At 35.7% G+C, this 72089-nt stretch overlaps 3 protein-coding genes and 1 pseudogene across 5 annotated transcripts in view; all 4 read right to left on the bottom strand.

Annotated features, from left to right (window-relative positions):
* Window positions 1-24851: 24851 nt before the first annotated feature.
* LOC110006360 (putative disease resistance protein At1g59620) lies at window positions 24852-30574 on the bottom strand (annotated as a pseudogene). Its single transcript, XR_016043447.1, has 3 exons — window positions 27707-30574; window positions 27243-27297; window positions 24852-27013 (listed from the first exon to the last, which is right to left on the bottom strand). The product of XR_016043447.1 is annotated as a putative disease resistance protein At1g59620 (transcript).
* A 5477-nt stretch (window positions 30575-36051) lies between these two features.
* Window positions 36052-37330, bottom strand: LOC18427642 (chlorophyll a-b binding protein 5, chloroplastic). The gene is made up of 2 exons (XM_006836691.4): window positions 37122-37330; window positions 36052-36823 (listed from the first exon to the last, which is right to left on the bottom strand). Exons 1-2 carry the CDS (start codon window positions 37262-37264, stop codon window positions 36172-36174), a joined length of 795 nt encoding a protein of 264 aa, XP_006836754.1. The 5' UTR covers window positions 37265-37330; the 3' UTR covers window positions 36052-36171.
* Window positions 37331-40215: 2885 nt separating this feature from the next.
* On the bottom strand, window positions 40216-56659 carry LOC18427643 (Nucleoporin, Nup133/Nup155-like protein). 2 transcript variants are annotated; one of them, XR_002279865.2, is made up of 9 exons: window positions 56383-56659; window positions 55844-55968; window positions 53737-55587; window positions 52438-53156; window positions 48179-48337; window positions 46471-46804; window positions 43366-43433; window positions 40794-41407; window positions 40216-40618 (listed from the first exon to the last, which is right to left on the bottom strand). XR_002279865.2 is itself a non-coding variant. In XM_020663224.2 (8 exons), the coding sequence occupies exons 1-8, from the start codon at window positions 56505-56507 to the stop codon at window positions 40880-40882; spliced, it is 3909 nt and encodes a 1302-aa protein (XP_020518883.1). In that variant the 5' UTR covers window positions 56508-56659; the 3' UTR covers window positions 40216-40879. The 2 variants fall into 2 exon arrangements, 1 of the variants encoding a protein (XP_020518883.1); XM_020663224.2 differs by having other exon boundaries at window positions 40216-41407.
* A 4568-nt stretch (window positions 56660-61227) lies between these two features.
* The window catches only part of LOC18427644 (Sterile alpha motif (SAM) domain-containing protein), a 13686-nt gene continuing 2824 nt past the window's right edge, over window positions 61228-72089 (bottom strand). The window contains exons 3-4 of the mRNA XM_011622625.3: window positions 62345-62537; window positions 61228-61700 (exon numbers count right to left, since the gene is read on the bottom strand). Coding sequence (XP_011620927.1) covers window positions 61570-61700; window positions 62345-62537 — 324 coding nt within the window. The 3' untranslated portion in view covers window positions 61228-61569. The remainder of the gene's footprint in view (window positions 61701-62344; window positions 62538-72089) is intronic.

Below are 72089 nucleotides of genomic sequence, written 5' to 3'. Positions count from 1 at the left end.
CCATATGCTTAATCTTCTTCTTGTTATTCTTTCATTTACATGGCAGTAGCTATGATCGAGTTGACTTAGTTTTTCATGGGTTGTTAGATTAACCAGCATATTGCCGGATGCTCTGAGCTTGCCTCCTTGAAAAGCATAGATTTATCGTATGCAAGTTGGATGTTAGTTGCTTGGTAATATTTGTTGTGCATGGAAGCTTTAAACCCAATGGGTTGATTTTTTTGGCAAATAAAGTACGAGAAAAAGAATTGACAAAAAACAAGCAACAACAATAAAGTAAGAAATAAATAACAAAAAAAGAACATCAGGATTTATGTGGTTCGTCATAATTGTGACTACATCTACGGGCGAAGAGGATCGATGTTTTTCACTAAATCAAAAAAAAAAAATTACAAGGCAACTTACTTGAGAACTGAGAACTCAATATCCCACAAAGCCTTATTCTTTACAATTTTCTCTCTCTGCAATAAAAAGGAAACCAAAAATTTCCCTCTATACCAATCTCACATTTCATAACTTTATCAACAAGAAAATATATCCTTGTCCATGTGGACCTAAGGCTTTATCCTATTCCAAATAGGACTTATCCATAAAATTAGATCCTAAATAATAGGCTCTACCCAAATAAATAAGAAACTTAAAATTAGGGATTCAAGAATTCAAGATAAATATCAACAAATCTCCACCTTAGATTGAATTCCAAAAGAAATTCTCATCGACCGTCTTCTCTACACGTGCTTCCACATGCGTTTACTTAAGCAACACATTAGTCAAGTCCAAGCATAACATGAACTTCCGTAATGGAACTAGCTTTGTCAACATATTTGTAACATTCTTCTTGGTGTCAATCTTCAGCAACAAGATATCACCTTCAGCTATGATCTCACAAATAAAATGGTATCTGACATCAATATGTTTCGTCCTTGCATGATATACCTGGTTTTTCACTAAATGTATTGCACTCTGACTGTCACAATAAATGACAGTCCCATCCTGTCGTAAGCCTAAATCACTTACAAGCCCTCTAAACCAAATGGTTTCTTTTACTGCCTCAGTAATAGCCATGTATTTTGCTTTAGTCGTAGACAAGGCAACAATGGTTTGTAGCATCGACATCCAACAGATTAAAGTTCTTGCAAGTGTAAACACATAACCTGCAATAGATCTCCTACAGTCTTAATCACTAGCAAAGTCAGCATCAACATAACCAACAACCTTGTCACCAAACTTGCTATCTCTATCAAACATCAGACCCACATCTGATGTACCCTAACGCAAAATCCATTTTACCGTCTACCAGTGCTCATTTCCTGGATTAGTCATATACTTGCTAACAATATGAGAAATATCTGGACGAGTGCAAACCATTGCATATATAAAACTTCCAATTGCACTCGCATAGAGAATACGTGACATGTATTCCTTTTCAGCATCTGAACTTGGAGATATTGCTATCGACAATCTGAAATGTGCAGCAAGAGGAGTACCCACGGGCTTTGAATTTTTCATCCCGAATCTAACGAGGACCTTGTCAATGTACTCCTTCTTAGATAGCCACAATTTACCCAACTTTCAATCTTTACAAATTTCCATACCCAAAATTTTCTTTGCTGAACTAAATCTTTCATTTCAAATTCTCTAACAAGCTGAGTCTTCAATTTACTTATTTTTAAAGAATTATTTGCAGCAATAAGCGTATCATCCACATAAAACAATAAATAGATGAACGAGCCATTAGTAAATTTTTTAAAATAGACACAATTGTTGTACTTACTTCTGACATACCCGTGTCCAATCATGAATGTATCAAAACATTTGTTCTACTGCCTAGGAGACTGCTTTAGGCCGTACATCGACTTCTTCAATTCGCAGACATGGTTCTCCTTTCCTTTAACAACAAACCCTTTTAGCTGAGTCATATAAATCTGCTATTTTAACTCTCAATGAAGGAAGGTAGTTTTGACATCAAGCTGCTCTAACGTCAAATCAAACACTGCAACCATGACTAGTAAAACCCGAATAGAAGTGTGGTTCACAACATGAGAGAAAATCTCATTATAGTCAACACCTTCTTTCTGCACATAGCCTTTTGCATCCAAACATGCCTTAAATTGATCATCACCAGTATTAGATGATCCATCTTTCTTCTTATAAACTCATTTATAACCAACGGCTCTCTTGCCTTTAAGCAACTTCACGAGATCCCAAGTACGATTCTTTTGAAGAGATTCTATTTCTTCATTCATGGCTTCACTCCACTTGCTACTGTCACTATCTTGTGTAGCTTCCTTAAAAGTAGATGACTCTTGGCTTGTGGCAGTCAATGCATAAGCCACAATGTCCTCAAAACCGTACTGCACAACTAGCTTTTTTATTCTATTTTCCTTTCCAAATTGTTGCTCTTCCTCAAGTGGAGTAGATTCAACGACCTCCTCATGGTCAACATCTTCGTCCACTCTCTCATAGGACATTTTTGGCACATAATTTGGAGTATTTTTTGGAGTTGTCAACTCCACCTCAACTGCATCACTACTGCTGCAAATTTCCTTTTGTGCACCATTCTGAATGTGCATTAACATGGCAGATTCGTCAAACTTAGCATCACAACTGACAATAAATTTAGGCGACTTAGGATCTGGGCACCACATTCTATAGCCCTTAATCCCATTCGTATAACCAAGGAAAATATATTTCTTTGACATTGAACTCAACTTATCATCCTTCACATGAACATAAGCAGGACAACAAAAAACTCTTAAATGAGAATAAACGACATGTTTATCAAACCATACATCTTTTGGTGTTTTGTAATCAATTGATATAGATGATGACCTGTTGATGAGGTAACATGCTGTATTGACCGCCTTAACTCAAAAGTCTTTTGACAAACCGGCATTACTCAACATGTTGCGGGCCTTCTCTTAAAGTATCCTGTTCATGCGCTCAACAACTCCATTTTGTTGTGGCGTCATCGGAATGGTGAAGTGACGAATAATTCCTTCGCTTTTACAAAAATTCACAAACTCCGCTAAAGTGTACTATCCACCATTATCAGTCCTGAAGCACTTGACTTTCTTTCCAGTTTGTCTTTTGATCATTGCTTTCCACTGCTTGAATGTGTTAAATACATCTGCATTTTTCTTCAATGTGTAAATCCACACATTCTTAGAAAAATCATCTATGAAGGAAACAAAGTATAAAGATCCACCTTTTGAGACAACCAATGCAGGGCCCTAAACATCTGAATGAACACAGTGCTCACAGAAGTCAAACTTGCATTTCTTCACGCCATTGATCAATTGGCGTTTGCTAAGTTCTGCCAAAGTTCTCTCAGCCATGTGGCCTAATTGCATATGCCACAACTGAGTCAAGTCAGAATCACCACAATCAGATACAAAATTGCTGCTCTATCTGTGATAGTATTCCCAAGCAGCACATATAAATTCGGTATGATCTTATTGCCTTTCATCTCAACTAGAGCACCTTTAATAATCTTTACAACTCCTCCTTCTCCAACAAATATGCAGCCATTAGAGTCTAAGGTACCCAGAGAAATAATATTTTTCTTCAAATCTGGTTCGTGTCTCACATCAATCAAGATTTTGACAACTCCATAATTCATCTTGATAGTAATTGTCCTAACACCAATGGTCTTGCAAGCTGCATCATTCCCCATCAAAACTGATCCACCATTAATGCTCTTATATGTGGTGAACCAATCTTGATGAGGGTACATATGATAGAAACATCTTAAATCAAGAACCCACGAGTATTTAGAGTTGTCACAATTTGTCGAGATCGACAACACATCATATGTTCCACTTACCGAGCTTCCATCAACTATATTGGCTGTTTCAAAAGCTCGTCTTTCTTTCTTTTTGAGTGTCTAACAATTATCCTTAACATGCTCTTTTTTCTTGCAGTAATAGCAATAAATATTACTTTTTCTTTATATGGATTTGGATCTAGACGAGCCTTGTTTTTCATGTCTCATTCCACTTCTCTCAACAGATCTCCCTCTAGCCACTAAACCATCTGCATGTAGCTGACCATTATCCTGTCTCCTTATCAAATCATTAGAGAGAAGTGTCGAAGTCACATCCTCCATATTTATGGTATCTTTTTCATAGAGCAATATTGTGACTAGATGCTTATACGAATGAGGGAGTGAGGATAACAAAATTATAGCCTTATCTTCATCATCCATATTAACACCAATATTCAATAATTCACAAATAATTTTATTAAAATAATTCAGGTGTTCATTGATATCTGTACCTTCATTCATCCGTATGGTGTACAGTTTTTGTTTTAAAAACAGTCGATTTGTGAGAGACTTCGTCATGTACAAACTCTCAAGCTTCGACCTTAGACTTGATGCCGAATCTTCATTGACGATATTAAATATCACTTCATTCAATAAATACAATCGAATAGTGCTCATAGCCCTCAGATATAAGTCTTCAAAGTCCTCGTCAGACATGGATTCTGGTTTCTTCAACTTTTCTTTCGGAGCTTTATGTAAATCTTGTTGCACTAGTAAATCCCGAACATTGATAAGCCAAATTCCAAAAATTATTTTTGCCATCAAATTTCTCTACCTCGAATTTTACTTTCGAAACTTTCACCGCCATATCGACAACCCCAAACCGGGCTCTGATACCACTTGTTGTGTGCGGAAGCTCTAAACTGAATGGGTTGATTTTTTGGCAAATAAAGTACGAGAAAAAGAATTGACAAAAAACAAGCAACAAACAACACACAACAAAAATAAAGTAGGAAATAAATAATAGAAAAAAGAACATCAGGATTTACGTGGTTCGTCACAATTGTGACTACATCCACGGGAGGAGACGATTGATGTTTTACACTAAATAAAAAAAAAAAAAATATTCACTAAATCAAAGAAAGAAAATTACAAGACAAGTTACTTGAGAACTGGAGACGAGCCTTATTCTCTACAATTTTCTCTCTCAGCAAAAAAAAAAAAAAAAACTCAAAAGTTTCCCTCTATTTTTCTCTATGCAACTTTTTCTCTCTACAAGAGAGGACAAACCCAAAAGTGCACCTATGTATGGCCTACTTTTCTACATATGCTTTCTTTCTCTAAAAAAACATCTTTTTATAGAAAGAATAAAGCCTAAAAAACAAACAAGTACAGCTCAAACCAATCTCAACTTCCATAACTTTATCAACAAGAAACTTTATCTCTATCCATGTGGACCTAAGGCTCTATCTTAATTTAAGTAGAACTTATTTATAAACTTAGATCCTAATAATAGACTCTACCCAAATAAATAGAAACCTAAATTAGAGGAAACCAATCCCTTAAAATTAGGGATTCAAGATAAATATCTTTCTATTTACTCGGTGTCATATACTGTGGAAATCATCATAGTTGTGTTATTGGAAAGTTAAATGTATATCTCCATGCATTTTTTTCAGGTACCCAATCTATTACATACCGCCAATCCGAATGGTTTGGGATCTCTCAGCCTGCTTTCTCACATACCACACCCTCTCCTCATCCTCCCAAGGCATGTCTTTGAGTGCTTCTTTTGTGTCTATGTAGTTCTTCTATGGTCCTTTTGTTAAGGTTTTTTATTTTTCTTACTCCTTTTTCCTTCTCTGCCTAGGGATTGATCCTAACTGCCAAAACCGTCATTTCGAGCCAAAGCACCCGATGATGCTATGGAACATTTGACATGGTCTAAATTTTTCTGAACCCCAAGTAATATTTTCTTAAATTCCTTATAGAATCGAGTACAAATGACCGGCATCCAATTTTGCAGAGCACCTTGGCGGAAACTATGGGGCGGTCATTGTCTCCTTAATCTGCTACTATTCAGCTGAAATTCATACCAAAGTTTTTGGAATTTGGAGTTCTCATTTTTGCTTATATATATATATATATATATATATATATATATATATATATATATATATATATATAGGCGAAAATAAAGAGTAATTTCGTCTACCCATATCACCGTCCAAAGTTCATCGAGCGGTCACGATTGTTCGGTAGTATCTCATTTTTTATTTTTTATTTTTTATTTTTTTTCTACAAATCGGAATGACCTAAAATTTGGAACGAATATACATCAAAAATAGGAGAATCTTCGAAAATTATAAAAAAATATTTTACATGAAAAGATTGACCAAAATACCTCCAGAAATTTTGGGGGTATTTTGGTCAATTTATTTTTTACAGATAATTTTTTTTATATTTTTATTAGATGCGTCTTAGTAACATGTACATAGCATTCAAATTTCAATTCATTCCAATTTTTAGAAAAAAAATAAAAAATAAAATACTATTGGATAATTGCGACCGCCCGATAAAATTTGGACATTGATGAAAGTAGGCGAAATCACTATTCATTTTAGTCTATAGGCGTTGGAAAGACTTTATATATATATATATATATATATAGAGAGAGAGAGAGAGAGAGAGAGAGAGAGAGAGAGAGAGAGAGAAAATATCCTATCGGCCCAAGGGCGTACTCCTACAGTAAACACCAAACGGCCCAGATTGAATCTGATCCGATCTGACAATCACGAATGTCCGATAGTGTTTGAATTTTAGTTTTTTTTTTTACAAATCAGAATGATATGAAATTTGAAGTGTGCATAAATAAAAAATAGATGAATCTTTGAAAAATATAAAACAAATATTTTATATGAAACAAATTGACCAAAATACCCCCATAAAGTTTTAGGGGTATGTTGATCAATATATTTTTAAGGATTATTTTATTTTTATTAGGTGCGCCTTGATGAAAAAAACATACACCTAAAATTTCAAGTGATTTGGATGGATAGAAAATATATTAAAATTCAAACACAAAAAGTGGTCGTGACCTTCAGATCGACCCAGATTCAATCTGGGCCATTGGCGTTTACTGTAGCGAGCAGCTAGTGGGCATACTGAATCCACTCCCCTATAATTTTCTTTCTTTGATTTAGTTGTCTTGTAATTTTCTATCCTCCCCGTCATCCAATTATCCATTTTTGAATAGAGGGCTAAGATTGCCCTAATCATAATGCCACGTATCTACACTATTTTATTTTTTATTTTTTTCTATAAACTATTTTGACACCAAATTTTGGACGTCCAATCCTCTATTAAACTTGGACTAATGAAAAATATAAAAAAAATATTTTCAATAAAATAAAATGACCAAAATACTCCTGAAAGATTCAAGGGGTATTTTGGTTATTATTTTTTATTGAAAAATTATTGTTAATATTTTTTATAGGTGCGCCCCAATGAGAAGATGGCACGTACCAAATTTTATATTCAGAAAAAATTATTTAAAAAGCTAAAAATAAACTACTTTGAGACGACGAATCTAATATCAAGCGGTGAGTGACTCTCTTGATAAAAAATGGACGGTTGGATGGTTGGGGGAGGATAGAACTTCTATGTTGTAGGGGGAATATAGAAAGCTTTCCATATATATATATATATATATATATGTAGGCAAAATATCCTGTCAGTCCAATGGCGTACTGCTACAGTAAACGCCAAAGGCCCAGATTGAATCTGGGCCGATTTGACAATCCTGAATATCTGGTAGTGCTTGAATTTTAATATTTTTTCTACAAATATGAATGATCTAAAATATGGATTGTATGTACATAAAAAATAGGTGAATCTTTGAAAAATATAAAAAAATTATTTTATATGAAAAAAATTGATAAAAATACCCCTGTAAAGTTTTGGAGGTATTTTGGTTAATTATTTTTTAGGAATATTTTTTTTTATATTTTTATTAGGTGCATCTTGATGCGAAGAACATACACTTAAAATTTCAAATGATTTAGATTTATAGAAAAAAAAATTAAAATTCAAACACAAAAAAGGTCGTAACCGTCAGATCGGCCCAAATTCAATCTGGACCATTGACGTTTACTGTAGCGATCAGCTAGTGGACATATTGAATCCACTCCAATATATATATATATATATATATATATATATATACAAAATAAGGGAAGGCTAAGGACAAGCGCCACCATTAAAAGAGCACAATCTTGGTCCTTGTGTTTTTTTTTTTTTTAGTCAGCAGGGATGACGAGCCCTACCCCGCCAAATATACAAAATTTCTTGGAGTATATTTCTCATTGGAGTATATTTTTCATGCTTTAGCAGTTTCTTTGAAGTATATGGTGAAATAATATTTAATCAATACTACTTCGAGGTTGGGGCCAGACTGAAGCTAAGCTTTGAAGTTTGAACCATGAATGGAATGGTGAATGATCTGATAGTTTTGATTGGGGCACAGATAGTGATCGCTTGATGAGAGGAGGCGATGTGAGAGGGAATAAAAAGAATGTAAGGCTCGAACCTTTTGGATTGGCAACATACAAGCTTCAAGGTGATGTTTGGCTACCTTTGAAGGGAGGGGGTTCGGAGCAGCGGCGCCTTTATGCGTTGTGGACATCCTCTCTCTCCTGGCTCAACCAGCTCCAGCTCCACCACTCTGACTTCCACTTCTTCCTCCACCATAGAGACTAAACTTTAAGAGCAGGTTAGTGCTTTCTCTTTCTCTCTCTCTCTCTCAACCTTGCTTGTAGAAGTTGGTTGATAAACGTGCTCTCAACCTTACTTGTAGAAATTAGTCCATCCTAAATTTGGCCTAAAAATCCTCGAGCTTTGCAACTCTTTGATTTGTTCTTAAAAGTTCTTTGTTTAAGAGGCTGTTTGGATGCTTTTGTTGAAGATGATACAAAATAATGGGAGATATAGGGTGCATGCGCGTATCTTTCTTATCTCCCTCTCTAAGTAGATGTTGCTGAATAATAGGAGATGCGGAGTCGTATCCTTCTTATCTCTCTCTCTAAGTAAATGTGAAATGTTGGGGTAGTTAAGATCGTGGGTAGTTATCTCTCTTCATATGTTAATGCGTAGTTGTTTTCCAATCATGTAAGTAATAGGTAGTGGTTATCCAATCACGTAGGTAGTTATAAACGCCTATATATAGGCCCCATCTATTGAAATGATGTGCATGTGTGGAAAAAGCTTTAAGTTTTGTGACTACCTCCATGAGTGCGTGCTTTTGAGAATATCCCAAAGTGAGAGCAGCTACGAATATTTTTTTTTAAAAAACTAACAGTGGTATCAGAGCGTAGTTTGCCAAAGCTAGGCATTGGAGAGCCATCAAAGCACAAGTTGCCAAAGCTAGGCATTGGAGAGCCATTAGAGCACAGGAGGCCAAAGATAGACATTAGAGAGCAGGTTGCCTAAGAGATAAGTATTGGTGGAGATTTACTACTTGGAGAGGAGAACAGAGACAAAACTCAAAGGCAAGGTGACACAAATTTAAATTTCTTTATTTTCGTACATTTTTCCATATGGCAAACGATAGCAATTCAAATATTTCTCAATCATCAATTCCGATTTTTAAAGGTGATATTTATGAGCATTAGTATTAAAATGAAAACAATGTTTCAATTTCAAGAGTTATGGGATGTGGTTGAGAATGGTTGTGCACAACACCTAGGTGAAGAGGGTAGACTTACTGCAGCCCAAAAGACAGAAATAAGAGAAAATAAAAGGAGGGATTTGAAGGCATTATCTTTCATACAGCAAGCAGTTCATGAATCAATTTTTTCAAGGATTGCTTCTGCAACTTCGAAGAATGAGGCCTGGAGTATTTTGTAAAGGGAGTATCAAGGAACAAATAAGGTCAAAACATTAAAACTCCAATCACTTCGATGATAATTTGAAACTTTGCTTATAGAAAATAATGAGACAATTCAATATTTTCTTACTAGGGTAACTACAATAGTAAATCAAATGAAATAATTTGGAGAAGATATTTCTAATAAAAAGGTAGTTGAAAAAGTTTCGAGAAGTTTACCTATTAAATTTGATCGTGTGGTCGCTGCAATAGAAGAATATAAGGACTTGGATGTTTGTTTGTTTGATGAACTAATGGGTTCTCTGCAAGCACATGAAAAAAGGATAAACAGGTCATTCAACAAAAATGAGGAGCGGGCATTTGAATCAAAGGTAGAATCATCCTCGAAAAGTTATAACAATTTTGAGAGATGTGCAGGTAGAGGACGTGGGAGGTAGATATAATGGTAGAGGTAGAGGTAGGGGAAGTGAAAGATTTGGTTACACTTATGACCAAAGAAATTCACCAAGTGTGGAAAGAGGAAAAATGCAAATAGATGAGGTAAAAATACCAAAAACACTAAATGTTTTCATTGCAAAAACTTTGGTCATATTAAAAGTGACGGTATTCTAAGCCAAACCAACAAGCTAATTTTATGGAAGAAAAGGAATCAAATGAAACTAGCTTGCTTTTGGCATGTATGTATGCAAAAGAAACCGTGAATAATGTTTGGTTTTTGGATAGTCGGTGCAGTAACCACATGTCTAGCTTGAAGAATATTTTTCAAAATATCTGTATTAAAAACTGCATCTGGTAAGATTAAAGAATTAAATGATGTTCTATTTGATCCAAATCTTGCACATAATCAATTAAGCATTGGGCAATTGATGCAAAAGGGTTATTCCATTTTATTTGATGATGATAAATGCTCTATTAGAGATAAAAATCTGGTTTGACTATTGTAAATGTTCGAATGGCTGAAAATAAGATGTTCCCTTTTGAATGGTCATATTTAGAAAATCATGGTTTGGTTGCTAATGTTAGAAATGAATATCAGTTATGACATATGAGATATGGACATCTTCACTTTAAGGGGTTAAAATTATTGAACCAAAAAGAAATGGTGAATGGCTTACCAAAAATTTGGTATGATGATGAACTTTGTGAAGCCTATCTTTATGGGAAACAACACCAAATGTCATTTTCTGTAGGAATGGCATGGAGAGCAAAATGCCCTCTTGAATTAGTTCATGCCGAAAGTAAATATTTATTGATGATTTTACTAGAATGTGTTGGGTATATTTTCTAAAACAAAAATCTGTGGCACTTCAGATGTTTCAAATATTCAAAGCATTGGTTGAAAAGCAAAGTGGTTTTTCCAAAAAAACTTTGCAAACAGATAGAGGTGGTGAATTTGCTTCAAATGAATATGACTCCTTTTTGTGAAGAAAATGGTATTTATAGACCACTCACCACTCATTATACACTAGAGCAAAATGGTGTTAGTAATATTGTTGAAATGACAAGGAGTTTGTTAAAAGCAAAAATCTTCCAAATGATTTTGGGTAGAAGTTGTAGCTACCTTGGTTTATTTGTTGGATAGATTTCCAACAAATGCATTGCAAAATCAAACACCATATGAAGCATGAAGTGGAAGGGAACCTGATGTAAGTCAATTTAAAGTCTTTAGTTAAAATGCCTATGTATTTGGATAACAAAAGTGAGAAATATATATTCATTGGATATAGTTCAAAATCTAAAAGGTATCGGTTGTATACCCAAAAACTAAAAAAATATCACAAGTCGTCATGTTGAGTTTGATGAAAATGGTTGTTTGGACTGGAGAAAAACCATGGAGGAAGATAATTCTGCACTTCCATTGATAATAATGTCACAGAAGTTTGTAATGATTTACCTATAAACACATCCACAGAAAATCCACCAAGGAGACTTAGATCCTTACAAGAAATTTATAAATCTTGTAGCTTCGCTCTCTTTGTTGTAGATCCAACAAGTTTTGAGGAAGCAATTGAAAAGGATGAATGACGAGAGACAATGAAAGATGAGATGATGACAATTGAAAGAAATCGAACATGAGACTTAGTAGATTTGCCTCAAGGGAAAACTGTAATAGGGCTAAAATGGATAGTCAAAACAAAACACAATGCTGATGGAAGTGTACAAAAACATAAAGCTCGATTAGTAGCTAAAGGATATGCACAACAACATGGTATTGATTTCTTTGAAACATTTTCCCATGTTGCAAGATTAGAAACTGTAAGAATAAAATAATTTTAGCAGCTGCAGCTCAAAAACAATGGCCCGTCTATCAACTGATATCAAATCTGCCATTTTAAATGGAGAGCTTGAAGAGGATGTGTAGGTAACTCAACCTGAAGGGTTTAGAGTTAAAGGAAAAGAAAAAAAGTTCTATAAATTAAAGAAGGAAAAAATTTATATAAGGATGCTGCTACCTTATAATGTAGAAGTATGGATGCCCCTCAAAAATCTATCGAAAAAGGTAGTTTTAATGTTGAAAAACCCTTTGATTGATCATCTCGACATCGAGATGTATGACTATGAAAAATAAAAATATTTTAAGTCTCAGAAATAGTGCATTTTACAACATATTATCTATACCGTCCATTTTCAAGATTTTCATATGTTTATAGATTTACTTGATTTTAACCATTTTTTGAATTTAAAATTTTATAATTAGATATAAAAATAGATTTTGAGATAATCCTAAAAACATTTTACATCAAAATTATATACCATGATAAAATTTGAAGGTCTACCTTAACTCTACACCTACGGATGCATCTGTATGGCAACTACACCTATTAAAGAAAGCTCTCTTTGGCCATAAACAAGCCCCGAGAGCATGGTATAGCATAATTGACCATTATTTTCATGAAAATCATTTTAAAAGAAGTGGAAATGAAACCACATTATATTTGAAGAAGAAAGGTATTGATGAATTTCTTATTGTTTGTGTTTATGTTGATGACATCATTTATACTGGGTCTTCGTTTTCACTTATTGAAACATTAAAAGACAATAGGATGCATGAATTTGAAATGACTGATTTAGAGCTTTTGTATTATTTTTTGGGTCTTGAGGTGACACAAGAAGAGGATGAAATCTTTAATTCTCAAGAAAAATATGCTTTAGACCTTCTAAAGAGATTTTAACATGTGTTGTTGCAATATCATTGATACACTAATGAATGCAAATGAAAAGCTCAAACTTGAAGATAGAAGTGAAAGGGTTGATACAAAATGTTTTAGAAGCCTTGTTGGTGGGCTGATGTATTTTAACTCACAAAAGACCTGACATAATATTTGTCGTAAGTTTTGTGTTAAGGTTTTTGCACAACCGTACTAAGCATCATTTGGGGGTAACAAGAAGGATACTGTGTTACATTTGTGGTACATCAAGCTATGGACTTTGGCATACCATGTTTCTAATTTTGAATTAATTGGCTATACTGACAGTGATTGGGCGGGTTTTTTAGATGATAGGAAAAACACCTTCCACTTTCTTTTCAATCTTGGCTTTGGAGCTATTTCATGGTCATCAAAGAAACAAGCAACTACAACATTGTCATCATCGAAGGCAGAGTATATAGTTGCTGCATCAGCTGCATCTCAAGCTATATGGCTAAGGTGATTGCTAAGAGATTTTTGTGAAGTCCAAGAAAAGGCGACTAAAATTTTCTACGACAACAAAGCAACAAGTGCTATGATAAAGAATCCAATTTTCCATGGGCGAACAAAGCACATCGAGATCAAACACTATTTCATCCGAGATGTGGTGTCGAATGGTCTAATTGAGATGAAGTATTGCCCCACAAAATAACAAGCAGTTGATGGTTTCACAAAATCACTCTTATTTGTAAATTTTGCACATTTCAAAAAATTACTTGGTGTAAAAGATTTTGCATCAAACGGGAGTGTTAAAGATGATGCAAAATAATAAGAGATGTGGGGTGCATGTGCATGTCTTTATTATTTCTTTCTCTCTCCAAGTAGATGTTGTTGAATAATAGGAGATGTGGAGTCGTGTCCTTCTTATCTCTCTCTCTAGGTAAATGTGGAATGTGGGGGTAGTTAAGATCGTGTGTAATTGTCTCTCTTCATGTGTTAATAGGTAGTTGTTATCTAATCATGTAAGTAATGGTTGTTATCCAATCACATAGATAGTAGGTAGTTTTTGTTGTAAACGCCTGTATATAAGTCCCATGTATTAAAATGATGTGCATGTGTGGAAAAAGCTTGAGGTTTGGGACTATCTCCATGAGTGCGTGCTTTTGAGAATATCCTAAAGTAAGAGCAGCTACAAATATTTTTTTAAAAAAAACTAACAGCTTTGACTGGAGCTTCTTTTATCATATTTATCTCTTTTTTGGGGGAATTAGGGGAGGAAAATTCGGTTCAATGAATGTAATTTAACTGTGGTCTCATAGTTTGCAGATTAAATATATGGATTTCCATAAGAGATAAAGGGTGTGTCTCACTTTTTGCATATTAAACTCAATGGTTTTGAGGTCCTCGGTTCTTTGCCCTATTTTGCAGCTTGATTTTCTCAATTTGGCCCTTGGTCTCGAAATAGATGAGGAGAGTTGCAATTGTGGTCTCATGAGCAAGCTGGTGAAGACACTGTAAGAGAACTTGTTTGAGTCGGCCTGTGAATATTATTTGTACAGCCCTTTTTCTTCTGCTTTTTTTTGGGCCAATTCTGGTGTACGTACGATGGTGAAAGCCTAGTATTTAAAAAGGTGAATAGAGGTAACTGCAAGTGTTGTTTTTAACTTTGGGGATATCTTTAGACAATAAAGAAGAAAATATAATCAGAATGGTTAAAGCATGGTCAATATCAACAAATTTATCTAAAAAAACATAGTTTGTATGTTAATTACCCTCAAAGTTAAGCCTTTTGAGTTGAATAACCAACTGCCTTGAAAATTATGGTATTTTTATCATTTTACTCAGCAAAGTTTGCAACAAAATTATGAAGGTAGTTTTATTATTTGGCTCGGACTACTTGAGCTACATTTTTTACATATATTTTATTTTATTTTAAAGCTTGTTTTGGGTTCTAAACCTTGAAAAAGATGTTTAAAATTGTCTTTCTTGAAATTTGAAAAAAAATAGAACTTAGGTCATTTGATTGATACTTGCTTAAATGGGGTTGAATTATGATAATATCCTTGTTTGTTCAAGATTTTTTATCTTTTAATAAAGTAGTAAGGTAATGTGAGAAAATTAATAGAAGGAATTTTTTTAAAGTGATCACTTTGTCGATAAATTTATTGTCTTAAGCACTTCAATGGTTTTTTTTGAGATAGTTTAACTATTTTTAAAAGAATAAAAAAGAGATTGTGGAATGGTCATGCCTAAATGCTAATATCTTTCTCCTTTTAGTAGAGGATGTTTGTCCGCAGAGAAAATTTTAGTGCTTCGGTTCGATTTGGCTGCTTCGGTCAAAGCATAGGCATATTTTTATTTTTATTTTTTGATTTTTTATTATTTTAATATATTTTATATATAAATCATTTATATTGAATTTTTTAAAAACATCCAAATTCTTTACCCCAATCCATCTAAGCATCGAATTGTTTAGTTTTTTTTATCAAATCAAAGAAAGTACCAAATTGAAGAAGGTTTCGAAATGAATCTGACAACACTGGGCATAACTACATTTGCATTTCACATCCATCTTTATATGTGGACTCTCTGGAAAAGACAAAATCAACAATTTAAATTTTCCTTTGGTTATCATTTTTTATTTTTAAAATTTTATATCATTTATACATTCATAATCATCATGTTTGAGAGGCACAAGAAACATTTTGGAAGACATTTTTTTAAAATTTGAATATTAGGACTCTAACTAAAAATAACTAGATGATTATTTTAAAATAAAAAAATAAAATAAATAAAGTTTGAGTTATTCAGCACCTAGATCTTGCCGTTTCAAAATTGGACACCCTTTATTCAATCATGGGATGCTATTTTTTTGAAGCACACAAAACAAGCGATTCAAAAATTTTATTTTTTAATGTTGATAACCATGCTCAAGAGGTTACATCCTAAAATTTTTAGTCCAAAATTTTTTTCGTAGCTTGAGATTCACCCGAGGGAACAAATGGATGGTATTTTCCTGCGGGAGCAACATTCTTTTGACAAATACGAAAGGGTGTGGTTTGTACATAGCCAAGGCTCTAAACAATCAAACTAAGCACACCTTCAATTAGTGTCTAGAAATATGGTTTCAATACTTAGCCTTAAAATATATTTTAATTTTTAATTATAAATTTAAAGCTTAAAAAATAGTGTAGATGGAGTAGATCTATAAAAACTTGAAAATCTTAAAAATTGACGGTCAAAATATGTATTACAAAATGCACTATTTTCAAAACTTGAAATCCATTTTTTTTCTCTTGTCCATACATCTTGATGTCGCGAGGATCAATTGAGGATATAAATTCTTGAGGTGGACTCTAATTTAATTGTTTAGAGCATCGGCTCTATATATATACTTCTTCCAATACGAAATGCTAGGCTTCGTACTCATTGTCGTTTGCCTCAAAATCGACTGCTTGCTACGACCGCATACTGTGGAAATATTTGGATTAATTTGGAGGTTTGAAGCTCTATTTTCTTGTGGCCTAGTGTGGCTTATCAACATTTTAATGTGTATGATCCACCTTAAAATATGCAGTTGGATATGCAGCCCATAGTCAAAAGTATTAAATGTTTATGGCCCACCACAAATAATGCCATGCAGCCTATACATTTAATGGAGGAATGGAGGCCATTCTTTAGCCAATGCAATACTTACTCCCTCTGCTGAGAGAGAGAGTGGGGAAAAGTCTTTCAAACTGTGTATTTGGGATCAACCTAGTAATTACCAAATGATTATTTTAAAAAAAATTGAACTGAAAATTATTAGACAATTAGATATATGAGAAATATGGAAAGAGGTCACAATCATTATTGTCCATCAGATTTCAATTGGGTGACCGTGAGTGTGTCATTGATTTTAAAATTTTATAATTAAATATGAAAATAGATTTTGAGATAATCCTAAGAATATTTTTACCAAAATTACATGTTATGATAAAATTTGGAAGTGTGCCTTAATTAGATTGTTTAAGGTTGCAACCTTAGAGAAACCACACCCATTAAACAATTACATTCTCTTACGGGTTGATTCTTTCTTTGGGCAAAACTTTACGCGCATTTATATGACCACAAGATTTCGGGGATGTAATTTCTTCAATCTTCAAGGGAATACTAATTAGTTTCTTTATAGGGCAAGCTTTCTATGCTTCCCTTACAACATAAAACTTACATACTTCTCCTTATCCAACCGTCCATTCTGAATGGAGGGCTAAGATTGTCCCAATCCCAATGTCACATCTCTACACTACTTTATTTTTAATTTTTTTTATTTATACATACTATTTTGATACCAAATTTTGGATGTCCAATCCTCTATTAATCTCGCACAAGCAAAAAATATAAAAAAAATATTTTCAATAAAATAAAATGATCAAAATACCCCTGAAAGTTTTAAGGGATATTTTGGTCCTTACATTTTATTGAAAAATTATTTTTAATATTTTTATAGGTATGCCCCAATGAGAAGATGGCACATATTAAATTTTATATTCATACAATTTGTAAAATAAAAACTAAAAATAAAATACTTTGAGACGTCGGATCTAAGATCAAACGGTGAGTAGCTCTCTTGATCAAAATTGGACAGCTGGATGGTAAGGGAAGCATAGTTCTTCCATGCAGTAGGGGAAGTATAGAAACCCTTCCCTTCTTTTTATGGTGTAAAATTGTTCATGGTTCTAAGTTCTCCACAAAAAATCCCAAACTGATGTATAGATTTGTTAATGAAAGGCCAAACTCTGTTTCATTATGAATGTGCCCAAATCAAATAACTTTTTTCAAACTTTGTAAGGCATATCAAGCTGCTTTGTTTCACATTTCACAGCTAAGAATAATTGCAACCATTTTGTACTATAGGTAAATGGTCTTGTAATATATAATCTCATTTAAGTAATACAATTTTAGCACTTAAAGACGTTCTCCTTTCAAAAGTCCTTCTGAGAGATTGATTTCCTATATAAACTTTGGCAAATCGATAATCTCAAATTCTCAATCACCACAAGCATGAACATAAAAAGAAAAAAAAATAGATTTTGAGCTAAAAAAATGGTTTATCTCAAACTTTGGTTTTGGACCAGTCATTTTAATTCTTCGCATAAGATCTAATTCGTTCTATTTTATTGAGCTGTAAAATCATGGATCTAAAGAGAAAGTGCATCTAAGTAAATTAGGATTCATTTCAAGTCCTAAATCTATAAAATAAATTTTTTTCAAAGGAACTGCATTTGAATAGGTGCGGACAATAGGCTATTCTTAGTGATCCTTCCTTCTAAGATGCTCATGCCCACCTTCTATAATACAATCTACCCTAAAAGGCCACAATAAAGATGGAGGACTTTCGTTTAAGCTATTATCCGATAAAAGTAATTTTTTGTGAAAGGAATACCTTTCATTTGCTTTACTCCAACTAATGATGAAAGAGACTAGACAATATGGTGTGGAAAATTTTGGATCAACAATACAAAAGTCATGCTTTGCAAAGCTGTAATTCATTGGATTTTGCAAGCCTTAGTCTAACTTCTGAAAAGTTGATGGCCCACTAGAAACGGGCTAGGGCCGTGGTGGTAGCATCCCCACACCGGTCATTGGTTTTCATTTCTACCAATAATGTTGGGATCGATTGGTGAAAAATTAGCAAGGATTTGTAACATTCACAGGCATTCATATTAATATAAACAAGTAATGGAAACTACACAATATCAAAGCAAAAACATGAAATAAAAAATCTAGCAACATTCAATTCACAGAGCACAAAGATTTAACGTAGTTCGTTAATAAATCATGACTTACATCTACGGGAGAATGACGAGAGACTTTATTTACTGATTTGAAAAGATTACAAAGTGAAATTGAGCTCAAAATATCAATTTCTAACCGACCTTTCTCACTCTAAACAGAACTAAAAATAAGGCACCAAAAACACTCAAAAATGAATTCTCTTTAATACTTTATCTCACTAAAACATAGTATACAGCAAACTCATAATGGAGTTCAAGCCTTTTGTTCACATTCTCTCTCTAAAATAGAACAAACTAAACCCTCAAGAAAAAACCCAATTGCAGCCCAAACTCTCTATCTTTTTCTCCCTCTTTTTCTTTCTATACAAAATGGTTTTAATCTCTTTAAAAGATAAAAGTTCTTACAACATCACAATCATTAGATTAGATGCAATCCAATGACCAAAATAAATAAATAAATAAATCAAATAAAACTCCCACATGTGTAATTTGTTTTTACACATGTAACAGCTAACACCATCTTAATTATACCTTAAAAAATCTAACTCCTAATCTACTTAAATAATAATAAAAAAAACATCGTCTTCATCACTTAATTACCCGAAAAACAATAAAACTTATGAGCTATATATGTTGAAGTCCGTTGTTTAAGTGGATGATTGACGCTCCTCAGAGTTTTCTCATGGAAAGCGATGACATGGAAGATCAACATATCAAACGATTACATGTACTGCGGGTGCATGTTTCTTTGGGTGAAACCCATATCCACGCGTCTTATTTATATAGAAAATATATGCAAAGAAACACTTATTTTTTGTACACTGTCCGTCAAATTATAAATTGGATGGGGATAAATGTGTTATTGACGGGTTTTAAAGTTCAAAAATATTTCGGGAACTTCGTCACACAACTCAAGTCATTCAATTTGACATCTAATGACCATGAGTGATTGTGATCTCTTTGTAACAATGATATATGATCTCATAGTATATAATCCCATATACATGACTTAAAAATTTGAGAGACAATTTTTCTTCAATCTAGTGACTAACCGCAAAAAGAAAACAACTTCATATGTAGATGCACATTTTGTGGATGCCTTAACGAAAAATAGCATCCTCAGGTTGAACTGTCTAATTTAGATCTAATTTTTTAAAAAGCCTAATTTCATTTTTTCTAAAATAATGTTATAGTAATTTGGATTCTATATTCAATTTTAAATGCTAATTAGTGTCTTTTCATGGTGTACAAATACTTACAGGTTCCAAGTTCTCCACATAATATCCAAAAATCATTAACTTTAATTTCCATCGAAGCCCCTACTCTGTCTCGACCGAGACAACTTGTGGCCAGTTGGGATTTTTAAGGATAAAATGGTGGGGTGAAATTTAGAGGGTAAATTTTACATGTAAGGGGTCACCAAAACCGGAAAAACCATGTTAGGGGTATTCGTTTAACCTCAAACTTTTGGAGCATGTTTATTAATCTCTTAAATTAATATAGAAAAATGATTTAGAGCAAAAATTGATGCCCTAGGTCAAAGAAAACATACTTCAAATGCTCCTGCCCCATTTCAAATAATGCCTTCTACCCACCAATGATTAAAAACCCACCTGGACCATGGGACTCTGAACTTGGCCAAGGCGAGTTACTCGGCTGAATCTAAGTGGAATTGGATGAGTCTTGTACAAGGCCAAAAGTTCTACATAAACTAAAGAATATAACAACTCTGAAAAAATATGAAGTTCCTAAAAGTCAAATAAGACAAAAAATAACATCAAAAACTCCAAATAAGCTTCAAAATGTATAGGAAATGGATTTAAAAATTTTGGTTTGTAGTTGGGGACATTTAAAAAATATCCAAAAAATATATAAAAATTTGAGATTATGCCAGAAAAACTCACCAACCATTGCCAAAAACTCCAAATTATATGTAAATATTTACAGAATAACCCCATATTTTTTACAAATTTGAATTTTTTTTCAAATTTTGTTTTATGTACTCGGAGTTAAACACAATTTAAAATGGAGACGATGTTCCACTGACTATGTTAAAACCATGAATTTTTTACTTCCTCATGCTTTCTATTTCAATGAAGAAATTTGTGTGTAATATTAGCGGAGCATCATTTCCCACTCCATGAATGGAGTTGTAGTTTTTGAGGTCAATGCACACTTGCTCCTTAGAAAAACGAGCTGCTTAGAAGGATTCGCTGAGGTCCATTTCGGAGTAAGTAGATGAGTCCTTTTGAAAAAAGAAAAAAAAAAAGAGAGGTTGAGTTCCTAAAACAGATCCGACTGTTCAAATGGAAGCTTTTTGGTAAATTTTAGGACCTCACTTGAGACATATTAAAATTGTGTTCAAATTAGTTATTTATTATTTAGTATTTTTTTTTTTTTTTTTAAGATTGATGATAGGTTATGGAGGCTACATCCTTAAACTGAAGTTTTAAAAGCAATTCTAGCTCTATCCAAGGGAGTGAATGACGCAGGAACATACAATCTTTTGACCAGAAAACTTTTTTTTTTGCAGCTTTTGCCATTCCCCTCCCCCTTTTAAGCATTCAGATGGTTTGCTCCAAGAAATACACAAATGCTTAGCTTCTCTCTTATTTTTGTTTGCCTCAAAATCAACGGTTTGTTACCATCAATGAAAACGTAAGGCAAATTGAGAGTTCTAATTAGTTCTACTAAATAGCAAAATGGAACACAAAATGGTTAGACCAACTGAGTATAGGAGAACATGAATATGAGACTTTTAAGCCCATGCCAAAACCAGCACTCGAGACAGATCTAATAACAATCAAGAAAATCCTCTGTTTACCCTCACCCGAAGTTTATATGAACTAAATCACTTGGTGCACGAATTGTTAGTTTGTTTCTTTACAAGAAATTTAATTTCCATATCTTTCTTAAAACTTCCTACGCATACAAAAAAATTGTGCACATAGAGAACACAATCATATATATATCAACGAACTGATATTTCTGATTATATCACATGCAGCAAAATATGCCCAACAGCTTGGTTTCTGCCTATACATTCATGAATGCAAATTCTCCATGTCACCAATAATTTTTTGCAGCCCTTCCAGAACATTCAAAAAAAATAAAGAAAAGGAAAGCCTAATCAATGGTTACTCGTGGTCTCAAAATCTACAAAATGGACGTGATTAATCACCTTTCCAAGACAACATAAAGATAAAGAATAGACAGAAGCACTCAGGGAAGTAAGGAAATATCTGCCTCCATAAAGAATATCACCGATTAACCAATACTATATCAGTAACCAGCAGGCATACAAGAGATACATATCTTCTTTCAGTAAATCAAGAAAAAATGAGAAAGGAGCAAGAGCCTTGAATACTTGTCCCCCAGTTGTTCTAGGAACAACGGATATGGAAGCTATATCAACACAAGATTGCACATTAATGAAAATGTCCACACAAACTTATAAAAGAACCATAATAAACAAACAGTTCTCCTTTTATACAAAATAGAAGGGAGAGTGTTGACCAAAAAGCACACCCAATTTCATCCTAGATGGCACCTGATGTCTGCAAATTCTATAGTCATCGTCATGAAAGTCTCGCCTGCAGGTTGAAGCAATTTATGGGCCTCCTATAACCACAAAACACAAGATATGACATACATGAAGAGAAGAGGATTACGAATAATTGTTTTGATCACAACACATTATTCAAAATGAATAATAAAATCCCATCTTCAGACAGCCTTAGCTATATTATCAAGCCATGGTACAAGGGGGAAGACATGAGATTCAACTAGAATAGCACCCTGCCAAAAGAGATTTTAAAGCAGGGTATTACAATGGGGAACCAAAAAGAAAGGATCTCCAAATACAAATTTGAAAAGGAAAGTCGCTTAATCAGAAACAACTTACGTGTATCTCTTCCTATGCTCTCTTAGATACAAATTTTTCTCGAAAAGAAACTCTACAAAATAAAATTATATTTCATTTATCCAGAAAAAGAAGCATGTTCTCGTCCAAATTATTTTTGCCAAGACCATTTTATGCAAGCTTTAGAAGTAAAGCTTGACATAGTCAGTTGAAAGATTGAAGTAGGTGTTACAGTTTTAACCAGATGTACAAAGAATGTTCCTATAAGTTAACAATGACACTTTTTTCAGAGATGAACAAATTTGGAATTTCATAATATAAATATGCAATCATGCGGCCTAGATTTAGCTTCTATTCAACTAACTAAGGCATTTCTACATTTTATCCCCACATATTGTTTAATAAAACTTTCTGAGTATTGAGTAATCTTCCTTCTTCTTTTTTCTCAAAATTTTACAACATATAAATCATTCAAAGGAAATATTGAAAAACCTTCTCGCCAACTGACATATTTGACCTTCTAATAGCTTCTCTTCCGGAAAGAGCTCCGTACCCAGAGATGGCAAGATGGCAGAAATGCAAAACTATTAGAAATAGAGAATGCGAAAAGAAAATTGACCTAAAGTCTCTAAAAGAGAGAAATAAATTATAAAGAAAAATGAATTATGAAAAAGGTAGATTTATGGCAAGAAAAAATTCAGAAATATTCAAAAAAAGGGAAAATAGAAAACCGAAGCATATAAATGTAAGACCTAACGTCTTGCCTGTACTTTATTTGTTTCAAGACCAAAAATAAATTCTTATAGTTCTTATGTCTTTGGTTGCAAAAACCTAAAGAAATCTATGATGACTTTTTACTCTAGAAAAGAATAAGTCTATAACTGAATAGCTACCACAAAATTACCAATGGGTTCGAAACTGCAACTCGGGCACAGTTCTTGGGTAGTGCTTGAGCCAAGTACTCGGCCTGAGTTGTGAGTACTACAACAACCAAAAAAAATGTCAAAAAAAAGAACACAAGAAAATCCCAAAAAACAGGAAACATAATTTCAAAGTAAAATTAATAAAAACACAAGAAAATGAGTTTAAAAAAAGTAGTGAAAAATGGATTTTAAGAAAATCAAATTTTGACCGAGGGCATTTTGGAATAATCCAAAAAAAGAGAAAATGTAAAAATACGTATTGGTGGCCAAAATGTTAGGTTAATGAAAACACATGTCATCAACAAATTCCCTTCCTTTGGTATTTGTATGATTATTTATCTACATTCTTTTGAGATCACCAACTCGGAACCCCCAACTCGCAGATATTCGGACTCTCCACAGGGACCAGCCCGAGTAGTCCATACTCGGACCGAGTTTTGGAACACTTCAACCCGCTACTATTCTCTTCCACCGCAAAGAATGTAATATCTGAATCATTGTTTGACCAAGCAATATGTTGAAGCAAACAAACAAAAACCATGCATAAAAAGTAGTTTTCAAAATCATGGGTTAAGAGTGCAGGGGTAGTAGCATTGAGTTTTCTTTATCTTTTCATCACAGCAATGTATTACTATCCAGCGGCTCCCAACAACATGCAAAGGACAAACAAAAATGAGAGAATGTTCTAGAGAGGGAAAATCAAGGGGAAATTTTTTTTCAAACGGATCTTACTGATTGAAATCCGAAGAAATTGCTATGGAATGGGGGCGGCATTTTATTGGAAAAAAGAAGAAAAAGAAAGGAAGAAGAAACAATGAGAACATTTATTTGATATAATTGACGAATTATGAATAGCCTCCATTAGATTAGGAAGGATAAGGTTAACTGGATGCAGAGGAGTATACCTTTGACCAACACAACGCAAACCCTTTCCTTGTCTCTACAAATCTTCAAAAAACGCTTTTCCCTCTCTTTCACCGTAAAGTGCAACATTGGGGATGTGTTGTACTTTGGGATGGTCTTCACCCGAATCTCTATTTAATCGCCTCAAAAATGCATCATCTATGTCCCTAAGAACCAAATGTTCAAGGGAAGTGAGGTATTGGAAGCCTTGAGGCAGTTTCCTGCAATTCCCAATATATACTCTCTGAAAGTATGGCATGGCTACCTCCTCCACTTCTCCCCATTCTTCCCATTCTTCTAAATACTTGAGAACGAGTGCTTGAAGTTTGGGGAAGCCACCAGCGTCACATTTATCGATACGTGTGCCCACATAAGATGCTTGGGATAGAGAGAGAAATACAAGATTGTGCAGCTTTTGAAGGAGGACAAATGGGTCCTGTGTGAGATTCGAATACGCTAATAGTAATTGAGAGAGATTCAAACCAATTTGGCAGCATCCCTCCTGGCAGACGACAATTGAAAAATAGCTTTTCAAGAGTGGTTGGAGGTGATAGGGTTTCAATATGTGAAGGAAGGAAGTGGTGTATCCAATTCCATGGACTCTATGAACAAGCAATGGAGAGAATTCATGATTTGGATGGAGTCCCACAATTCTCAATTTTCGCATGTGTTTCAGGCATACTAATTCTCTAACTAACTTAGAATTGCCTAATATACATGTTAACGTTTGGAGATTAGCTAAATCTTTTATTCCATCTAGAACTCGCAACCTCCAGGTAATGCCAAGGTTCAAATACACCAGATTTGTCAATTTTTTGTAAGATTTCTCTTGGGAGAAATCCTGTGAATCCCTTCAAATCTAACGTTAGCAAGTTTGTCAAGTTCCCCCAAAGACTTTGGGACCTTCTTAACCCCTGTATCCCTTAATCCAAGGTACCTCAAATGAACTAGGTCTCCTACTCCATTAGGTAGGCACTCAAACTGAACTCCTTGTAGGTCCAAAACCCTCAAATATTTGGAGCTAGAAAGCAATTGGGGCAAATATGAGGGTGACAACATTTGTCAACCCCTAAACATTAAAAATGTTCGAACGCATGATATTTTGTTCATAGCACAAAAGCCCAAAGCATCAATTTGGGTAGAGATGTGCCGGATTCTATCGGGAAATGTGTTATATTTGCCATCGCAAATTGCTCCAAACATCTCTTTTTCTAACAACGAAATACCAAGGTTTCGCATTACATCACGTACGCAGATTGTGTGGATACTCCCAGATAGACCAAGTCTTGCCACTTGAATCAAGCTACGATCCAACAACTCTTTGAAATAATCAGCAGCTACTTCCATCTTTGTTATTCCTCTCCTCCCTTCTATAAATCCTTCTGAGACCCATAACCTAATCACTTTTCTACAAGGAATCTCATAGTCCCCCGGAAAAAAACAACAGTACAAAAAACAATACTTCAGAAGAGGTGATAAATCCCTATAACTTAATGTCAGAATACGCTTTACACCTTTATCCATATCTAATTCATATGCAAGACTGCGGCGAACCTTGTCCCAAGCATGAATTGTTTTGGGTCTTTTGTATATCACACTTCCAATGGCCACAATTGCGAGGGGGAGACCCTCACATTCCTTGACAACAAGCCTCCCAATGTTCTCCAATTCCAAAGGACATGAGTTACCATTTGTCCCCCCAAATGCTTTCTTGCAGAAGAGAAGCCATGCTTCTTCTGGTGTTAGTTCTTCTAGCTTATAAACTTTGCTCCATGGTGAAGTGACTTCTGCCATACGTGTTGTAATGATGAATCTACTTCCATTATATAAATCAAGAAATTCATTGTGCATCTCTTTCCACACATTCTCCTTCCACACATCATCTAACACCACAAGATACATATTGTCTTGCAAATGTGCATGGAGCTTTTTCTGCAAAATGGCCTATGTCTTTTTCCTCTGCATGATTTTCATCGAATCCTCTTAGAATGTCATTAAAAATCTCTATTTTGTTGAATCATTGCGAGATGGTAACCCATGCACGTCGTACAAAATGTTTCTTCACAAAGCCATTATTGTAAATTTTTTTGGCAAGAGTAGTTTTCCCTAATCCACCCATGCCTACGATAGAGATTACCTTGAGTTGTTGGTCACCATCTAGCAACAATCCTTCTACTACTTTCACTTTCTCTTCAATTCCCACAAGGTCCGCTTCCTCAAGTAGAGAGGAAATCCCTCGTGTATATGCCCCTCTTGTTGCCACAACATTTGAAGTGCTCCCTTCTTCTTCTCTCCTTTCAAGGTTGAGCCTGCCCCTTCTCTCGGAAATGTCAGCAGCACGAGTTTTAATACTCTTTTATCTTAGTTGCAACTTTATGCTCCTTGATAGAAGAAACGGATGACATCAGACAGCCATCCTCTCCGCCTCTGTAAGCGTGCGATTTCGATGATGAATTTGTCAGGAACATCCTCAGCATCGTATGCAATATCTCGCACTTGTCGAACCCAAGCATCCACCGCTTCATTTCTCTCTCTTTTCTCATCAGCATTCTTTAGGAGCACTTTCATGCCTTCAAGCTCATCTTTGATCCACTGAATACCATCTTTTACTCCGGAAAGGAGTTGCACTTCATCTACGAGTAGTTTGTCTAATTTTTGCAGCAGAAATGACACAGCAGGATTAGCCATCGCTCTCTCTCTCTCCAACTGTGCACTTGGTTTGTACCCAGGACTCAAGTATAAAGGTCCTCTATCCTCTCCATTTTTTCTTCTCCAGTTTTAACCTACTTAGACATTTAGCATCATTAATTTCTCTTAATGAATGCCGGTTCAAATAGCACATAAAAAATATCCATGCCAACAATTAAAGATGTGCAACTCGCCCAATTTTCTCTTTGATATTGCCACTAAAACATGTTCAAGCAAGTAGGCTTGACTTGATTTTATTTTAATAAAATAGACAACAAAGCCGATGAGTGCCCGTTAATCCATTTTCAAACGGTGACCCTTTCCTCATGTCTCCCTCTGTACCTTCCTTGTTATAATGCGTAGCAACTATAATATTCATAAGTAGATATATTTGCACTTCATTTGTTAGGCACGCAATAGGTGGTCTAGCCCAACAAACCTAGCCAGTGGTTAACTCCTGAAACGCACTAGGGATATTTGCGAAGTTTACATAAGGTTATATATTAAAGTTACATTAAACTACCTTTTTCGATGGATTTTTTAGGTGGTTCTACGTTATAATGTTGCATCCTTATATAAACTTTTTCCTCGAGCAAATAACATTATCAAAGCAAACAAACCAAAAAGATTCAAAGGACCACCACAAGGAGCAGACAATCAATCAACTATCAAAAATCAAGAAGTACAGGGTTTATTGATTGCAGAGGGGTACCATTGAGTTTGAGGAGGGACCAAACGCTTTCTACACATCTCCATGAACCCGCTCCCAGTCTTCACAAATCTTCAAAAACATCTTCCCCGTCTCTTACATGCCAAAGTCGAATTCTGGGGATGTGTTGCACTTTGAGACGGTCCTCACCCGAATCTCTTTCTAATCGGCTCAAGAATTCATCTCCCACCTCCTCAAGGTTCAATAGTTGGAGGGCTGTGAGGTATTGGAAGCCTTGAGGCAACGCCCTAAGTTTCCTGCAATTCCAAATATATACTCTTTGGAGGCATGGCATGGCTCCCTCCTCCACTTCTCCCCATTCTTCCCATTCTTCTAAACCAATGAGAACGAGGCGGTGAAGTTTAGGGAAGCCACCAGCGCCACATATGGCTGTACGATTGCCCAAGTATGATGCTCGATGCAGAGTGAGGTCCATGAGATTGGGCAGTCTTTGAAGGACGAGGAATGGGTCCTCTGTGAGTTTGGAATGCTCCAAGACTAATCGAGAGAGGCATGGGAGAGATTCAACCCAATTGGGCAGCTTCCCGCTGGGCAGACCACAACTGAGGCCTAGCCTTTCAAGAGTGGTCGGAGGAGATTGGGCTACAATGTGTACAGGAAGTGCTTCATCCAAGTCCATGCAACTTATTCGCAGGCAATGGAGTGAATCCATCTTTTGAATGGATTCCCACAATACACCCCCATCTTCACTTCTCTGTAACTCAATATATAATTTGCGCATTTGTTTGAGGCACAATAATTCTCTAACAAACTCAGAATTTCCTCCTATGTATTTTAAGGTTTGGAGATTAGCTAAATCTTTTATTCCACTCGGAACCCTCAAACTTCTGTTCGCAACCATGAGACCACCGCTCAAGTACATCAGACTTTTTATTTTTGAGATTTCTCTTGGGAGTTCTCCCACGAATCCCTTCAAGTCTAAGGTTTCCAAATTTTTCAACTTCCCTAGAGACTTTGGGACTTTCTTAACTCCTGCATTTCTTAATCCAAGGTACCTCAAGTGAATTAGGTCACCTATTTCCTTTGGTAGGCACTCTACATGAACCCCTTGTAGGTCCAAAACCCTCAAATATTTGGCACTAGAAAGCAAATCACGCAAATATGAGGGCGACGACATTTGCGAACCAAACATTAAAAATGTTCGAAGGCAGGACATTTCGTTCACAGTAGGCACATTTGAACCATCATCGCTTTGAATAGACATGTGCCGAATTCTATTCGGAAATATGTTATTTTTTCCATCACAAATTGTTCCAAACATCTCTTTTTCTAACAATGAAAGACCAAGCTTCCATACCACGTCATGTAACCGGATTGTTTTGACGTGAACCGTTCGACCGGGTTTTGCCACATGAATCAAGCTACGATCCAACAGCTCTTTGAAGGAATCAGCCGCTGCTTCTATCTCTGTTATTCCTCTCCTTCCTTCTATAAATCCCTCGGCGACCCATAACCTAATCAATTTTGAACGGGGAATTTCATAGTCTTCGGGGAACAAACAGCAATACAAGAAACAATACTTTAAAAATGACGATAAGTCCTTGTAACTTAACGTCAAAATACCCCTCACACCTTTATGCTTGTCCAGTTCGAATGCAAGACTGCGGTGAACCTTGTCCCAAACGTGAATTGTTTTGGGTTTTTTGAACATCATACTCCCAATGGCCACAATTGCAAGGGGGAGACCCTCGCATTCCTTCACAATGAGCCTCCCTACTCCCTCCAATTCCAGAGGACATGGGTTACCAGATTCTCCCCAAAAAGCCTTCTTGCAGAAGAGAAGCCATGCTTCTTCGGTTGTTAGTTGTTCCAACATGTAGACTTTGCTCAATACGTTCATCGGTAAAGTGGCTTCTGCTGTACGAGTTGTAATGACAAATCTACTTCCATTATTATCTGAATTAGGAAATGCACTGTGCACCTCTCCCCACACATCCTCGCTCCACACATCATCTAATACCACAAGATACCTCTTGTCATGTAGATGTGCATGGAGCTTTCTCTGCAAATGGCCTATGTCTTTCTCCTCTACATGTTTTTCATCGAATCCTCTAAGAATGACATTCAAAATCTCTATTTTGTTGAACAACTGTGAGACAGTAACCCATGAACGATAAACAAAGTGTTCCTTAATAGGATCATAATTGTAAATTCTTTGAGCAAGAGTAGTTTTCCCTAATCCACCCATACCTAAGATTGAAATTACCTTGGGATGCAGGTCACCATCTAGCAACCATCCTCCTACTTGCTTCACTTTCTCTTCAATTCCAACAATGTCTGCCTCCTCAACCAAAGAGGACATCCCTCGCGTATATGCCCCTCTAGCTGCAATAGCATTCGAACAGCTCCCTTCTTCTTCTCCCATTTGAAGGTTGAGCTGGAGCCTTATCTTTGCAATATCATCAAAACGAGCTCTAATTCTCTTTATCTCAGTTGCAACCGTATGCTTGATGCATTGTTTTTTAATTGAAGATGAAGGTGAGATCAGATTCTTGATGAATCCTCTCCTCCTTCGCATGTTTGCAATTTGGAAGATGAATTTGTCAAGGATATCCTCAGCATCATACGCCACATCTCGCACTTGTCGAACCCAAATGTCCTCCACTTCATCAATCTCTCTTCTTTTATCCGCGTTCTTTAGGATCGCTTTTGTGCCTTCAAGCACAATTTTGATCCACTGAATATCATCTTCCACTCCTGAAAGGAGTTGCACTTCTTCTACGAGCAATTTGTCTAGTTTTTTTAGCAGAAAGGCTACAACACTATCAGCAACACAATCAGCCATCTCTCTCTCTCTCTCTCTCTCGAAGAGCTTTCCTTTCAAGAAGTATGTAGCATGCAGAAGTAATGAAATGTGTATTCTCTTCTCTTTCCTCAAATCGTACTTCTTATAAACAACAATGACATAGTGATACTATGAAAAAATTTGGACCTAGTAGGAAGGGGTGAAGCTTTTCGAGAGATTTACATATGTATTTTAAAATTTTTCTTAAAATACGAAATACTCCATTTATTGGTAGAAATTACAAAGGATTGAATCCTCGTTTCAAATTTGAAACTTTCGTTTTTAGTTTTTTCGTTAGTAGGGCAGTGCCCCAAGTTTTAGGAGAGCGTCCTACTAATGAAAAAATAAAAAAAAATTAGAATTTGTTAGGAGGATGTCCTCGGACTGAAGGATAATTTTAAAAAAATAGAAAAACAGCAGGTCAAGTGACCTTCTTTATAATTTCTACATATAAATAAATTATTTCTTATTTTTTAAAAAAATTTAGGGTCTGTACGTAAATCACTCAAGCTTTATCCATGAGGGTTGTTCCTTTTCAGCTATTATTCCTTGGATTTCCTTTGCTTTACCTAATCATAATGGGCGTCCAAATTGCTTTAAATGGAAGCATGCTTCATTGCTTTACATGAGATAAGGCAGTGCACTTTAAATGGAGGCACCTACTTTTGTTATTCTTTGTCAAATTATTAAAGCAAGTATTTGTTGAAGCAATTTTAGTCTCGGAAATATTGATAAGAATTTTTTTTTTTTTTTTTTTTTTTTATAAGAACATCACAATTATTCTCGACCATTAGATGTGACATTAAACAATTAGGGGTGTAGAGCTGATGTGCGCAAAATCTAAATTTTTTTATTTTTTTTTGGAACCTTCGTGATAGACTCTGACTAGCCTTATTTCATGTATGATGGATGAGTAATTGTGACCCTCTTATACAAGCTCATGTTAGCGATGATGAACTTTTCGCATACAAGCTCATTTTAGCGACAATGCAATATTGGCATTCAAATACAATCTATTTAAAAACTAATAATAATAATAATAAATATTGATTTTGGGTATAGAATTGTACAACTCCATAGTCTCAATCACCACTATCGTGAATATAAAGAGAACGGCATATATTTTTTAGCTTAAAAAATTGTTAAACTATTCTTTTTGAACTGTTTATTTAATTATTTATGGATCGTCAGTTCTACACAACTTTTTGAGCTGCAAAACTATCGATCGAAAGAAAAAAATGCATCTAGAGTGACTTTGATGTATTTCATGTCCTAAATCAATAGGATGAATTTTTAGGAAGAAATAGAATTTGAACAGGTGCCATAGTGAATGCAACATAAACTTCTCCTTGCAATTCCCTCCTTTCTCAGATGCTCATGCCCCCACCTCATATAATGCAATGTAGCAAAAGTATAATTATTCACCCGCTTTTCTCAAAGTTATTCTATGTTAAAGTAATTCTTTGGTAAAGGAGTGCATTCGAATGTGGTTCTTTGTTAAAGTAGTTTCTCCAAGAGGGAAAGAGACACTAAGTCAGCTCTCTCTCCAGCTTTTGTGAAAGCTATTCTCTGTTGAAGTAATTCATCGTTAAAGTAATGCACTCTAATGTGGTTCTTTGTTGAAGTAATTTCTCTGAGAGAGAAACACTAAATCAGCTCACCTCATGACTATTCAAATATTGCAATTCAAGTTTTGAAAATCATTTAAGTCAATCATCTCAGATTGAACATTATGGTTGTGAAATAAAATTAAGATTTCAAGTTCTAAAAATAATCTATATAACAACAAATTATTTAAATCAATCATCTAGAGCATCCATTTCACCTTAAGAATAAGTGTTCACACATCCACAATATCTGTATTGATTTTTTTGAGTTTCAAATTTTATTGTCAGTATTGAAAATTAATTTTAGAGCTATCATGAAGATTTCTAATGCCCAAAGTGCTTTCGGGGATGAGGATTTGGGGTAAGGCTTTATTTTGTTTTCATAACCCTATAGAAACATCATCCATTTACCATTTAACATTATTTAGTTTTTAGTCAGATTTTTATTCTCAATTTCCTTTCTTAAAATCCTTGTTTCTAATTTCTTGCAAATAAAACGCTCAGGCTGAGATACATTTCTCAAAAATAAAAGGGAAAAACAGAGTGACTTCTAACTCCGATGACATGCTCATGTTTATCCTTGCATATATGGAGATGAATATTAGCATGACTTCATATTTTGTGAGCTTGCCGGTCCAAATTATACATTTGGGCCCATAGCAAAAATACTGGAGCTTGGGAAAGCCTAACAGTTTTGGAGGGAGTTTTGATTTGGGGCTTTTCTTTGAGCTCCAAATCATTTCTCTTTTCTTGAATTGATCTTAAGAGTGTTAAAAATACGATCCAAGAATTTTGGATCTATCAAATACTTCTAATAAGGGGTGGACATGTGGATTATAATTAACAATTTGCGCCCATGGATCAACCAAATCCTTTTTCATATAGAAAGATCATTGAGGTACATGTGCTCCCATGCCTTTGGGATGAGAAAGGAAGAGATTCTATACTATGGAGGGAGTATACTATCCATTTAATTCATTGTATAGAACCCAGTATAGGAGATTTTGGGGATCTAACATCTTCAACCCCCAGACTAACCTTAGGAAACAAAAAAACAAAGAAAAAAAAATCTGAATTGAATCCTCCATGTATTAGAAAAGAAATAAGATTGAACATAGACCGTCTAATTTTTTAAGGCCGAGCTTTAAATGTCTAGTGATTCTTAGGTGGTTCCTAAAATTTCAGATTGTAAAAAATCCTCCCAAGGAGGTCTTTTAACTAAGGGAGTAGTTATATAGTGTGCTTCTTAATAAGCATGCGCTCCTAATAATTATCAAACACTCATGATATCTAGAAATTTTGGATTACGTTTTGATAATGTGTTTGGACGTTCTTAACTATAGAGAGCGTGCTTTGTATTCATATAACAAAGCTTCACAAAAGTTTGGCTTCACGGCTTGAAAGAGAAATAGGAGTAAGAGAGAGAAATGGCACATTGAGAAAGAGTTAGAAAAATAAAAGACAGTTAGAGAGAGAGGACATTGTCAGAGAGATAAGTGTTAGAAAGAAAAATGATAAATTCAAAGAGAGAACGAAGTTAAAGAGAATTTCAAAAAGTGAATTCCTTCCCATCGGATGATGAAAGTGTTAGAAATCATAAGAGCATACATGCACAGATATTGAATGGAGAATGGAGAATGGAGAATGGAGAGAGAAGAAAAGAGAACACAACATTTATATTTACGTGGTTCAAGCCCAAGCTTTAAGTAATTTTGACTTGGTCTTTTCTTATCTTCTAGATACCTAATCTTATCAAGAGATATATACCCATAAATTCATAATGATATATATCAATATGAACTTGGGATATCCATATCCTAATAGAAAGATATCCATATCTTAATAGAAAACTGTATGTTCTCATTTTTTGAGGACCCAGAACTTCATACAACCAGTTTCTTGTAACATTCTTGTTATCATATAAGGAAGCACTATGGTATACTAGAACTTCCACCTTCTATCACTCCAACTTCTAGTTATCAAACATGCATAATATGTACCAATTCTTATCTTACGCTTTGAAAGGCATCGCTTAGAACACCCTTCCAAAAATTCAACAATTTAATGGTTAGCGTAATGAGCCTCGTTTACAATCACTGGAAGATAGAGGAATGTAATTATAATTCTGAACTTTTGCTCTATATATTAATGAAGGGTGCGTTTTTATAGAGTCGAGGCTCTAAACTATCAAAATAAAGTGCACCTTCAAATAATGTCGAGAAATGTGGTTTCAATACTGAAAATCTTCGTGATAGTCTTAAAATATATTTTTATTTTGAATTATAAAATTTAAAGCTTCAAAAATAGTACGGATCGAGCCAATCTATGAAAATCTTGAAAATTGATAGTCCATTAATGTGTTACATGATACATTAATTTCAAAACTTGAAATCCATTTTTTTCTCATGTCCATGCATCTTGATATTGAGATGATCATTTTAAGGATATTTGCGCATCAAAATAATCTATGATAATGAAATTTTTGAAGTGGCCTCTAATTTGATCAATTAGAGCCTTGGCTCTATATAAACTTTTTCTCAACGAACATTCTAAAAAAATAAATAGACAAACGGTTATAAGAGATACTTGAAAGAGAAGGCCAGCATGAAGAAACTAGTGAACAGAAGAGAGGTAAAGCAAAAGAGAAAGCTTTTTATACTTCCCCTATTAAATAGAAGTTGTATACTTTTCTCTATCTAGCCATCCGATCTAAATGGACGGCAGATAGACTCATTATAATGTCACACCTCTACATTGTTTTATTTTAAATTTTTTTTATAAAATATTTTGACACTAAATTTTGGGCGTCCTCTCCTCTTTTAAACTTGCACCTGCAAAGAATATTATAAAAATAACAATAAAATAAAAAAAACTCAATAAAATAAAATAACCAAAATAACCTTGAAACTTATAGGGGTATTTTATTTTTGTTAGAAATATTTTTTCAGGTGTAACCCATTGGCACGTACCAAATTTCAATATGATTTGTAGAAAAAAATCAAAATAAAATACTCTGAGGTGTTGGATCTAGATCACATGGTTAGTGACTCACTTGATCTAAATTGGACGGTTTGATGGAGCGAAAGTATATTACTTGGGAGGAAAAAGTTTCTATAAGGTGTCAACTTTATACTTTACGAGTAAGATGCACCTAAAAATTCCACTAGAAAAGGTTGTTCCTATGTTGAAGATACGCTCAAATCAATCATCTCAACCTCAAAATTCATAGACATGAAAAAAAAAGAGGATTTCTAGTTTTAAATATAGTTCATCTTCTAACACATTATCTGGGCCGGCCATTTTCAAGATTTTCAAATGTTTATAGATCTACTTGATCCTCACTATTTCTAGAACTTTAAATTTTATAATCGTGAGCAACAATATATTTTTATATTATCGCAAGGTTTAGCGGCCTCGAAACTGTAGCTTCGACATAGGTTTGAAGTGTACCTTACTTCGATAGAACAAGGTTGACACCTTATACAAATCTTACCCTACTTGGGAAGTATTGAAAGTTTTTCGAATGCAAAAATGTAATTAGTTAAAAGGTGAAGTTGGCATACAGATGCATCCGTAGGTGTAGAGGTAAGGTGCACCTTCAAATTTGATTATAGTAGATAATTTTGATGTAAAATATTTTTAAGATTATCTCAAAATTTATTTTTATATCTAATTATAAAATTTTAAATTTAAAAAATGGTTAAAATCAAGTAGATCTAAACGTATAAAAAATAGATGGCGTAGATAATATGTTGTAAAATACACTATATTTGAGACTTAAAAATCTTTTTATTTTTTATAATCATAGAAACATCTCGATGTCGAGATGATCAATCAAAAGGTTTTCTATGGATTTTTGAGGGGCATCCGTATTGCTACGTTATAAGGTAGCATCTAAGTTTTTCCTTAGTTAAAAGAAAGTGAAAACAAGAGACGTATAGAAAAAGAAAAGATGCCCAGCTCGAGAGAGAGAGAGAGGGGTTCATGGTCCAAAGGGAGAGTCCAAACGGCATGATAATATTATCCAATTACAGTAGTATAACTACAACAAAGGGCTCAACCAGCGACCACAAAAGCCACAGGGTTTACAACACAGGACCGACAACCGAGCCCACTCCTCACTTGCCAGGCACAAAGTTGGTGGCATAGGCCCAAGCATTGTTAGCCACTGGGTCAGCAAGATGGTCAAACAAGTTCTCAATTGGTCCCTTTCCAGTCACAATGGCTTGCACAAAGAACCCAAACATAGAGAACATGGCTAACCTCCCATTCTTGATCTCCTTCACCTTGAGCTCAGCAAAAGCCTCCGGGTCATCAGCCAAGCCCAATGGATCAAAGGCCCCACCTGGGTAAATTGCATCCAGGCCCTCACCTAGTGGGCCACCACCGACCCTGTACCCCTCAACAAATCCCATAAGGACAACCTGACAAGCCCAAATGGCCAGTATGCTCTGTGCATGGATGAGATTCGGATTTCCGAGGTAGTCGAGGCCGCCCTCGGAGAAAATTTGGGAGCCGGCCTTGAACCAGACTGATTCCCCGAACTTGACGCCATTCCTTGCGAGGAGTTCAGGGAAGACACAGCCGAGGGCGCCGAGCATGGCCCACCGGCAGTGGATCACCTCCAGTTCTCGGTTTTTGGCGAAGGTTTCTGGGTCTGCCGAGAGGCCTGCGGTGTCCCATCCGTAGTCTCCTGGGAACTCACCTGTCAGGTATGAGGGGGTCTGTTCGGAGAAGGGGCCCAGGTACTTCGGGCGGTCGGGGCCGTACCTGTGAGTGCAACAAGGCCGGGAAAAGAGTTAGATGAGATATGAGTAAGAAAGAAAGGTGTTTGGATATCGGAATCTTTCTAAAAAAAAAAAAAAAAAAAAAGAGGTATTTTTTTTTTTTTTTTTTTTCTCTAATAAATCGGTGGGGGAGAAAAAAAAAATTACATCCTGCTATTTTACAAACCCACCCTGCAGTAGAGTAATTATTTAAAGTTGCAACCCACACCCAAAAGCGAAAATAATTAATAAAAAATCACTTCGTATTAAATGAAGAAGAGATTATGATAATGTTTTTATACCAGATGCTTTGTGGTACGCTCTTCACAGTCCTACGCATGAAGATGCGGCCTCCATAGGCTCCAACCTTCTTGGCAAGCTCACTCTGCGGCTTCAGCACGGTTTGCCCAGCAAAGCTCGAGCTTTGAATTGCCGAAGCCGCCATTGAATTCTAATGAGAGCAAGAGCTAAAAACAGCCAGATGTTGCGGCCTAGTGTTAGATGGGGGTCATACGAAAACTGTAACGTTGCAGTGTTTATATAAGGGGGGTGGGCTGATGACGTGGATATTATCTCCACGTCAGCGTCCTCGCATTGGCTGAAACACAGGCAAAGGATGCTCGTGAGATCTCCTGTGATCCAGATATGATGGCTCTAGACTTGCCACGTGTCATTATCGTTGTCATGGGCCCTACAGTGGTTTGCTAGCCACGAAAAAATGAGCCAATGATGCCTACGTCAAATGGAAATATTACGTAATACCCGCTCCGCAATTTTAATGACCAACCATCCGATTTAAAATATGATGGACGAATAATTGTGACCTCTTTGTATAAAAACTAAATCGTCTATTTGCATGCTTTTTTTTATCATAATAGTAGTGTTTCAAAATCTATATTAGTAGGAGGATCGTTCACCTCACAAATTCATGATGAATTATTGGATTGACAATCTACATAGGTATGAATCAAATCGGTGATTCAAAAAATATTATAAGTAAAAATAAGATAAAAATTAAACTAAGAGTTTATGAGAAGGAAATTTATGGGGACCTAGAAAAACATTAAATAAGTTTTAAAAAATGTTAGGGTTTTACGGGAGAATCGAGTCAGGATAGATAACATCCTGGAACTAGCTCGGTTCGTGCTAATTCCCCATCTTGATCGGCAATTTGAATCACAAATCACCATGCTTAAAAACACTGGACATGAAAGATGAGATACACAACACAAATTCAGCATGAGTTATGTGCATAGTAGTGTATTCTCCCTTTCTCTACCTAATGTTTCAAACCTTTCTGTAAGGGTTTTAATCTCTCTTTCTCGGATGTTTATTGTTGTTAAAATTTGATCGAAACGACTAGTCCAACTAATCAGATTGTTAATTGCTGCCTAGGTCAATTGGTCGAAAGCACGAAGTTTGGATTGCTTGACTGATACCCCAGTGTGGTTTTTTAGGATTGATTGACTGATACCCCAGTAACTTCATGTGCATAGTAGTGTATTCTCCCTTTCTCTACATTTAGATGTGTTTTGTTTAATTTTATTTTAAATATATTATTTTTATTTTTTGGATTTTTTATATTTTATTGTTATTTTATTTGGCCTGGCCCGAGTGGTGGTTTCAAGCACTCCTCCTACCTTTTAAGTAGGGAAAGGAGTTTTTGATGGTCATATTACTTGTGTGCTTAGAGTTGGTGATTTTGATTTCAAGTGATCTTTTAAAAAACTTGAGCTTGTAGATGGCAGATATGTTGAAGCTATTAATTCGAATTGCAATGTTCCTAAATGACTCTATTCAGTCCGTTGGGAATGGAGTACCTCGTGATCTTCTGATCTTCATGACTCTTGTTGCAGCAATCGCCATGTTTCTGCCTTTAAAAAATCCTACGGTCCACAATTGCTGTGATCCGATTCTAAGAAGGGAAGTATCAACTTCCATTTTTTATGAAATATGACTTTAAAAAAGCATAAAAAAATTAGAAGGTAATAGTTATCTTGCATATCCAAGGAAACCATTAATGGAGAATCAATTAAGAGTTCACACATCATGCTCCCGGAGTATATTGTACATTTTTTTTAATGTGAAATTTTGATATCCTCATTATTATCACTACAGAAAAGAATTGGATTTTAATTACCTAAATGTTAATATCTAACCATCTAAAAATTGGACATTCTTTATTCAATATGAAGACATTTTCTTAAGCCTCAAGAGTTTTATTTTTGAAGTTGGTGAGGTTACATCCTCAAATTTCATTGTACCAAAAATGCTTCTAGATAAGGTTTTAAATGAAGGATTGGATGTTCAAAATAGTCCTACAGTAACACACAACCTTTTAACACTACATATACCCAAAAAACAAAGAAAAAAAAAGGAAAATTCATAACCTAATCTTACCAATTTTACTTAAAAATAGAAATCCCATTGCATCAGATACATAAAGTGTGGTTCTTAATAGAGCAAAATGACGAATCAAGATTCGCATAGCCGACCTAATTATATGAAAAAAGGCTTTTACATGAAATGTGATTCTTAATAAAGCAAAATGGCGAATCAAGATTCGCATAGCCGACCTAATTATATGAGAAAAGGCTTTTACATGAAATGTGGTTCTTAATAAAACAAAATGACGAACCAAAATTCGTATAACCAACACCAATTATATGAGAAAAAGCTTTGACGATGATAACGACATAGCATCAAATATCCTAAATAAAATAGAGAAAGAGAGAATAATTTGGATTTGTATAGGTACAAGGAGAGAGAGCTTTAGGGGAGATAAGATGTTTGGGTTTGGAGAGAGAGAGCATAATTGGCTTTACACACAAAAAGAGAGATCGGTGGAGCCAAACGTCATACAGAGAGAGACCAGTAGGAATGACGTTATGCGGAGAGAGGGAGGCATTTCTACAGTGGAAAAAGAGATATTTAAGCCCTGTTTGAATCCACACAAAAAATAATAGCATAGAAATAACTCTCTTGTAAAATATATTTCTTTCAAAAATTGTTTCTTGTGAAATAAGTTTTTAATTTGCAGCTAACATCTGAATACCACGGGGACGATAGACCGGACAAAGTGCCAAACCTAGATGGCACAATAGAATTCCTTTTATGTTCTTTCCCTTTGTTATCTAAGCATAAACACACACATGGGCTGGGTCGTGGTGGTAGCACCCCCATACCTAGTCACAATGTTCTAATCCGGCTAACACCACCTATTGACACTTCCAAAAAAAGCTAACTCTCGAATCTAAATAAAAAACGGGTAGAGGCATATCTTCCCCACTGAATTACCAGGAAAAAAAATGCATGGGGCACACATTTGCTGCATCGAAGAAAATGTTTAGTGGATACCTCAAATTCTAGGGAAATAAATGCGAGAGAGAGAAGAGAGAGGAAAACAAAAACTATTCATCCACATTAAACATAAATCAATTGTTTTCTGGACTCATTTTTCTCCCTTTGAATAACAAAAATTAAATGGGATCCTCAAACCTCGTACAAGGAACTTGGATTTATCAAGTTATAGACAAAGCCACCAGTGTGTGTGTGTGAGAGAGAGAGAGAGAGAGAGAAGAGTGAGAGTACATATATATACCAATCCGAGAGCTCAATTTCCTGGTGCCTACTATTGCCAAACCATGATTTATTTCTTCATTCTTGCTCCTAACTTAGCCTCTCATCCCTCCACCTTGGCACATGTATAAAAGTTGCAGAGCATGATAACAGTATGAGAGCTCTTTCTTGCACCCACTCCTCGGGTTCAATGACCACAAAGCTAACCAAGAATAAAATCCTGACACATTATAACAATGTTCACAAGCCATAAAGTGGAAACAGACGATTTAACTCAAGCGAGTACTTGGTAAATTGAATAAAAGTTTCCAAACTTTATAAATTTAACTCCTAAAAAGAACACAAAAAGGCACAAGAGAAGAGAGAGATTCAAAAGCAGCATGGGATGGAGCTACCTTTTGCAACCATGAGACTCTGCTTCCAAACTGTGTTTACCCGCAGAGAGAGAGAGAGAGAGAGAGAGAGAGAGAGAGATACATTATCATTCTTCTTGCATGGCCAGATCCTCTTCATTTTCACCACCTCCAAACTTCCCCATAACAACTGCCATGAGCATCAACTTCCCTGCTTCTGGAAAATCAGGGTGCTGCATAATTATTGCCTCAACTGATGACCCTGGCTCCTTCATCTTCATAAAGTCAACATCCTCTTTCAACAAAGGCAACACTTCCTCAAATCCCCCGTCATAGGACTGAGCTTCAGGACCATAACACCGCTTCGAGGCTTGAAAAAGAACTGTATTTTTCACAAGTTGCAGGTTCTCCTCATCACTCCACCCTTCAGCTATAGCTGCCTTATAAGTAGTGGCCCAGTCATCTTGGCTAGCAGCACTCATCCAGCATTCTGAGAGGAGGGTTTTGTGGGTTTTACGAACAGGAGAGCTTGTCCAAGCAAACACATCAAAAGCTCGCAATATGAGCTCTCGGTTCCCACTCTTGAGGCATATTTCGATCAGTTCTTTTGGGTTCAGTAGCCTTTTCTCAAAATCACACAGGCCTTGGACCTCTTCCTACAGCACAAAAGCGATGGAATGGTGTGTGTAAAAAACAGCAAAAAAAAAAATCTCAACTCTGTTAGCATTGGGTCAATTCCCACGTCAGGGCACATGTCCAGTTAGTTTTGAGCCTCAATGAAGCATCAGAAGTCCTTTTTATCTTTTCTAAAGTTTGCACTAGGTGTCCTAAACACTCTAGGAAATCAAGAAAACCAAGTAAGCCAAAGTAAAACCTTCAAAATCTGCTAGCACTAACCAGTAGAGCCCTTGGTACTGGCCAAGCACAAATAAAAGGAAAGCCTAATCTAATGTATGAATTATTAAGGGAGAGAAGATGGACAAGTCAGATAATAGAATAGAAAGAGATCCTTAGATTTTATTATTTTGGGATTTCATTTGGAACAGCCAATGGATTTTTTCTAACTTTTGAGGAAATTCATCGATGGGACCATGAGAAATGGTGGAGCAAAGGGACAAACATAGAACATAGGCCAAAAAGATTGAAAAAGTATGGTATGCTCCGTTAATTGCTACAGGAATAATGGTCTAAATCGAAGTTGGAAGGGGAGTAGCAAGCTTACAGATCCCAAAACAGAAAAGAACCCTCTAAATGTTAGAAAGGGTAAGGGTGAGACTGAGAGAGTGGTTATCTGATTAAACTTGAGGAGACAAGTGGAAGGAAAAAAATAAGAAAATAAAAAAGAACAAGAAACAAAATTATTTATATCTGTCCCTAACTCTCATTCCAAAGCAGGAAGGTTCAGTGGGAGTCTAGGAGTGGAAAGCTAGTGCAAAGCAACAGCAAATTTTCATCCCTAAGGCGCAGTGTGGGGATGCTGGTTTTTTATTTCAATTTGAGGGATTCTGTGACTCCAAAGGTAATAAAGTCCTGGAAATTCAGAAGTCGGTATACTTAATAACATTATACCATCAGACTGATTTGGTAGCTTTAAGATAAACCTTATATCATAGAAGCAAGGTGCACCTCAAAAATCCAGTAGAAAAGAGTATTCCGAAGCTAAAAAACCTTCTAATTGATCATCTCGATTTTGAAATGTATGGATACAAAAAAAAAAAAAAGAATTTCAAGACTTCAAAGTAGTGCATCTTGTAACAAGTTATCTGGTGTAACAAGTTATCTGGACTGTCTATTTTCAAGATTTTCAAGTGTTCATACATCTTTGCTTGATTTGCATAGTTATTGGAATTTTAAATTTCATAATTAGTTGAACATGGATTTTCAAGTCATCGTAAGGTTTCTAACACCAGAACTACATCTTCTGCCAAAATTTAGAGGTGTGCCTTGCTTGTATAGTATAAGGTGGGTATCTTATACAAACCTTACCCTTTAGACAATCTGCTTGTGGTAGATGGAGGCATTAGGCAAATGGAATCGCACATTCCCAGGTCCTTCAACAAAGTCAACTCGGAGGATGATGAATTGGAGATTGTGAATAGTAGGGAAAGATGATCCTTTGTATCTAATCTTGTTTGCCTTCATGAGGACATTGGGCCATGGCTAAAATTGCTTTGTAGAGCAACCTATGCAAATGGATTATTTCTATGAGTAGGAGGAAATGTGGGATGTTGCTGTCAATTCAGAAGAAACTTGAGAAGAAATGATACCCGACTTTTAAATATCCTGGGGTTGTTGGAGAACGATTAAATCCCCCGAGAAGGGAGGTATCCATCTTTGAGTTCAAATTAGGGTTTCCGTGCATAAAATTAGTATTAGTCATGGATTTATATTTGGGTAGTAAGATTCCAGAACACCCTAGTATATGGTAAACGAAGGTCAGAAGAATCAGAAGTTGTCATAGTTTTAGCTAAGCTCATAACATGTTAAGTTTATAAATTTGACAGAATGAAATGATTCAGCACATTTATAGACACATGCAAATTTCGCAGGAATAACATGAAGCATGATAAAAGCCATAAGACAATTTTGCATGAAATTCAGAATGACTGCATACCTGCAACTTCAAAATATGCAAATCAGCTTCAATTCGCTTTATTTTCATCTCAAACCCTGGTTCCCTACCTATTATCATACAACATAGGAGACAAACAATTCATCAGATAGACAAAGAAACAAGACAGCCACATTATAAATCATAAAAGAGTGATGAGCATAGTCTTCCCACATAAGATTAAATAAATCCTGCAATGCTCTTAGTGAAACTTAATGCCCAATAAAGACAAACTGAATCATTAAGGAGCGCATGACAAGAGGTATGATAAACTTTAGGAAGCCTAAAGCAGCATAATTGTTACTATGAGAAACAAAAAAGAACAAATAGCATATTGTTCTGCTTAAAAATATTCCCCCCAAAAAATTACACGTATATGATGAACACCTCAACCAGTAATTTGTAGTAGATTGTTGGGCATGTTTACTGAATTTTTTAACTGCCAGGTGAGCTGGCATGTCACTGAATTTTTTATAGCCAGTCAATTTGTCGAACTTTGGATCTTTTAAATATGTACAGTAAATTTTTCCAGTTCATGCGGACACCTTTTCGTGTTTCTTTTGGACTATATTTGTAGCATACAATATTGAGTTCCAGACATTATACAAGGGGATAGGAGCATAAGGGTTCATTTAGATCCTCTTTAGCAATCAATGCACTCTACAGTAATCTCAGGTTTTTATAGATGTTTATTCTCTAAAGAAAGAAAAGAATCAAAGCTAGCTGAGTGTACTCTATCTCGGAAGGGGGCATGTTGGATTTCCAAACTATTAATTGTCAAATGTAAGCAACTAAGCATAATTGAGCATATCCAGACCTTATATCCATCCAGCCCCAGTAGGAAATGGGCAGTTGAAGTAAATGATGTAATAGTATTTTAAAAAAAACAGAGAATACTATATCTCAAGATCCAAAGTACATGGAAAAACTTTCATGACTATCTTCAAACAAGGACTGAAATTTTACTTTAATTAACAAATGAATCTTTCTTTGGTTTCCAATTTTTTAGTATGACCAATCACAACTCATATAGCATGGGAAATATCACGACTGGATAACTCAAATTGTATGAGTGCAAGAAACAAATGAATTTGAGATTACAAACATTAAAATCCAAAATTTCAGATTATTGTATCCCATATGGGTCCTGAATTGATGTACAGGAACAAGATAATATATCAGAATAGTACCCTTTGCATAACAGTAGATGGTACAGAAACATCAATTATTACGACAGTGCTTGGACCTGACACATGTTTTTATAAATGACTGTTCTACCTTCACTTGTTAAAGATAAACACAATATCAATGTAAGTAATCCTTTAGAAAAGGGTAAGTAATCCTTTAGAAAAGGGAAATTTCTACTAACATCCCCAATAATTAGCAGAATTAAAACATATCCACAATAATTTTTTTCTCTTTTTTCTTTCTTTTTACTTGCATGTCACTTTTTTTGCTGTTCTTTTTCCCAAAATACCCCCACTTTGGAACTTAAGGTTCCAAACCAAGGTCATTTTTTCTGGCTGAGAGATTAGTTAGCAACTTGAGTTCCGAATCCATCTTTTCGTAATTGGGGCTGTTAGGCACTTGAAGTTCCAAATCACAACACGTGTTTTTGTTGAAGGTAAGAGTTAGTTCAAGACTTAAATTTGGGAACAACCCTACTAAGTTTTCTTTTAGGCCCAAAAGTAAAAGCATGTAACGTGCTCCTACAAGAGCACATTGGAATCTGTAAACTTAATCCCTTAAATAAAATAATTTAAAAAGAAAATACAAATTTATTTCTTTGAAATTAATCATTTGATGATTCTAAAGTGGATCTCAAAATTTTAGATAAAAAAATACATTTTACCCCAAGAACAAGTGCACAATGTGCACTTGGGGGTGCAACATGTAAAATAAAAAGTTAACCTATGGAGTGAAAAAATGCATCTAATGAGATAATGTCATCTCATAAATGAACTTGGTCACCCTTTTCATGTGTCAACCTTTTTTACTGTGCACTTCTCCCTCAGGTAAAATGCGTTTTTTATATCTAAAATTTTAGGATCAACTTTAGAATCACCAAATGATTATTTTCATTAAAAAAGTTTGTATTTTTTAGTTTTTATTTGAATATGCATTTTATTTGAGGGACTAAGTTTATAATGTGCTTCCTCAAGAGCACATTGTACCACTTTTCTTTTGGGTTTAAAATAAAAACACTAAGTAGGGTTGTCCAGAACTTCAATTTCCAAACCAAACCTTTAAGGAAAAAGCACGTGACCTGGTTCCGAACTTCAAATTCAAAACCCCATCACTTTCGTCCTTCTTTTCTTTTTTCTTTTTTTTCTTTTGAGTAAAGGACTGGTTTGGAAGCTCAACTACAACAGTCAATTTGGAAGATTCAAGTTCCGAACCAATATCTCAAGCCAAAAAATAAAAAAGACCTTGGTCCAAAACTTCAAGGTCCTAATTGGGGTATTTTGAAAAAAAAATTAAAAATCCAAAAAAAAGGGACATGCGCATAAAATAGAAAATAGTTGACGATATTTTTGGGTGAGGTTGGTAGCCCTCCTTGTACTATAGAAGTAAGGCGCGAGTCTAAATTTACTCGGAGATGTAGTTTCAGTGTGAGAAACCTTATGTTGGCTTGAAAATCTATTTTTATCCCTGACTTATGAAAATGTCATTGATTGAGCAGATCTACAAACACCTGAAAATAGACCTCCAAATAACATGTTACAAGATGCATTATTTTTATTTATTTTTAACATGTTGACATTGAAGATGCATTATTTTTAGGACTTAGAATTCCTTCTTTACTCCTATGCACACATCTCAAGGTTGAAATGATCAATTGGAGACTCTTCTAGAGGATTTTTGGGGCACACTTTACTTCAATAGTATAAGGTTGTGACCTTATATAAACTTTTTCCTTCTTTTATTTCCACAAATTATAGGGGATATTAGTGTAAATTTCCATTTAAAAAGCTGGCAGGTCAATATAGTGCTTTGGTGCCTTGAACTTCTGAAAGAACTGCATGATTTATGCAAGTGTTGAAATGATCCCCCAGATATTTCCCCAGAAAACAGAAAGCCCTAAAAAGGGCATGAGAAAGTAATAACCTGCAGCTGCTGCAATTTTAGAGAGATCCAAAAGACGTCTTCGATCTGTCAAAGATTGATCCCTCTTCTCAATGTCTGAATATTCTTCAGTTGCCGCAGCTGAATCGTCATCCTGTGAGAGAGCTAATGAATGTAGAGATTCTGCAGCAGAGGAGAAACGACCTAGGAATATCTCATGTAGCCACAACAAATCCCTGTGCCTGAGGAGAAAAGAACTAAGATCTTCCTGGAACTCTTCCCCAAGTCTCAGAAGCTTAGCATAGTGGTGATTCTTATAGCACTGCTCGAATACATAATTGCTAAAACGCCCTTGCTTCAGTCCCATGCTCTCATACTGCAATGAAGAAAACTCCCAACTGTAAATGCTAAAGAAAAATCAATAGAAGAAAGAGAATAGCTAAAGATTAATACCCTCCGGACAGATCTTTAGGGCCATAGGAAGCACACTCCAAGTTGAAAAACCACAGATAACAACATTTGCAAGCTGAACAAGTCACTAAATCGGGACAAACATTAAAGGAAAAATACATATTTTGGGGAAAGTAAATGTTACTTATAATGGATATTGGTGAATGTATAATGTATGTCACATATAGAAGAATGTTTTAATTACATTTATATAACAGATATCCATTTTAGTAAAGGCTTAAAGGCTAAATACCAAGAGAGTCCTTATGTGCACAATATATCATACTACAGAAAAACTATTTCTAATTACAGGTCATCATCTCCTTCCATACATGGTTAAGTTCGTTGCTGCATCTGGTTCGCTTAACTATACAATATTGCAAGCAATGTAGTACATGATAATACTGAATTCAATGGAAAAAAAAATACGACAATTCAAAAGAACGTGATGTATCCCCAATGTGCCAAACTTATGTAAAGCATTTGAAAATGTAGAACACAAGTTTTATTCTAACAGGTGAGTTTCTTCTTGGAAAAATAGATGGTCCACAACAAGGAATGAGTTGGGCGAAATTGTTGTTCTTCCAAAAGCAATATAGTATTTTCTTAAAAAGAGGCTGAAAAGAAATTCTGCTGACTAAATATCTGGGCAACATGGCCCATTTGGAATCAACAGAAATCATATCAAGAGATAACTTATCTTGATGCCAGACGACAAAAAGGATAAGTTAAAATGCTCATTAACAACAAAAAAAGAAGATGACAAAATGTTCACTAACGAAAACCTGAAATTATCATTTACAAACTCATTGCTTGGCAGTTCCCGTCCAATGGGTATTTATAGAAGAAAATTACCTCAGGTAAGGAAAAATTTACCAGCAGATTGAAAAATAAGAATTATGAGATGGGGGTTTCCAGCAAATGATTCATTGACACAAAAGCACCAGCATGAATGCAAGAGACATTTCAGGTGAATAACTTTTACAAGGACCACATAAGAATACCATTCAAGAGCAGAGAAGGATCAATGCTATCTCTTGTTGAGAAGTACTGCATTACAGTGTTAATGAAGAATGCACCCAATCAATAGAATTTCATTCATGAAACAATACAGAAAAACATTGTTTGTACATCAAAAGTCAATCTCAACAATCTCCCACCAATGTTTTGAAGAAAAAGAAACAAGCATCACCACTGTTACCCTTACGATAGGATATATTATCCCTTTAAATGTAAAATGACAAAATCTAAATAGTAATCCATGTTCAGAAACCAACGAGAACAGACAATACGTGCGTACCATTAGGCTTCGTAGAAACTCCATGTCATTGAGATCACAGCATATAGTCCACAGGGTTTTATAGCCTGCATGCCGCCTTGAGATGGTTACCAAAGGCCCAACAAGCTCTTTTAAAATGGCATCTTTTTGCTCAGATATTTTGCTACCACTTTCTATACCCTGCAAACATCACAAGGTAAAATGCATGCAAAATACAAGCTTCCAATAACAGGTAATACTAACATTTTAATTTCAATGGAAGCAAGTAATGATTTTAATTTCAATTGAAACACGCAATGCATATATTCTGAACAAAGTACTCTAAATGAATTTATAACTATGAAAACATAATACCAAGTAAACATATATCAATATAGAAAACAATGGGTAGTGCCTTCACAAATACAAGGTTGACCAGATGGGAGAGAGAGAAATTCAAAAGGCTCCCTTCATCTCTCAGGCTCTTTATTCAACAGGAAAAGCACATGCACAATGACCAGGTTCAGTTCCTATACATACTCTTAACTAGGTCCTGTTTAAGAAAATGAATTCATCCAATTACATGAAGAATAAAGATTTGCACATTCTAATTTATAAGAAGGAACACATACATCCTACATCTTTGTCACTCAATAAACACCATTTAGGAAGCACATGGAAGGCCATCCAGTGGTAAAATGTGTGGACGATCCTTGTTTGACAAAGCATTGAACTCATTTTTCCCAAAAGAATGGAGTGGAAACATTCTAAATGGCACTCAATACAATCTATTCGTTAAAAGAATGAATTGGGAGAAATTTACTTGGAATAAAGTGGAGGAATCTTCAAAAACAAATTGGGAGCAATCGATATATTCATAAATAGAGATGTGGTCCTATTCAATTGAACAAGAAGGTAAACGGAAAAAAGAAGACAGCAGCTCACTAAACATATGAGACAAGGGTTTACATTGACCCTCAAACTGGACAATATGTCTTAATTTCTTTGGGGATGTAGGATTAACTTTTCCACAAATGAGCAGAAAAAAAAAAGACATCCAAAGACATCAAATCCCCTTGTAGAACAGAAATTAGCCAGGCTGCCAGTTGACTTCTAACACAAAACCACAAGATAGATGTTGTCTAGGAAGATTGGAGACCTAATACTCTAGATGATCCGGTGTATAGTGAACCAATGCAATATTTTTGGAGCTTTCAGATGAAAACTTATTAACAGAATAGATGTAGTTATCCATTTGAGTAAGATAGAAGAATACCAGATAGTTGAGATTCCACTACTCATTGACAAGTCTATCGCATTCTAATAAGACCCCCAGTCCAACAAAAAAGTTCATATTCAGCTCAAGCAGTGAGTGCACCATCGTGTGTCTGTGAAGTGGACAAAAATCTAGAAATATTTCAGGGCCAAAGTCAAAAGTGAAATAGGCAACCTTGATGCTCAGGAGAAATCTTTGATGTTAAACTGAAATTTTACTTATTGTTTGAGAGCCAGAATTAGAATAGTTGCCAGCAATTACTCTAATGCCCATATAAATCATAGTTACCAAGATCGCCTTAGCTAGGATCTAACCTGCTCAAGGATGTTGCCCCAGCACTCCCAGTTAGGAATCTCCATGGGAACTCAATCCCCAACCTTTGGCATCGGCCAATCCAGATTGCCCGGTTCCTTGACCAACTTTGACTGGCCTGGTGCCCTGACTGACTTTGACTAGCACGGTTCCCAAACCGACTCTGACTAGCCCAGTCCCCTGACAGACTCTGACTCACCCAGTTCTCTGACAGTTTCGGGCGAGTACATATAAAATGGACTAGTTCCAAATTCCATCAAGAGATCGGGCTGGTCCCCACTGATTCCCAATCCGGGTCGGCGATTCCCAATCTGAATAGCCATTTTTTCTAGCATTCATTTTTATTAGCTAACTAAAAAATGAGAATATCTCCATACACCCTAATTTGGTGTATGATTTCTTAATAGACCTGCAAATTTGAAATCTATCTAGCAACATCAATTTTCCCAAAAGTCTTTCTACTAACCCCCAAAACCCATTGCACCACATTTTATACATATTTCCATCCTAAAAAAATTTCAAAATGGCACGGCCTCTCTTTCTCACTCTTGCTTTCCTCTTTTCCCTCTTCGTTGCTCACTCTCTCCTTTTTTGCACTTTTCCTCTCCATCACTCCCTCTCTCTTGTATACTCCCTCCCTCCTTCCAATCTCTCTCTCTCACACACATGCTCTCTCTATCTCTCTCCCTCAACCCCCCCTCTCTCTCTCTCTCTCTCTCTCTCTCTCTCTCGCTCGCTCAATCCAACAGCCAAATTCCTCGATCTTACTCCTTTCCACTCAACGTTGGGAGAGGTTAAATTGCCAAACTAAATGGGTTGTAACCTTTCAAGCATCAATATCCAAAAAGGACCACAAAAGAAAGGGGTAAAATCCCATTGATTTCATTGTGTTTTTAAGGCAAGTAACAACCTCTAGCAATAGGAAAAGCCCTAGAGTGAAATAGCAAGAACAATGAAAGTGGGGTTTGGCGGTGGGCCTGTGTAAGTAATGGGAGTGCCTTGCCCATGTTTTACTTGGTTGAAACACACCCGGCTCAACAATGGGACCCAAACTCAAAATGACCCACCAGCTCTACAAGTCTGTAAATGACTGTGGGTCTTTTCTACCCTGTTTGGTTCCTACAAAATTTCATGTCCCTCACTCAGCTTACACACACGACACCAAATACGAGATCCGGCAGCAATGCAATACTGAAGGACTGTGCTGCATGCCATTTCATTCATCAGGGAATGTAACAAATTTTATCATTTCTAATTGTATGGCTGATATTTCTAATATTTTTCTTTCCATTTTCCTTTTCTTCAAGGGGGTGGCATTTAGTTTAGTCTCCGTATTCTTTAGTTGGTAAATGGTAAAAGATGAGCAATTGGGTCCCAACTCCTCCTCGCTTCCGTGCAAAGCCTCAGCTCTCTCTCTCTCTCTCTCTCTCTCTCTCTCTCTCTCTCTCTCTCTCCAATGAATTGGTGTATGATTTCCCAATAGAGAGAGAACCAGAGCCCTTTGGCTGCTTGATTTAGAGAGAGAGAGAGAGGGGGGGAGAGTGAAAGAGAGAGTATGCAAGAGAGAGAGAGTGACAAAGGGAAAAGAGCAAAGAGAGTGAGAAAGAGAGCCCATGCCATTTTAAAATTTGTTTGGGACGAAAAAATGTAATAAAATGTGGTTCAATGGGTTTAGGGGGTTAGTAGAAAGACTTTTGGAAAAGTTGATGCCGCTAGATGCATTTCAAATTTGTAGATCTATGGGGAAATCGTACATCAAATTAGGGTGTATACAGATATTATCCCTTATAAAATTTTACAGAATGTGCTCCCAACCTAGGGAGCATCCAGCATGTGCCAATCTGTCACTCCCTCTCTCGGCCCTGCTCCCTCTTCAAACAACCATGGCATAAATCAAGATAGTAAACATACTTAGGAAGTATAAATAACAAGAATTCAGGTATTTATAATAAACACTCAGGAAACAAATGAACTCTAATTTCTAACAGGTCACTCCATTGTTCTAAGAGAATAGAAATTATCATACGATAATGAAACTATTAATTACCAAATTCAGCTGATGTCAGCATAAACAACATGAAGAATATTTCTTTTTGTTAGCTGAAAACACAGCAAACATTAAGATTAACAATTTAGTAGATCGCATTATGAATAACAAAACATTTTAGAGATCAAAATATACATGGAGAAAACAAATAAAAAGAAGTTATGATTAATACAAGAGTACAAAAGCAGCCCCTAGCAGCCATGCAATATTTACGTTCACATTAGTATGTACCATAAAATCAGACAATTATCAGGAGGATAAATCGAATCCATAAACTTCTTACTAGATAATTCATGGCAGCATGTGCACTTAAGAGATAATATTCATAACAAATGTAAAATCAAACAAAGGAAAGGCAGAGATATAATCCAACGGCCTAAGGGAAAACCATCAATGTGTTGAGTCAACAACCATCTATTGAAATGATTGATAGTGATAGAGGAGATCTACCAGACATGAACCCAATGGTGGGTCCTGAGCTCTCATGATCACCATCCATCACAGTGGATTGCAACGACACTAGGGACAATGGTTTTTCCATAGTCCTTGGAATATATTAAGATTAAAGAAGATATAGTGTTCATCAGGGGGGCAAAATTAAGTAAATGAAATAATTCATTTGAAACTAGAAATGAAGAAAAAGGTTGCTGACTTCCCAAAACAGACCTGACATCTTGATGCCACCACATCTTTAATTTGTTGATACATGAAATCAAGTAGCACGTCTCTTCTAGTCCAATATTCAGCCTGGAGACCTTTATATTCTTCTTCTCTTTCAATCTTTGCAGCTATGGAAACAGCATACGCCTCTAATAAACAATCAGCTAGCTCTTCTAGGTGAGAAAATAGCTCTGATTTCATAGAAGAATCTAATCCCTCTGCTTCCTTTAGAAGCTGAAGAATTAGGGAAGCTAAGCTCCAGAGCCCAGATCTCACAAGACCTTGACAGTACCAAGGAGTTATTCCTTCAGAAGATGGGTACCACGATTGTTGTGCATTCTTGTAAGTTATGGCAGCTCGAATTATAGCTGCGCATGCATTTGCAATTTCACATGTCCTATGAATCTGTGTCACGATGGACTTACCTCCCACAATATATGGGAGGTGCTGAGATATACAAGAAAAGAATTCCTCAAGATCAGAAACTCTACTGTAAAATACTTCAGCATTTTCTCGATCCATCAGCAGCACATTATTCCTTCGAGCTTTCTCACCGACTAACTGGATCAGCTCCCATAGAGAACCACTGATTTCACTAGAGGAACTATTATTAAGGGAATCACCTTCGCTTGACTTACTCTGGCTAACTGCACTTTGCAATTCCCTCAGTTGGATCAAGGCAGCAAGTTTTTCACCATGCTCCATTATAGCATGCAAAGATCCTCCTGCAAGAGTGAGCAGTCGTGCTTAATCCCAGTATGAAAGCTTCTGAAAAGCTAAGGAAGCCGCAAACTATACTGCAGAAACAGAATTTGTCATTTAATCTTTGGGAACGACATTATGTTTTAATGGAAATGGATATCCACACTCCATTAGAGTCATGACTGAGATGAAAGAAAGGATGGCTATGAAGATAAAGTGGAACCCACATTGGGATCATATCCAGTTCTTGTAGATCCCACTATCTCTCCGTCATCATCCATCATTCCATTGGATGGTGGTAACTCCAATGGCTTACATCCTATATATTTCATTGGATTATAGTGTACATCCCTTATTCTTTATAGTTAATCATGGTCTTGTAATGTGACCGTGAGAAATATGGTGGTTAGCATTTCCATTTACATAAAAGCCAGAATATGAGGAGCACCTTCCTTTCACATGCCGCTAAACATAGAAGCATTGATGCCAAATCCTCCAGTGATTACCAAGACCTACTCTTAAGATGCCTTTTAACAAAGCAAGTAGAAAAATGAAACATTAGAGATGTGTTGTCAACTAAAAGATGGGCAATCAAATACATACTTTGCCTGAAAGAAAGCCCTTCATGGCACTTGGTCAGAGCTAGAAAATGAAGGAATCGCTGATGCCTTTGTTGTTTCTCCAATAGTTGGGATGAGACAACCGCCATGGCTACAATCTCCGCCCCTCTGGTGGTTGTCCAATGCTTTGCGAGTGCATCAACAATGGACTTGCTAGCACGAGCAAAAATATTCTTCTCACCATCCTTATCAAATGCCCCAGAAACTTTTAGTTTTTCAAGAACCCCATCAACTTGACCTGAATAAAGGAAAGCATGGAAGAGGCGCCCAACTAAAGCTTCAGCTTCCTCATCTTGAGCATTCCTCTGAGAGATACTAATTGATACTGGCCTCTGTCTATCACCTGCATCCCAAGCCTCAGAGCTAACTCTTCTTGGTGCAATATTGCCCCCAAATGCCATGCTCCTTTTCTCTTCTTCTGAAGATCCTTCATTTGAGCTCCCTTTACGAGATAAACTACGTTCCGGTGGCTCAACCCCACCAAGTAAAACTGCCTTTTCAGGTATAGCCCATACTCCAGCTTTCTCAGTAAGCACAACCCAAGCACCTTCTTCTCCATCATCCATAGCAGGAAGAACTGAAGCATCAATAACTTTTCCTGCATCCCAAGGAAGATCAAATTGATAGAGTCGTGTAGCTCCTCTCCAGTATTGGGCAACAGTTGCAATTCCATCACCAGATAATACCATTGTTGATCCTGAAGGTCTGCCCCCTATACGAAGCCTCATAGAGAACAAGAAGTCCTCCTCCTCCACTCTTGCTTTAGGAAGTATCACTTGAATAGGAGCTTTTTTCTCCAAAACCCTTACGTTGCTTGACCCACCATGTTCTTTTGATATATTTTCACTAGATTTATACTGCATAGTCAGAAGCGAATACTGTGTATAGCTTGAACTGCTTACCCTATCCTTACAAAATGTTGCAACCAGAACAGTGAGCTCTTTTCCATTATCACTCACCTGAAGGTCTAAAAGCCACACATGTTTTTGACCTGCCAAATCTTTCTTTATACCCAAATCATTATCACTTCCAACAATTTCATGAGACCACCATTTCAAAACCTTCCTCTCAGGCCCAAGATCAACACTCCAGCACTGTATCTCATGATCAGTTAGTAGGAAAAATTGCCTGTTGGATTCATCTCCAGAAACAACCTGATGGCGCCAAGTGAGCGATCTTGAATATCTTTTATTCATCACTGGAGCACCACAATCACTTTCTCGTGAAAATGGAGCACCAAATACCTGAACAACTTTTTCTCGAGAAATTCCGGAAGGGGAGCATCTGAAACACCATAGTTCCCCATTGGATTGACAAAGAAGAGCAATACACTCATTACAAGTAGAACCAGGAACTGGTGAAACAATCAAGGAGTTAACTGGACTTGGGTCTTTTGAACCACTAGTTCCAATCCATCGTTGATTTGGGCGTCGACTTGGATTGACTTTTCCTTCACGAGATGGAGTCATTTCTTCAGATTCATCATGAGAAGGAAACCAAGAAACTGAAGACCTTCCATTTTCAGAGTATATGTTAGGCCAATATAATAATGCTCGAGTTTTTTGATTGCAGATGATAATCCCAATAGAACTGCACTCTCTAGCCAACTTCTCAGAGCTTTTACTCGTCCTGTCCCATTCGATAGCACATAGAATCCAACCATCTCCAGGCCTGGAATTGGCGCCATGGTCTTCATCAACATAAACAAAAGAAGGCAATTCAAGCGCAACACATCTTTGTGAAGCAACCCCAGATACGTGACTCCATATAAAGAGCTGATTTCCACATAAAATCCATGATAAACAAGTTCCCTTATCCATACCACCTGATATGCCTGACTCATCCAAAAAATAGAACCCATCTTATAATCATATAAAATGAAGTAATATGCTAAGGAATTTGAAAGTCTAAATCAAGCCAACTTATGGGTTTAAGAGTTTTTAGTTAAAAATGGAAATAAATATGAAACACAAGTCGTTATGCACTTGAATGGTTCAAAAATGATTATGCAGTGTCCCAAGTACCATGTTAAAACAAAAAAGTAATAAGGAATTTAAGACTAGTTGGATTAATAGCATATAAAACTGTGCCTGGAGGTCCCTTCTGGTGCAAATTAGCTTGAGCATTGCGAACTAATTGTGGAAATTCTCCAATATATACAGGCTGGATTTGATCCAAATTCGCTCCCTTCTCTGATTTGCTATCAAGAGGCAGCCTATTGTAAGAACCAAAAGGAAACACTTCGTGAGTACTATTACGAATGTAATGGAGCCCATTCAAGAGAGACACTCAACAAATGAGAGATAACGAAAAAGTAAACTGAGTATTTGGATATCGAATAAATTGCAATCACAACTTCTACACCAAAAATGGATTTTGAAACTGAATAAGGAAACCACGAGAATTTTCCACAACTCATCAATCGCCCAATGCTCATATAGATTTGAATCAATTTGACTCTTTACAAAGATGAGCAAACTTGGTAGTAGAAAGTTCAGAAAACAAAATCAAATGAACCCAAAAGTTTAAATTTTTCAAAATCCCCTGAAAAGTCTGCAACCTATATGTCAGAGCATCCAAAATTTCAATCAATCCATTAAATCAAATTGCATGGCTAAGAGAATCCAACCTGGCTAGAACAGAGAGGCGAGGAGACCTAGGCAAAGGCGTGCGAGAACCAGAAGCTCCTCCATGACCAGAGCTTCGCTGGTTCTGCAAACCCAAGTTGGGCTTCTTGCTAGCAGGCGAAAACATGGATTTGCCCTAGAAAAAGAGCTGTAGTTCCACTGGATTGAGAACGAAAGCGAGAAGGCAGCTCATAACAAGGTGAACCCAGAAAACTTTAGGGTTTTCCCCAAAAAGGAGAGCAAGTAAAATCTTCGTATCAGGGCTTCAGGGTTGGAAAAGTGATGCTGGTTCAGTGCGCAAAATCGAGTACTAGGTTTTTAGGAGGGAATTTTGAAAAGGCCTTCTGCAAGTAGAGTAGGGCTTTTTTTTATTTTTTTATTTCTTTTATTTTTCCCTTTTATTGTTTTTGTGTTTTGAAAAATGATTCGACAGGATACACCCTTATCAAAAGTAAAGCCTCATCATGTAACTCATCAAAAATTACAATTTAAGTATCGGAAAACTTTTATATCAATCATCTTCGCTTGAGTGTTATGATTGTAAAAAAATTTAAAATTTTAAAAATAATAAATATTTTTACAAATTATTTAGACCGTACATTTTGCCTTAAGAGACAAGATATGTACCATTTTTTTAGTTTCAAATTTTATTATCGACATTAAAAACTTATTTTAGAGTTGTTATAGAGATTTTCGGTTGTTCAAAGTAATTTCCATTATTATATTTGAGATGATGTTTTATTTTGTTTTTGATAAAGTTTAAGTTTTATAGAAACTTCATCTTTCGATTTTCAACTTGTTTTTTTTTTTCTTTTTCTTTTTCTTTTTTGGTTTTTTTAGGCCACTTACTTTTCGAATAATCCACCTAATCCTATGGGCGGATTAATGTTTTTACTTCTATTTTCACCCATGATTGGGATATTTTTAGTGGTCGCAATCCCGTCAAGGCAAGTCAACCCATATCGGGTCCGGGTCCAATTTCATATGTTGGACTTGGTGGGTCGGATTTAAGTCTAAAGGTCTTGAACCTGACTTCAGTCGGTTCTTGGTTTGGGTCTGACTTGGACCCCATCAAGTCTAGGTTGGGTTCAGCCCCCATGATCCGATTTAAAATGTATAAAAAAAATAAAATATATATGCAGTGTATAAAATAATCTTTTTTTAAAATTTTTGGACCTAAGTCTAGATTCAAATGACTTGTGCCCAACCTGGTTCGAGTTAGGTTGAGTCCAGGTCTAACCTAGTCATTAAGTAACCACGTCGATCTGAGTTGGTTCCTCCAACTTAGACAAAAGTTATATAAAAGAGGGAAATTAAAGTAAATATATTTTGTTAAGGATATTTGTAAGTGGAAAAATGTTGAAAGTGCCCCCTGACTCAAAAACGTCCATCTTTGGATGGACGTTGTGTAAAGTGTAGCGTCTGTAACCAACATACGAACGGCGCACAAAAAATACCAAAAAAATATAGTTTAAATTTTAAAAGTTTATTTTTCTCTCATGATCGCCTTGGCCTAGATGTTGAATATATATAAAAAAAAAATTTGATAAAAAATTAATCTTTAAAATGGATTTTAGATCGGGGCTGCATTTGTGCTAATGAGCCGGCCCAACTCATAGAAACCCCATCCCTTAAAAATAGGGTGCGGTTTGTATTGAGCCTAGGCTCTAAACAATCAAATTGGAACCTATCTTCAAAATAAACTTTTCCCTTAAAAATATCCCCAAGATTATCTATTTTACTTGGATGTCATTTCTTTTCTTCTTTTTTTTTCTTTCTTTTTTATCCAAAAAGGGTCATCACTTAATATGACGGTAAAAGGCTCGGGTAGTCACAGCAAGAGCACTGATTCACGTCCTGAGAGCAGCCACTTTGTGTATAAAAAACCAAAAATTAGGACTGTTTTTAGCTCACCCCTCCCGGGACCCAGCGTAGACGGGACTAGCACAAGGTTACAACCCTTTTTTGTTTTTATCCAAAATGCACCTTTTTTTGTTTTTATCCAAAATGCTCCTTAGAGTGAGATACTATGGTTTTGTTTTTATCCAAAATGCTCCTTAGTGTGAGATATTATGGTATAAAAACAAGTTAGCAATTTTCTAAGGGGGTACCATAGTAGAAGAACAAGTTGCAATTTTTTTTAACACTGTAACACAAAGTCATACCAATAGGGTATTGCAAATTCACTATTAATATTAGGAGAAACAACTAGTAGACATTTCAATAATGTGTTAAATGCAGTAATATGCTTAGAAATGGAGTATATGTTACCTCCGGGTGCGCCACTCGTCCTTCTATCTCAAGAGACACCAAATTTCCTAATTATTTTAACGTACCAAAATTGTCAACAAACTTCATGCTACAATGTATTTTTACCTCATCTAATATGCCTTTGCATAACATTAATAAGATTATGTTAGAGCGCTTAATGGACACAAGTCTAGCTTATGTTAAATCACAATATTATCTTTCGATTATGCAGAAGTAAGGCTTAGATATCCCATAATATACTAGATGTCGTTTCATTTGACAGACTTTTCAATATGTGCTTGCTGGATGGGATGGATCTGCTTCGGACTCTTAGAGTTTTATACTCTGCACTAGAGAGGTATATTAATCCATTAAGAGTACCTCCAGGTAATATTCGATACGATTTAATGTGTAGTAACATTATGAAATTTATTACAATGTACTCATTAACGTAACTCTCATATTTGTTTTATATAAATTCTACCCTGTAGATGCAGGCTACCCTAATATGCGGGGCTTCATGACCGTACCGCACAACTCGTTACCATCTTTAGGACTATCGAGGTGGTATTAATATGAGGACAAGGGATAAACTATTTAATTATCGACACTGAGCACACATTTGGTCTATAGAAGACACTCTTCGCAATCTTACATAAGCAATTTCACTATCCCTTTCAAACTCAAGTCAGTATCGTCATTGCAACATGTATATTGGCAGAATATTACATGACTATATCAGACTGACAAGAGCTATTATCACCATTGAGGAGTCAAGGTTTGAAAACGTGGCATTAGAACATGATCAAATGGTGCAAGAGACCATAACTTAACATCAGAGTGGGTATGACATTGCTACATAGTACACGATGAAATTACTAATAGAATGTGGGAACGATATCGAGATTGGGTTTATGATAGAGTCGTTGTGATGATATTACATACTTCTTTTTTTTTTTTGTGCTTAGTACCTCTGTTATGCATTTCGATATTGGATATGGACATCATGCATTAAAGATGTATTATGCATTGGAACAAAAGAACTATTGATCAATTTGGTATTACAAATATTTGTTCATTAATCTTACAAGATAGAGAGATTAAACAAAAAATAAAAATACACAGATTAACCAAGGCTTGATGCTTGTATAATTTAATAAAGTGAACCAAACTTATTATCTAAACCATCCTTTTTTTTTAAAACATAATATAGACTGAGTGCTTAAAAAAAGTTACCTTAATGGAATAAACATCGATATCAAATCAACTATATTGCCTTTGAACAGTAAAAAATAGGTATTAATCCAAATTTTGGAAGGTAGTTTACCAAACATACGAAACTGGGTACACAAACATGGAAAAAAACAGAACCGAAAACTCCTGCACATAGAATTGTTTTACATATGCAAACTGATACGTATGAACCTATCGAGCCCCAAGTGCCAAACTTTATTACGAACCATTGCATTCCCGTAACCGTTGAACTGAGTTTTGAACTTGTTATTTAGTACTTGAGAGTGCCAAAAGTGGCACTGTTGAAATTATGCCATGTTAAAATTATATCCGGTACTCAACAAGTACCTAACTTTGTTTTCTAACATGCTCAAAAGTCAAAATAAAGTTTAGTATTTAGAGTTCCGAACATTACTTCAAAATACTTGAAAATAAAATTTGACACTTATGAGTGCTGAAGCAAAAGCATTTTTGCAAAAAAACTAAAAAAAAAAGTGGGAGAAGAAAAAAAGTGACATCTCCATAAAATTTTTTGGAGAACATCCTTTAAAAAGAACGGATACGGGTGTTAATTTCCAAAGGAATAGATAACAGAAAAAAAGCAGAAAAATAAAGAAAAGATTAATAGAAAATCAAAATCAAAATAAAAAGATTAAATAAAAAAAAAATTAAGGAAAAAGTGATAAATAAATAAATAAATAATGGCATCAAAAAAGACAAAAACAAAAATCAATCTTAAAGATTATTTTGATTATAAAAGACCTGTTAGATCTCTTGTAAATCACAGCGATAGAAACATCTTGAGACAAATTTCAACAAATTTGGTGAAATAACGAGAGAAACCAAAGATGCTCAATTTCGGGTTCAAAGAACTCCCTAAATTTGAACTCCTGATTTTTTTTTTTCTTTTTTGTTTTTTAATCCAACACGTACTTTTTGAAATAGATTTTAAATCATTTCATTGAAATCGAGAGTGGTAGATTTGGTTATTATGCTCCAGCAATAAAGATATTGTCAATAAAATATCACCCAAAATGAAAATCAAACAAAAAGCCTACTCATGAATCTCAAATGGGGCTAAATGAGATTGATTATTGTTAAATTCCATCTGCATAGGAATTAAACATCGGAGGATCAATTATTCATCGAAGAAATAATAAAAAGGCTTTACAGCCCATTCTCTAAATCTTTCAATTGAAAAAATGGATTACCAAGCCAACTCACCTGAGTCCCGAGTCCGGGAGAGAATAGGCCCAGTAACCCTCTAGGCCAAGTTGGCTCACTGACTTTTAAAACATTGCATCGAACAATATACAAAGATAAAATCGTGTATCACATAATCAACAAAATAAGAACCATCCCAGTAAACGAACCATTGAAAGGCCTCAAATTACATTATATGACATACGACACTTACAAATCTTCTCCATACTCACGTAGAAGTCTCTAAGAACCAGTATACCCAAAGAAAAAGGAGATATAAGCATCAAAACCTGCTATAACTAACCCAACCGCTTCCCTGAGAAAGGCACATTCGCATATTCACTTGACTTACAAAGATTCGAGAGGATCATATGAAAGCCCAACAAAATCAATGTCTCCCTAAAAACCATTTTGAAAGTATAAAGAAAAACAAAAAAAGAAAAGAAAAACAAGATGTATTGCCACAAGATTGGAAAAGTACATACAAATGGTAAGCCACCTTCCTAGGGCTCCAATTTCAAAGAGACAACTCGAGATTGGCGGTTATGCTTTGCAACCCTCACAAAGACGACAGAGAGGCAAGAGGGGGCCCACCATGGCCTACGCACTTCCTGCTCGCCTTTCAGGCACGCCACTGTGGGTTTGGAGAGTGGGTTAGGGAATTTATAACAATCAATAGCAATAACATATGGACAGTAAAAACATGGGGGCAAATAGTGATCACCACTTCTATGAATAATTTTATTCCATTTTTTGAGTAAGGGATTTGCCAGCATACTCTTACAATAATTTTAATGGCTTCCAATACCATTGGATCTGAGATACATATCCATCATGGCAAATCCATTATGGTTAGGGCCTGTTTTCATCATTTGCTAGCGAGAATCTCGAAAATTCCATCAAAAGCATTTATTGGGAACTTTGTTCAGCCATTCAATATATCTTTAAGCAATAGCTACTCATGTCCTCTGCTGCCAATCACTTTTATTTTGGGCTACTTTTTGTGGTTTGTTTGAGGCTTTGGTAAATGCAAAAAAATTCAATTGAAAGCATAAGCATTTGGTCGGGCTAACACAATACTTGGACTGAAATTAGGTGTAATAAGCATTAGACGCATGCTAGAGCATGGGGTAGTGATCATCCAAAAGACTTGAACAAAATTCATTATATGGGAAAGATGTTAGCTCTTATCACCGGATGACTATATATGTTACCAAATCCCTTCCACGTAATAACAAAAACTAGTATAGCCAATGTTAGAGGGTGAAAGAAAAGTACCTTTTATGCGCCTTAGCTCCTTGCATAGCGTTATGAAGTCTCCCCATTTCATGTGACATCGCCTTATAAACCGTAGAATTTGTTCAGTGGTGAAGGTGGAAAGGCTGTCAAGGTACTCCCCATTGATCCCATTCTCCTTGAAATTCTGCCGGTAGCTACCAAGATTAATCTCGTCCAGCCACAACCCAACGTCCTAATTAAGAATATGCAGGTCTGAGATTAGACATATATCCAATTGGTAATATTTTCTAAACATGATTAATAAAATGGTAATATTTCTTAACTACAATTCCTCAAACAAAGAAACTGATAAGATCTGATAAAGCTATTTGTCAATTAAAAAAAAGAAATGAGATTTCTTTTCATGTTCAAAAAGAAAATATGATTTTCAACTTGTATATATCAGCCAGCTATGTATAAAACCTTTTGGCGCAAGCCTCTCTACAATTCCCTTTCAAGATTAAAGGCCCGCTCCATATTACTACTACAGATGACTCTCCCTCCCTATCTTTACATCTCTCCAAGCGTAAAATGCGATGCTTAACATACGAAGTCCACATGCACCTCCCCTCTTTCCATAATAAATCACGAAAGTCTTAGTTATTCTAAATAGGGTAGGTTATCTTGAGTTAAGACATTATTAAAAAGATATGCAACTCTAAATGCTCAAGGAATAATTTTTGTATTTTTTTTATTGCGCTCAACACACTAGAAAGTTATAATCCTTTAAATCATAAGGTTTTACACATTCGATCTTTGCAATCTATTGATTATAACCCATAAGTAACCAAAACAGTCAACCTGTTGTTACTCCTAACGTAATGAATAATATCCACTGACATTTTAAATAGCTACATGTACATACATGGATATTCTGAGCCTCCAATAAGAAGGCAGTGTTTACAGGCTAACATTGATGGATGCTATCGTTTGACAACTCACAACATGGGCCTAACAGATCATTCCTTATTATGTGTAAATGTGCATGTGCATATGTACTGTGTGGGAGAGCATGCTCCCTCATGTGCATATGCACATGTGCACTTGTCTGAGAAATGTCATTATAAAAGTTAGTTGGCTATGATCTACAAATCCTGGTTTACATGTTTCATTACTAACATCAATAACTCATACTCCCAATGAATGTCAAGTTGTTAGTCATATTTTCCAATATCTTTCCTCTTCACAATTTTTTAGTCCACTTTTTTTCTGACTGAGATTCCTTGCTCTTTGCATTTCATCTCATTCCTTGAATTTTACCCCGTTAATTTATTTTCATATGGCAGTAATGATTGACAGTTTGGCACTTAACAGTAATAGAGAATCAACCTCAACAAACAGAAGTCTCACGACTCTGATCCTACAAACTTGGCGCTCCTAGGGTTGACAAAAGCCAGTCCACACTTTAAAGAGGTAGAGCTTAATAGCATAACATAAAGCGAAATCATCATCATCGTCAGAGGCTTTTCCCAATTAATTGAGGTCGACTACATGAATCCCGGTCTGTCATTATGCTCCATTTAGGGCCATACCCTCAGTGAGGCCATAAGTCCCCATGTCTTGTCTCACTACTTCAAACCATATCCTCTTGGGCTTACCCCTTATCCTTTTTGAGCCTTCCACTTGAGCTAACCCACACCTCCTAACAGGTGTTGTACTAGGCTTGCATAGCACATGGCCAATCCAACTAAGTCTATTTTCTCTCATCTTATTGCCTATTGGTGTCACACCTAAATTCTCCTGAATGTATTTATTCTGAATTCTATCCCTTCTTGTCTCGCTACTCATCCATCTCAACATCCTCATGTCAGCTACACTCATTCTATGGGTATGTTGTTTCGTGACTTCCCAACATTACGCCGCATAAAGCAAAGCTGGCCTCATACCTATCCTATAGAACTTGCTCTTCAGTTTTATTGGTATATGACGATCATATAAAATTTCAATTGCACATCTCCACTTCTCGCACCCAGCTCTAATTCTATGTGCAACATCTTCTTCAATCTCTCCATTTTCTTGGATTATCAACCCAAGATATCGAAAGTGCGCTTTTTTTGGTGTTTCTTGCCCGTCAATCTTAACTACTTCCTTGTATCTATTCCTATTTTCTACTAAACTTTCATTCTATATACTTTTTCTTAATCTGGCTAATTTTAAAACATTTACATTCTAGAGCATCCTTCCAAATTCGTAATTTTGTGTTGACGCCATTTCGAATCTCATTGATCAAAACTGTCATCCGCGAAGAACATGCACTATGGTACCTCATCTTGTAGGTGCCTAGTCAAGTCATCCTTAACTAAGACAAAAAGGTATGATCAATGCTGACCCCTTATGTAGACCTATTGTCACTGAAAACTCACTCGTCTCTCTACTAGTTGTCCGTACACTAGTTAGCACTCCTTTGTACATATCTCTCACGAAGTCAATGTATTGTCCTAGAAACTCCTTTCTTTTCCAACACCCACCAAATCAAATCTCAAGGTACTCTATCATAAGCTTTCTCTAGATCAATAAAGACCATGTCGAGGTCTTTTCCCTTCACCTTAAACTTCTCAACTAATTGCCTAAGTAGGAAAATAGCCTAAGTTGTTGACCTCCCTATGATAAAACCGAATTGATTTTCTAAGACACTTGCTTCATGCCTTAGTCGTTGCTCAATCACTCTCTCCCACATATTCATAGTGTGGCTTATAAATTTTATCCCTCGATAGTTCGCAAGATTCTCTATGTCTCGCTTGTTCTTATAAATAGGTACCACAGTACTTTTCCTCCATCATCAGGAAATTTCTTCATTCCTCAACACCTTGTCGAACAGTTTGGTCAACCAGTCATTGCCAATCTCCCCCATGCACTTCTAAACCTCTATCGAAGTATCATCTGGTCTTAAAGCCTTCCCAATCTTCATCTTCTTCAAAGCTTTTTTCACTCCTAATATCATAATCCTACAAATGTATCTATGACCTCTACCCTCATTTATGCCAACAATTCCTTCTACCGCTACATTCCCATTTTGTAATTGTAAAAATTTGTGACATTTTATCAATAAAAAATTAACTGAGAAATCGCAATGGAACAACATTTAATATGCTGCTGAGTTGATACGGCTAGGTAAACCAGCAAGCCTTGGAGAGTGTCACATCATGCATTCTTAAATTTTAAAGAGAGTAAGAGACTTGGTCAAATTGACTCAATAAGACTCAGCTGGGGGCACGGGATTATCACCAAGCTAGGTCAGAGTCTAGATGTATAGCTAAGAAGAAAAATGCTGAACTTGGAAAACAGAGGTAACATATCACTGATCCTAACTACTTTCTAGATAGATTGATATCTATAGCAGACATCAAATCATGCAGCCTTTTCCAAGGACCTTGTAAGTCCTAAGTGTCATATCTGTGAATACCCCATAAATACATTATGGGAAACTTGCCTTACATGACAAAGACTGGAAAAGAACTTGGACTAGATTGAGAAATTGGACCAAATAATGGAGAAAGACATGCATAAGAGAAAATGAACCACTTTTATATTATAGTCCACAATAGTGATACATGGAGTGAGTATGATAATGGAAAACTTGATACCGTAACTTAAAATTTGGTTATGGAACAAATGCTCCATATAGGTGTATTAAAACTTGGACAGCTGGGTCAAACTGAAGCCACCTGTTCCAAGCCAGCTTGCCAGTTTGTTCGGTTTTCATACAAAGCCCAAGAAATAAAGAAATGAAAATGTGAAAAAAGTAAAAGAGAGGATTGAATTTTCAGGTTTTTTCCAGCTAAAAAAAAGGAAAAAACCCATAAAATCACCGATTTCATTTTTATTGCATTTAAAAAATAGATTTGAATCTGTTTAAATCTATTAAACAGAAAGTAAATCATTTGAAACTCATATCTGATGCTTTTGACTGATATGAGTGCAAAGAACTAAATTTCGTACAAAAGGAGTTTCAATCTGAAAAACAATTATGCAAATCTTGAGAGTCACCTTAGAGAGATTTTGGGACAAATTTTACACAAATAGATGTAAAAATGAAGAAGAGCAAGCTAAGAAGGCGCACTTTTTAAAGAAACATAAAAAAATTGTTGAAAAATAAGAATGGCGCACGAAAAACTCAAACCAATACTTAAATGAAATGATGGAATAGTTGCTAACGATCTATAGAGGGCCCCAAAAGAAGATTTTGAGATAAATTTAGAAGAAAATGGGAGAGCAATAAGGGAGAAAATAAGAAAGGTGGAAGAGAGGGAGAAAAGAAGAAGAGGGAGGGAGGAAAAGGAGGGAGGGGAGGGGGCGGGGAGGGGGGGTGGGTGGGTTAGTTTAAGCTAAAAAAACAACGAGTTATGTTCCCTCGATCTCAACCCAAATATGTTTTAATCCAAAAAACGTTTTTAGGGTTATTGCAGATCAATGCGAGAGGAACAATTTAGGACAAATTTAGAGAATTTGATGAACAAAAGGAAGAGAAAAGAAAAACCTTATACTTTGGTTTTTAAAGCCAAAAAAATACAAAAATGGGAGACTCAGACTGATTTTTCAGAGACACAAACCAACTCTCTGAAAAAACTAAGGGAATGCAACAAAACACGGGCTGCAAATCTGGTTGGGTCAACTGAGCAACCAGGTTCTGGTTTTGGGTCTGGACTGCAAACCTAGAGCCGGTTGGTGAGGTCGGGGTGCTTCCAGTTCTAAGTCAAGGTCAAACGGATCCACATGTGTGTGATGTGCATGTGTGTGTGTATTGGCTCTAGGTCCGATGTCTAGCTCTAGGTCCACTCAGGACCTATCTTGGTCTAGGTAGGGGTCAAACCAAGTTGCCTCTATGTGTGACTGAGTGCGCCAATTTTATTAAGACTGGACAAGGAGGGCACCAACCGGGTCCAAGCTGCATGGACTGGTCAGTTCACAGTCAAGAGGGTCCGAAATATAAACAAAAAATTACAAATTTAATCAAAACAAGTCTGAATCGGCTAGTTAACACCAGTTGGACTGGTCTAAAGACTCTAATTCAAGAACCCCGAATTGACCGGTTGGGGCACCACTTTCAGGTTTACATATTCTTTGGATACATCTCTTCAACTTCCAAGTCTTTTTTATATTGTACAAATAGTTGAAAAGAATCATTGTAAGATAAGATGGATTATGAAAGGGAGTGGCTTGAACTTTCTATTTGGCCGTGTAGATATATATGTTTTTATCTTCTACGTTAGAATTGACAGTCAAATGTTTCTCCATTCAACCACCATGCAGATTCCCTCTACAAAGGATAGGCTCATTAGCTTGAAGAGAATCCTTTATATGATCAAACCCGTATCATTTCATGCATCGGCAAGCACCATAAGATCTATTAAAATAATTGAAAGTGATGTGACATGAATCAGACTGCGACATTTCTATTCCACTTACCTATAGTACACAAATGCATTCACTTCCCTTGCATTGATCTTTGATTTACATTCTATAGCAATGAAACAAGAATCTAACGAAGAATAGATTTACATTGTATTAGTAAGAAGTAAATTCTTTGTATGTGTTAATATCCTTTGTTATCTAGGTTTTGGACTTAAGTGTCTTAATTACATTTGTAGAGGCAATTTGTCCATAACATAAATTTTAACAAAATATAAGGCTAAGAGGTGTGTGAGGGTAGGTTGAACCTCACGTCCTTCTCTTTCCTCTCATGGCTCTCATATTTCTCTCGTCTCTTGTCTCTTCTTCTTCTCTTTCTTTTTCTCTTTTCTCTCTATAGTGTCCGACAGTATGCAAGAAGTTCCTAGGTACGATCTAGAAAATGCTTGGTCATAATTCAAGTTGTAAGCTTCTGTGGGTTTCTGTGTGTCGGTGCCTCCGTGTGTGTGTATTATCTGGGTTAGGTCAGGCCTAAATCCTGCCAAGTCAGGTTGGGTCTAGTCTGGGGTTGACCTGTCCCATCAGCAACTCTAAAAAATACAAAACAACAATCTTCTTGAATATATTCAAGCTTGAGAATTATGTTGTAAAAATTAGCTTAAGGTCTTTATTGATGAAATTTAGATGAGGAATTAATGAAAGAGGTAATGCAAACCTGTAAAGCTTTCTGAATATTTGTGGGCAATTTACTGAACTCAACCGTACTAGTGACCTTTTTGAGACTTTTCAAACAAATAATACTTCATTTGAACTTTTCAAAGAATTAATACTCCATTTCAAAACAGCAACAAATATTATCTGAATGCAAGAGAAATACAGCAAAGCACCTATAGATGCATAATGTAACACTTTAGCCTTTTTTTTTTAATAACTTTTAAAGCGTCCTCCAAAGAACATGTCACTTGTGCTCAATCCTAGTCAGAGGGGCAATTTCCTATTACGCCCCTTTGTCAAAACAACAATGGTTTATGAAAGCACCTCTTGAAATTACCTCTTTGACAGCTTCTGACCCCTCATGAAATGTGCCTTAAGGGACTTATTAAACTTTGTGCAGAGAAAAAAAAGGTAAAAGTTACTCCCCAAAAAAAAAAGGAAAAAAAGGCAAAATGTTAAATTATGCATCTCTAGGCAATTTTTATAAATTCCATGTCTAGCAAGGAGACTCATTGATGTAAGGTAGAATAGCTAGTGTAGATGCCAAGTTATCCACAAATTCATGTTTCTCAATGAAATGACCTGAACCATTTAAATAAACAACAATAATAAAAGCCATAACTCTTGATCTTGTCAATATAATATACGTTTACAAATATCAAGTTATTCAGGGAATGCCATGATGACAAGCTCATTGCAAAGGTGTATCATTCATCAATGGCAACAGACTTGTTGATAGTGCCACCAGCATAAGTACTTAAAGCCAACATAGACAGATGTTTACTCAACAGCTCCAAGGATAATCTCCATATGCATGAGCATGGAAACAATTATATTTGCTACTCACCCATGTTTACTAAAATCTCTGCTCACACATTACTGGTTTCCACCTTTCAGTGCTTTAACAAAATTGAGAAATTCACACTCACTAGTTTGTAATTTTCCTCTTCCAATGTCCAAATATATTTTGTCCATACATACCAAAAAACAGCTTTTCTTTATGTTCACAGAGTGAAAATCAATGACACTTATTGTCCCAGGCCTCATGAGTGTTGCATAACAAATATTCTCAAAGCAAGCCAAGACTGGCTGAGATGGTCAAACCTCAGGATCTTGATTCGCAATGACTGACCATTAATTTTAGCAACAGAAAGTTCTTGGGATACCCATGCTAATCCACTTCATAAAATTTAACTTCAGCGCAGAGGCGGTGACAAAAAAAGCAAACTTTTCATATGAAACATCTGCTTGTTTACATTTGCATCGGAACATAGTAATCTGTGGCATCAACAATCTGATACTGAAACAGAGGTAGACGGATTTTTTCTCTCTTTTTTTTTCCCCCATAATATATAAGCTGTGGAAGCTACTGCAAAGCTTAGTAACAAAAACAAATATTTTTAATAGGTTATTATGAATGGCAAATTCTATGGGAATATTATCACACTATTTTTTTTAATTGCGAATTTACTGGAGTTCAATATTTTAAACTAATAATTTTAAGATAAACTAAAAAGTCAAGCATGAAATCTTTAATCTTGGGTTTGGATATAAAATGGAATATGGAGTTTTAGTTCTGAATTACAATGAAACCTAAAGAGTGTGTGTAAGTTTTTTTTTTTTTTTGTGACTTCCCAAGGCATGGATGGTAGCTCCATTGAGCTAATTATTTTGAAATCATAATTTTTTGGGAAATTTGTCAATGAAGTTATGTAGGGAGACTATGGAAGCTTGCAAGTTCTCAAACTCGTCAAAATTGGATGAAAATGAGGCACTCAACATAAGTTATTATACTAATAAAAAAATTTCCATAAGTACTTATTTGTTTTCTAAATTGAATAGGAAAAAAAAACAAAAAAAACTTGAAATGCCTTCATGATATTATCACCAAGATTGTCTACAGTGGTAATAATGTGGGCTCAAAAAAAGGGCTCGCTGGCGATTTCAAATTATGAAGATTCTACTAGCATTTTTATTTAGTGTACATGTTATCACACAAAAAACCCATCAAATCATGATCATGGAGGGAGTTGTTACTAAACTTCAAAGGTCCAAAACCAAGGAAAGAGGGAGGAAACGACAACCTTCAAAGATCCACTAATATAAGGCCTGTTTTAAATCACCATTACATTGTGGTTTAAACAAATAATAACAACAAAATTGATATCAGTCCACAAACACCGGAAAACCCATTCACCTATCCCAATGCGACCAATTTAACCCTTAAAGATACCATTTGAGGTTGGCAAGAAAATGCCTGGTCTGCTGATTGTTGCTTCCAAAGACCTAGAATCTGCAATAGGCTTGCAAACAGGCCCCAGAAAGAGGCTTTCCAATTTATTTTTTCTTTTTCTCTTTTGATTAGATGCATTTAAAAAATTCCTCTCAGAAATCCCCTGATCAACAACATACCGTAAAAAGAATTGAGAAAAAAAAATTAAATAACATAAAGAAGGGACTTTTCAGATTTACAGAAAGCTAAATCAAACTTCATATGTTTATTTAAGGACAAAACTTACAAACAATCATTGAGAGAATTTCTACGGACTTCACTCATGGCTCATCACCATCCAAAATCCATCAAACAACCATATCCAATAGTGCTTACATTTTAATTTTTTTTTGCAAATCAGATTTATCTGAAATTTGGGTGTGTGTACATCTAGCAATCTCGCACCTAAATAAAATATTAAAAAACACTTATCAAAAAACAAAATGATGAAAATACCCCTGAAATATTCATAGGGGTAATTTGGTCATTTTTATTATTTGAATACTACCTTTTTTTTGTAAAGTATCGGACAATCGTGACCGTTTGATGGAATTTGGAGTTTGGACGATGACGAGCCATGAGTGAAATACTGTAGAACTTCACTCGAGTGTTTTTTAGTATTTTCCTCTATTTAATATTAGGTGTAAACTCATTTTCTTTGGGGGACCAATTAATTAATTGGTACCAAATGATTCCCTTCTGGTCCCTAACTAGCTTTTGCAAGAATTCACATATGCCCATAAGGTTCTCGCTCAGAATACAATTTTCACGTATTTGGCTGTGTCAAATGAGCACAGCCATGATAGAAACGATCCTATGGCTTGACAAGCCACACTGGTGACTCGTCACTTGCTCGGTCTTGTTTAGAACGAGCCATAAAGCAAAGCTTGGCTCTATTTATTGATCATATGAACCATGGATTATTCAATGCAACAACTATGCTTCATGTGGTAACAAACGCTTCCTTTCAGTGATGATCAGTCACATTATAAACATACAAAGACATTCATTTTCTCCTTTTGTTTAGCTGGCCCCAATTAGTTGGGAAAAGGCTTTGGCAATGATGATGATGATTTTCTCCTTTTATTACCGAAAATATTTTGTTAATCGGCCCAGGTGAGTTGCTTAGAACCTGCCCAAGCCAAGTGACTTTGGAGAGTCAAGCCATAAAGCGAAGTAAAAAGAATAAAAAAATTGTAAAAACTGTAAACGAAATTGTTAATAGAAAAATAAAAACAAAAAAATGTATAACAAAAACCATATTAAACATAGAGTAGGAACAAAATTGAGATTATTGGCATGAAAAAAATAGAAACTTTAAAAAAGGGAAGTTCATAACAACAAAACTAAGAAAAATAGTTGGAAACAAAAGTAAAATACTTAAAAAAACAAGTATATACAAAATGAATA

Source organism: Amborella trichopoda, chromosome 10 (genome assembly GCF_054954075.1).
Source record: "Amborella trichopoda isolate Santa Cruz 75 chromosome 10, AtrichopodaSantaCruz75HAP2 v2.0, whole genome shotgun sequence".
NCBI lineage: Eukaryota > Viridiplantae > Streptophyta > Magnoliopsida > Amborellales > Amborellaceae > Amborella > Amborella trichopoda.
Note: the sequence above shows the minus strand (reverse complement) of the source record. Positions and strands in the feature narration are given on the sequence as shown.

Excerpts from the sequence above, each read along its gene's own strand:
- LOC18427643 (XM_020663224.2), bottom strand. The coding sequence starts at position 56,507 with ATGTTTTCGCCTGCTAGCAAGAAGCCCAACTTGGGTTTGCAGAACCAG. Across the intron at positions 53,157-53,736 it reads AGGGCTTTCTTTCAGGCAAA|GAGGATCTTTGCATGCTATA; the intron begins GTATGTATTTGA and ends TCACTCTTGCAG. Across the intron at positions 41,408-43,365 it reads TGCATATTTTGAAGTTGCAG|GAAGAGGTCCAAGGCCTGTG; the intron begins GTATGCAGTCAT and ends TTTGTGCTGTAG.
- LOC18427642 (XM_006836691.4), bottom strand. The coding sequence starts at position 37,264 with ATGGCGGCTTCGGCAATTCAAAGCTCGAGCTTTGCTGGGCAAACCGTG. Across the intron at positions 36,824-37,121 it reads AGCGTACCACAAAGCATCTG|GTACGGCCCCGACCGCCCGA; the intron begins GTATAAAAACAT and ends TTGCACTCACAG.